The sequence below is a fragment of the Mytilus galloprovincialis genome, chromosome 13 (assembly GCF_965363235.1).
Source record: "Mytilus galloprovincialis chromosome 13, xbMytGall1.hap1.1, whole genome shotgun sequence".
NCBI lineage: Eukaryota > Metazoa > Mollusca > Bivalvia > Mytilida > Mytilidae > Mytilus > Mytilus galloprovincialis.
Window position 1 is genome coordinate 68,154,497 of NC_134850.1, and position 72,089 is coordinate 68,226,585.

The following is a 72,089-nucleotide window of genomic DNA, read 5'->3' on the forward strand; positions in this document are numbered from 1 at the left end:
AATATGTCATTTTATGCTTTTTTGTTACATACATTGTATATATTTGTTTTTATAGTGCAAATGAAACTCACAAAAATACTGAAATCCAAGGAAAATGCAAAATGGTAAGTCCCCAATCTAATGACAAAATCAAAAACTCAAACACATCAAACGAATGGATAGCAACTTTCATATTCCTGCCTCGGTTCATACATTTTCCTATGCAGAAAATGGTGGATTGAACTTCATTTTATAGGGCTAAATCTATTAATTAAACAAAAACTGGGTTGTATAATTATAAAATACATATATTTGTTTATCAAAGCCCTATCTTACAAAGTGATAATTATTTCTCAAGCTATTTGAAGTATTTTTAACTTCTGCACTAAAACAAGAAATGCAAATTTGTAAGACAATGACAGATTAATTTCTCTTGAACATCTGAAGGAAGTAAGATGTTAGAATACATGTTGATTTCAGATTTAAGTGACCACTAAATGACCTAATCATTTTTTTTGTAAATGATGAATGAGGATTTTGAGATATATTTATACATACAAGTCTTAATTTAAAACAACGTTTGAACCTATGATTGTATGGGATAAAAACTGCAATTTTCATACGTGTGCATGAAACAAATAAATATTGGTTGGGGGATCAAAAGACCAAATAAGTGAAAACATTTTTTTTTACAAAACACATTTTTTTACCAGTTCGAACAACAGAGGTTCTTAAATTATATATACCGTTGTGCAAATATTCAGACTTATAAATAAGAAATTGATATAACTATTAATTGTGATTCCAATTAAAGATTGCATTTGGTATCTAACAATATCTTTGCCCTAACATTTATTTTCAAAAGACAATTTTTATTTTAGCAGATGCTATGCATATTAAGTTACTTATGTATTTGTTACCAACACGTCTTGTTCGAACCGGTTCTTCCTAACATAAGCGTGATATAAGGCCCATCAAAACATGAAGACTCGTCGGAAGATCATATAATCTATTTAAGGAAAGACGATACCATCATGATTGTTATTCAGGGAATCTTAATGACATGTAACTTGTTTAGTAACGATGGCCAGAAAAAACTATTAAATTAAGAACACCTACAAGAATGGTAATTGAAATTAGTGGTTTTTTATGACATGTTTTTTTATAAGATTGGATCTGCATGCTCAAAACTACCAACGTTTTCATCTATAATTATATTATAACTGCACTGAATTCTTATATGTCTATATATTGTTAGTGCGAAAAAAAAAAACCAAGCCGTCAATACCAGAATGTACCAGAGTACCTCAAAATTACGATGTGGTGTCTAATTCGTTTATGCTACAAAATATCATACAGTTTTATTTTTTATAGTATACTAAATATTGTATGTGTGTGCGTGGTTTGTTTTTCTTCTATATTTGATTATAGGTTTGCTAAAAGTTACAAATGAGAGAATTGTTCTGTGCAAGTGAAATTTTGTACACAATATATGTATAAATATAAATTGAGGTTACGGGTTATCGAAAAACATATATGTTGACATAAACATTTACTACGACTTAGAATTATACTATTTTACATATACACCCATTGACGATTTCAACGTTTTTAATTTAGTTATATTGACGAAATGTGGTACTACAGAATAAAACATGTTTACCTGTATAAATGATCTCCTTTGACACACAAATAGTCCGTTTTCTTGTGTCTGGTTTTGTAGTAGTTGAATGTTTCTGTGGTTCCGTTGTTGTCTGATCATAATTGATGCGAATTACCTAGGTTTAGTGTTGTTACCGGTTTATGTTTGTTGTTTTTTTCAAAGTATGACTCGTGAACAGCGGTATACTACTGTTGCTGTTATTTTATTACAATTGGAAATATAATTAACAGGTAAGAAGGCCGACACATGAATAAATACGATTACAGAAAATGGTGAAAAATAACATGGAATTATAGCTAGTTAAATCTTGCACTGTAGCTGGTCATTCCAAAAGTTTCTTAAACTATAATCTTGGTAACTATGATGAGTTTATCAATCAGAACTTTAACAAAAAAGCCCATGAGGCAAAAAATTGATGAGAATGATAGTTTCTTGAAAATATCTTCCATTTGTTATCGACTTCAAATGCAAATCATGATCATTTCTTTGTCGATTCTGACTTTCTGCGTTGATGTTATTCATGTAATCATTTTAAGCATTCAAAGTTATGAATGACATCTACATTTTTGATAGAAATGTACATTTTTGGGCAACTCAAAAATAGGTCTCCAATCACTGACGAGCCTTTAAAAGTCAATAATTTAAGTCCAGCTTGATCTTACCTTATCTTCAGATAGATATCAAAGCTTTTAGTTGGTCCATATTCAAATCGACCAATCTGTTGATATACTACAATATTGAATACTACCTATAACTTAGATACCTAAGTAGACAGAAAATAAATGCTCGAAAGAATTGCATGAGCTTTTCATTACATGTGATATTGAAATATATTTATATAATAGCATCATCTCCAGTTTTAATTATGGTTTATAAGGACTTATATTGACTGCTGGTTTCAATAGATATAGGAAGATGTGGTGTGAGTGCCAATGAGACAACTCTCCATCCAAATAGCAATTTATAAAAGTTAACCATTATAGGTCAATGTACGCCTTCAACACGGAGCCTTGGCTCACACCGGTTCCGAACAACAAGCTACTAATCAAAAAATTACTAGTGTAAAACCATTTAAACGGGAAAACCAACAGTCTAATCTATATAAAAAGACGAGAAAGGAGAAACACGTATAAGTTACATAAACAAACGACAACTACTGTACACCAGATTCCTGACTTAGGATAGGTGCAAACATTTGGAGCCGGATTAAACGTTTTAATGGTACCTAACGTTCTCTCTTTTTATGAAACAATAGCATAACATCACAACATAGAAAAACAAACTATAAAATATCAATTGGCAAACTTAACTCAATCAGAAAACGTAAATTAACACACACACATACTATGAACGAATAAATTAGATCAGCGATATCTGAATGCAAATGCACAGTTAATAAAATATTAGGGACAAACATTCAAAGCCAAAATGCAAACAAACAAGTCCAAACAAAGCCACGACAAGACACCACTACCATTATTTTTAACCCTTTGAAAATAATCACTTTTGAAACAAACGGTTTTAATAATACAGGTTAATCTTGAAGTTTATACAAATGTAGTACGAAGAAGTGAAAAATGATGAGTTTATTTAGAAGATGTTCCAAATAATCAAAGCTGGTATATAGACAAGATCCATATTAAAATAAAACAACAAAAAAGCAATATAAACAGTATCAACAGGTCGAGTTAATACGAAAATACGATGTAAGAGTACTCGCAGTTACTGGCAGCTAGTTAAAAGCCAGAAACAATTAATGATAAAAAAATTATGCATTAGAAACTGAAATCAACTAAAACACATCCCTGGGATTTAGTATTTTAACGTCATGAACAGTCAGAGAATGTCTTCGTTTGATACTTATTTTTTCTTTTGCAATGTTTTTCTTCTTTAAAATAAGACATGTGAAATTACAGTATTAGTCACAAAATATAAAGGTTAAAGTTACACTTATTTAATCGGTCAAATCCTAATGATAAGATATCAGTATTACAGTTGAATCCAATATTTTTAATACTCCCTCCCACCATATTTTGTTGGCAATATGCTCTTACATCTACATTTGTATATAGTATGTAAATAACAACAAGATAGTGATGATGATAACCTACACGAAAGAACGTTATATATAATCTTCTTCTTTCACCTACATTTTTTTACGTTTTTTAGGTTTTGAAAATTTAGAAATATGTTTGCCTACGAATGAATTATTTACTTTTTTCATGAAGCTCAACGTAATTTTGTACTTTAAGAATAATGTGTTCCTTTGTTGGTTGAAGAAATAAATAACATTATCAAATGAATAGTTATTATAAATGATACAAATAATACCAAAAGAACGTGTTATAAACGTGAGTGGTATCTATACATTATATGTCATATAACCAATGATATATAATAAAGAAAGTGCATGTAGGTGTGAAGGTGTCAATTATTATTTTTTTTTTCGGAATGTCGTATACGACACTTATATTGAAACTGGCAACGCAAGTAAACACATAAGGGGTCGTATCAAAATATAGCAAAAGTCTCAATTAATATTGGAATAATCTTTATGACAACTTAAAAATCAAATTTTTTTATTGATTTAAGTTCAAATTTTCTATTGTGTGATAGAAAAAAAGATTTGAAATTGTAAAATGGTTGGTTCTGTAAATGCAATTATATCTTTTCATATAATTTTTACTTCTCGATTTTTTAAGTATCTCTATAATTCGGAATGTTATAACGAAGGCTTTCCAACGTTTAAACATATGGATATTCAACCGGGGATAACGGTAACAATATTTGATATTGTTGTGAAAACCAATAAAATGATTGCCTTCAACTGTAACAATCACCATTCTCATTAATTACAAAACACATGCGTAGTTTGTGCTATTTTACTTTACTATTTAAAGTTTTTTGGCTCTTTTAAAAATCAAACAAAAACTGATTAAAAGTTTTAAAATATTTTTAATCTTTTATGGAAGCCCTGAAGTGCTCTGTAAAAAATAAAATTACAACTTGTGCGCAAAAGTTACTAACTGGTGCACACAAGCAACACATCTTTACATTTTTATATCAGTTTTCAATTAATTCGTTAGTCAAATTAAAGTTATTTGATAAAACGTTTAGGAATGTTTGGTCCTCAATGATCTTCAACTACTTTATTTTGGCCTTTTAAACATTTTTTGATTCGACATGCTTTGAAAATGTATTAAAAAAGAATCAAATTTCTTGTAATTTAAATATATTCAGGTTAGCATGGTCATGCTAAAACGATTCTTACTAGATTACGATTAGGACTCAATGTCCTTTTTTGTCATTTGTAAAAATATAGCATAGCCTTTGATTGGGGCTTGATGCATTCCTACAAAAAAATGTTCTAGGTTATTTAAAGGTACTAACATACAGGGATCTTTGTTGAAACAGCTGTACCAGTCAAGAAATCTGTTTACAGCATCTGATATATTGTTGTTGAATAAAAAAAAGAAAAAAGGGTTATTAAAAGCCCTTAATAAAGGCAACAGTAGTATACCGCTGTTCAAAACTCACAAATCTATGGACAAAAAACAAAATCGTGGTAGCAAACTACAACTGAGGTAAACGCATTAAATATTAGAGGAGAACAACGACACAACATTAAAATGTTACACACACAGCAACGGACAAAGCATCAGACAAAATCCGATGTGAATAACCAATATAACATCAAAACCAAATACATGAATTTGGGATAGAAAAGTACCGTGACACGTCTTATAGTACTGTGAATTCACATTCAACTATAGGAAAAAACAAACGACACAACGGAAACACAACGTAAAAATGTTACACACACAGAAACGAACTATGATATAACAATGGCCATTTTCATGACTTGGTACAGGACATTTTTAAAGACAAAAATGGTGGGTTGAACCTGGTTTTGTGGCATGCCAAACCTAAGCATTATTGAATATTACATAACCATTTTACAGATTCATTCATTCCTGTCTCAAAATATCACCATTACAACAACTATGTTTATGAGCAACAGTTAATACATTGTAAAATATTTTGCTGAATATTCTGGTGATGCTTAATTTGATTTGTTTGACGGTTCTTGGATTATTTCCAAAAGATGTTATACAAGTGGACAATATCAACGAATTTACAAAATGTTATAACCGTACTTAACGCTGTGAAAAGAGTTGTGTATTTACAATAAATAGTTTTTATTGCCAATGAAGTCAGTCTTCTAAGCCAAAAATTTTAGAAAATGTGTGAGACGAACAAGAAATGATTTTTACCAGAAACATGTACATCACATATCACTTTTTTTTTCTTTTCATTTCTTGGATAGGTTTTTTTTTTCAATCATTTATAACAAAGAAGTTGAAATAATATCAATTTTGTTCTTCAAACAGAGAAAAATCATAACTTTAATTGGCACAACTTTTTGGAATTTTGGGTCCTCAATGCTCTTCAACTTTGTATTTGTTTGGCTTTTTAACTATTTCGATCTGAGCTTCACTGATGAGTCTTATGTAGACGAAACGCGCGTCTGGCGTATAAAATTATAACCCTGGTACTTTTGATAACTATTTAAAACTTTGACAGTATTCACTATTAAAGTCAAAAAGTCTGAAATGACCAGTTTTTGTTTACTTTATTAAACTTTCTTAATTTGTCTGAATAATTTTTAAAAATTATTGACATAGTATGAATTTGTCTACTAAGGTTCTTGATAAGTGTCTTGACAGTATAAACATTGTCTTAAAATTTCTTGACACTTCCTTTATCATATGATAAGAGTCTGGATTAGTCTCGACCAATTCCTGACTGTCTTAAATCTGCCTCGATCTGTCTTGACATATTCTTGACATTCTTGATAATGTCTGAACATGTCTTGACACTTTCTTGACATTCTAAATAATGTCTGAATGTGTCTCGGCTCATTTTTGACAGTCTTGAATATGTCTTGACATTATTTTATTTCTAACAGTATAAATTTCGCCGGAAATGTGTACAGACTTATTCTGCACTGTTTATGACATTCTATTGCTGTTATTATGGCTAAACTAAACTTTGCAGAATCAAGGATAAATTTGGTATAGTAATTTACCTTTTTGGTGCAGCTAAGTTGGAGTACTTTGAATAATCCCCAATGTATTTATTTTAATTTTGATTTATGTTTATTAAACGTTTAATTAATTGTTTTCATTTGGAATATAAGTTGAAGTCTCTGACAAACAGCATTTAGACTTTTGCAATTCGCAAAACTGTCAGTCAAATTTGCTTGACTAAAATATGTGTCTTGTAGGCAGTTTTAAAATGTGACCATGTGTCTCTTTTGGACCCCACAATTAATCCTGTGGGTTGTTTTGGCTAAAAAAACATCGGGGGGGGGGGGGTTCGTGTAGGTCAACAAATTCGTTCTCATCTTGATTTGAAAACCGTATTCATTGTAAAGAACAACCCAAAAACATTTATTATTCAAATTTGAGTGTTGAATTTTATAACAATCGGTTAAGATCTATATCATTCATGTCTGTTTGAGATCCATGTCATAAGACCAATGATTTCTATTCCTATAGAAGAGGGACGAAAGATACCAGAGGGACAGTAATACTCAATAATCGAAAATAAACTGACAAGACCATGGCTAAAAATGAAAAGGACAATGTTACGGCCAGAAATCGCCTTTAAATTGTAGCCAACAAAAGACACAAATCAATAGTAAAATTTAACAATATTTATTATACAAAAGTTTACAAAAGGTATTACACAAAATTTACTGTTAACTTAACTGTCAAAATATGAGTCCAATCTGTTATCTTTATCTGTATCCGGAAATCTTTCGGAATCCAATCTGAATATTATGTTCACTACTAAGGTCACAATCCAGTATGATGTTGTTTGTAGAATAAAAGTGTCAATCCAAATGCTGTGAATACTAATGTCTATCAATGTCTATGTCCAAGTTTAATTATGAGAGTTTAACTTTAGTGTCTGTATATATAGTGTTGTCATGGAAAATTCTAGAACACTCTATAATGGAACATTGTGGAAAATCCTGGAAAGTTACAACGGAAGTTTCTGGAATAACGTAGAAGTTTAAATTACGCATCTTTTATAATGATCATTCTAGAAAGTTTCAATCATTCTGTGATTGTTCCAGTGATTCCTAAACTGCACAGTTATAAGATTATTTGGTAAACAACTATCAGGCCATACAACACAAATTAGGCCAACATAAATAAACATAATAATTACAATATCATAACACCTCCCTCCTTAAAAGAAGTTTTAGTGTAACAAAAACTTATCATGAATAATAGGAACAAAAATACATAATATATACAAAGTGATTTAATAAGCTCTAGATAAAGCATCAGCTATTACATTATCTTTACCCTTAATATGTTTTACAATTACATCATATTCCTGTAACAATAAACTCCACCTAGTCAACCTCTGATTCTTGTTTCTCATTTTATGCATGAAGGTGAGAGGATTATGATCAGTATAAACAAGAATAGGATATACAGTGGGATTCAAATATACATCAAAATGTTGAAGTGCTGACAACATTGCAAAACACTCTTTTTCAATAGTTGAATAATTTTTCTGATGTTTATCCAATTTCTTAGAAAAATATGATATAGGTTTTTCAACATTATCATCTGTCTCTTGATATAAAACAGCTCCTATTCCTACATCGCTTGCATCAACGGCAAGTTTAAATTGTTTTTCAAAGTCTGGAGTAATCAGAACTGGACTATTAATTAAAAGTGATTTGCTATTTTCAAAAGCTTTTTGACAATTTCCGCTCCAGATAAATTTAGAATCTTTCCGTAAAAGATGAGTCAATGGTTGAACAACAGTAGCAAAATTTGAACAAAATTTTCTGTAAAATCCAATCATGCCTAAATATCTCATAAGTTGTTTTCTATTTGTAGGAGGTGGGAATTTGGAAATAGCTTCCACTTTAGCCATAATAGGTTTTACTTGACCTTGGCCAACTGTATGCCCTAAATAATCAACAGTGGCCTGACAAAATTCACTTTTACCAAGATTAACAGTCAAATTTGATTTTGACAATCTATCAAAAGTATCATATAAATGTGTTAAATGCTGTTCCCAGCTATCACTACATACAATAAGATCATCAATATAAGCATAACAACAGTCTAAATCTTTTATAACATTATTGATCATTCTTTGAAATGTAGCTGGAGCACTTTTCATGCCAAATGGCATTACAGTATATTGAAATAAGCCATCTGGTGTAACAAAAGCTGATATTTCACGAGCTCTCTGTGTCAATGGAACTTGCCAATAACCTTTCAATAAATCAAATTTGCTCACAAATTTTGCTTGACCAATATTGTCAATACAATCGTCTATCCTTGGAATCGGATAGGAATCAGATTTTGAGACTGAATTTACTTTTCTGAAATCAGTCACGAAACGAAAAGTTTTATCTGGTTTTGGCACAAGGAGACAAGGAGAGCTCCATTCACTGTTACTCGGCTCAATAATATCATTGTCAAGCATATATTTAATTTCTTTTCTCATAACTTCAAGTTTGAGTGGATTGAGCCTGTAAGGATGTTGCTTAATTGGAGAAGCATCTCCGACATCAACATCATGACAAACAGCAGTGGTTTTGTTTGGCACATCTGGAAAAAGATTTTTAAAAGAAAATACCAAAGTTTTTATTTCTTCTCTACGATCAAAAGACAGATGTGCAAGTTTTGAATCTAACTGTCTCTTCCATAGTTTTACAACTAAAAGTTGGTTCAATTACATCTGGTTTGTCATGATTGTTCTCAAAGTTAACCATGCCTAAAGTGGCAACTGGTTTACTATCACATAGTACATTAGTACGCTCAAAATATGGTTTTAACATATTAATATGACACACTCTATTTTGTTTGCGCCGACCTGGAGTTTTTACAATATAATTCAAATCATTAATTTTATTCTCTATTGTATAAGGACCACAATATTTAGCCTGTAAAGGATGTCCAGGGACAGGCAGAAATACAAGTACCTTATCACCAGGCTCAAAAACTCTATCCCTGGCATCTTTATCATACCATATTTTCATCTTGTTCTGTACATTTTTTAAGTTTTTCTGAGCAATTTGACAAGCAGTAAACAATTTTTCTTTAAATCTAGATACATAGTCTAAAAGATTCAAGTCAGTATGTTCAGTAAGCCACTTTTCCTTAATCAATTTTAACGGTCCCCTTACAGTATGACCAAATACCAACTCAAAGGGACTAAATCCAAGGCATTCTTGAACAGCCTCTCGAATCGCAAAAAGTAGAAAGTGAACTCCATCATCCCAGTCTCTGTCAAATTGAAGACAAAACGTTCTAATCATGTTCTTCAATGTTTGATGAAAACGTTCTAAGGCACCTTGAGATTCTGGATGATAAGCACTTGATCTGTACTGAGCAATCCCTAACTGGTATACGACTTGCTGAAATAAACCTGACATGAAATTTGATCCCTGGTCGGACTGTATAGACTTAGGAAGTCCTACTAATGTGAAAAATTTGATCAAAGCTTTGACGATAGTAGGTGTCTTGATATTTCTGAGCGGAATAGCTTCAGGAAAGCGTGTGGATGTACACATGATTGTCAATAAATACGCATTTCCAGTTTTGGTCTTTGGTAAAGGTCCAACGCAGTCAATTAGAACTCTGCTGAAAGGTTCGTCAAAGGCTGGAATAGGCAGAAGTGGTGCTGGTGGTATTTTCTGGTTAGGTTTACCAACAACCTGGCATATATGGCATGATTTGCAGTATTCTGTGACATCATTTCTAAGTCTGGGCCAGTAGAAATGTTGCAATATTTTTATGCAAGTCTTCCTTATACCTAAGTGCCCAGCCAAGGGGGTGTCATGGGCAAGACCAATAATTTCTTGCCTATAAACTTTAGGCACCACCACTTGGTATAGCACTCTCCATTCCTCCTCTGGGGTGGCATCAGGAGGCCTCCACTTCCTCATTAAAATGCCGTCCTGATGGTAATAGCATTCGGCCACTTTGTCTGCTTCCTCCTGTGGTTGAGCTCTCTGGCTGAGCTGAAGAACCTCAGGGTCTTTATGTTGTTCTTCAGATAAATTCTTTCGGTCTAATGAATGGCTGTTAACGTCTGGCCATGGCATAATAACATTCTTGTTAACACTAGGTGGTCTTGTAATGGCCTTTTCTGAGCTACCAGGACCTTCAATGTCAGCTATAAAAGTGTCAGAAAGGTCCATGTAATCAAACTTGTCTTCTTGCAAATTCTGATTTTGTTGTTTTCTAGCCATCGCCCTAGTAACAACACAAGCTGGATACAATTCAGCATCATCTTCAGGTGATTTAACATCCACCACCGGTTCACTGGTAACAATTGGTTCAGCAACCACTTTGTTCCTAGCTAGATCATTTCCTAGCAATAATGTAACACCCTCAACAGGGAGATTAGGACGAACACCTACAACAACTGGTCCAGTTATCAAATCTGACTTCAGATAAATACGATGGAGAGGAACATCTATACAACCTAACTCTACACCTTGTAACAAAACGGAGGCACCAACAGAAGTATTCTCGGACAAAGGCAACACACCTTCTAACAATAAAGTCTGAGAAGCTCCAGTGTCCCGTAAAATCTTAATAGGCTTAAGAGTGGTATCATCAACAATAGAAACAAACCCATCAGACATAAAGGGTTTGTATTCCTCCATGTAATCACAAAAACTGGACTTAAAAGCCTGACGCGCAGGGCATTCCAATGTACTGGTATTATAAGGTGTCGTACAAGCACTGGTCTTCGGCTTATTATCTCGTTCATTCTTCTTCTGGAGTCTAAAACAATCAGCCATCAGGTGACCAATCTTCTTACAATAAGCACAAGTCAGTGACTTCTTCTCAAAAGTATCAAATTTTGGACTAGACATATTATAACTGGACTGACTCTTATTCTGTGCAACAGACTTACTATCAGTACGCTCATTGCTTTGATTTTTGTAATTTCCACTGGAAGTATTGACATTTTGACCCTTGAAACTTCTTTTATGTGAAAGAGTATAATTATCTGAAATGACAGCTGCATCATGTATCGACTCAACAGTTTTGTCGTCTAAATGTGTTTTTAAGTCTAAATGAACACATAGTTTGAACTCTTCTAATAATATCAATTGTCTTAGGTTATCAAAATTGTTATCTGTTTTCTTTGACGTAAGCCATTTGTCAAATAGATCTTCTTTTTCCCGAGCAAATTCCACATATGTTTGTGAATCAAACTTTTTATAAGATCTAAATTTCTGTCTATATGCTTCTGGTACTATATATCTTTATTACCAAAGTCTATATAAACTATAGGTATACAATTATATCAACATCAATAAAACATATAATACATACATAAACACAGACTATGTGACAGCAGAAGGTGTTGTAATGATAAACAAACATTATTTTAACATTTCGGATCTAAGCTTAAAAGATCTAAAAATAAATTTACCTAAATTACACAATTCTTTTACATTATTAGTACTCATCAGTTAGATAAATTTGTACATCGACGGTTTTTTCCAATAAAATGGCTTAATATAAATTGTTCTAAAACCTTGAAAACGTGGACATTTGAGGATGAAATGAAACTCATCCTCTATATCATTTTTACAAAAAGTACATATTCCATTATTTCTTGTTATACCATAAAATCTTCCATTTTCTATAGCTAAGTTGTGGCTACTTAATCTTATTTTTGTTATACATTTTTTGTAAACATTTGGAATTGGTTTGCATAAATAAAATTGCAGACAAAAATTATCTAACATATATTTATAATTAGAACATTACTAGCTCATAAGCTTTCAAAACTTCCTGTTTTACCGTGTCATAATCAGAACTTTTTTCTGATGGAAGTGCGGAGTATATTTCAGCGGCCTTCCCCTCAAAAACACTTTGCAGCATCGTAGTCCAATACGGCATAGGCCATTTCAAATTGTTAGCAATTTTCTCAAACTGTGGAAAATATTTATCAACTGTTTTTTCACAAAATTTTGGAACCAAACGTATGTTTTTTGCTGCATCAAAATAATCTGATTTCGAGTGAACTTTAGTGTTGCTTTCTTCTTTGACCATTTCAATTTTCAGTTTCTCCATCTCTAGCCTTTCCCTCATTTCAAGTTCTTTTAATTTCTCCCTCTCCTTCATTTCCAGTTCTTTTAATTTAAATTCATCTTCTTTTTCTTTTTTCTCCATTTCTAACCTTTCCTTCATTTCCAGTTCTGCCTGTTTTAATTTAAATTCATCTTCTTTTCTTTTCTCCATCTCCTTCAATTCCAGTTCTTTTAATTTAAATTCATCTTCTTTTCTTATCTCCAGTTCTTTTAATTTGAGTTCATGTTCTAATTCAAGCTGTTTTAATTTAAAGGCGTCAATATTTTCGACCTTAAGTTCAAGAGCCTCTTCACCTAAAATTTCTGCGTCAACTAATTTGTCTATAACCAAATTTTTTATAATTTGTTTTCTCATAGATACTTTAAAATCTAATTTCAGATGTTTAGCAAGCAACACTAATTCCTCTTTCTTTAAATTATCAAACCCCTCCAGGTCTGGCGTTTTCAAAAATTTACCAGCATCAAATGCCATTTTGTAGAATTTTGTTGGCTAGTTATAATAAAAATATTAAACAAATTTTGAATAAAATATGTTCAGTATCCCGGACGAGCCCCCAATTTCTGTTACGGCCAGAAATCGCCTTTAAATTGTAGCCAACAAAAGACACAAATCAATAGTAAAATTTAACAATATTTATTATACAAAAGTTTACAAAAGGTATTACACAAAATTTACTGTTAACTTAACTGTCAAAATATGAGTCCAATCTGTTATCTTTATCTGTATCCGGAAATCTTTCGGAATCCAATCTGAATATTATGTTCACTACTAAGGTCACAATCCAGTATGATGTTGTTTGTAGAATAAAAGTGTCAATCCAAATGCTGTGAATACTAATGTCTATCAATGTCTATGTCCAAGTTTAATTATGAGAGTTTAACTTTAGTGTCTGTATATATAGTGTTGTCATGGAAAATTCTAGAACACTCTATAATGGAACATTGTGGAAAATCCTGGAAAGTTACAACGGAAGTTTCTGGAATAACGTAGAAGTTTAAATTACGCATCTTTTATAATGATCATTCTAGAAAGTTCCAATCATTCTGTGATTGTTCCAGTGATTCCTAAACTGCACAGTTATAAGATTATTTGGTAAACAACTATCAGGCCATACAACACAAATTAGGCCAACATAAATAAACATAATAATTACAATATCATAACAACAAACAGACAAACAATAGTACACATGACACAACATAGAAAACTAAAGAATAAACAACACGAATCCCATAAAAAACTAGCGATGATCTCTGGTGGCACCCGTCGTGTTGCTTATGAGATACAAAATCCATTAAATTGTCTTATTCGGTAGGTCACATTTATGAAAGGGAAGGGGATTAGTTACGACGTAAGAAACATATCCGATTTCATTTGTAAAACGTTAGATGTGTGGTGATTGATGTTTATCTCTTTGAAAACAAGTCTATGTATAAGTAGAAATTGGCCTTCAGCAAGCTCACCGTAACGTTCTTATATCGATGTTGTCAGTTTCTTGTTTTTTTGTAGTTGCTTTATTTGTTCATCGCGTGAAGGAAAAATATTTTTTGCATCTGATGTTACATTTAAACTAAATCCTCTGCAACATTAGTTCACCATTATATTAGAATTAAAACATATCAAGGTGACAACAAAACTTAACAATGTATAATTTTCTCTATTTTTATTCCTCTCAGAATTATCTCCGTCATTCTGTAAATAGATGATAGTTCGTTTGTTATTGTCAATCACACTAAATCTTATGTTCATATATGCTATACTAGTTGTTGAAAACAACGCCGTCAGAAATTCCTTTGAATAGACATTCTTTTTATACGAGAATTATTTTTTCTGAGATAATGATAATTATCAATAAAAACCAACGGTTAATATTATTCCCTACAAAATTACATTACATTTTTGTTATATTTGGTCAAAGAAATAGTTTACATATTCAAACGGACTGCAAATTAACTTGCAAAGAACTTGTAATCCCATTTACATCTGTAACAGTTAATTTGATCCGAAAAACTTTAACCAAAGACCGAACAATGAATATAAATCTCTATAAAAAAGTAGATGTGGCTTGATAGCCAATGAGACAAATGTTCACCGAATAGTCAGCTATAATAGCCCCCGAAATGACAATATAAAACAAACATTTAAAATTCAAACGAGAAAACTAACGGCTTTATTTATATAGAGAATGAACAAAAAATATGTAACATACATGTATAAACAAACGACAACCACTGAATTAATGGCTCCAGACTTGGGACAGGCACATACATACATAATAATAATACATACATACTTATGTTCGGTCTTTCAGTAGATTTTCAGAGTAACGCACTGCTGCAAATTCATAAATGTACATATAGTTTGCCATATAAATGATAGGTTTAGCTAGTTAATTGTTTAATCCATCATTTTATACATAAGAGAATGCCTGTTACCAATCACAAATATGACAGTTATTATTCATTCTTTAGATATGTTTGAACTTTTGATTTGTCTATTTGACTACAGACTTTACGTTTTTAACATTCCTCTGAGTTTATCCTTTTTAGCTATTTTACTTCTAATTGAAAAACCAACAATTTCAAGGGATGTCTTATGGGAATATATGTGCTTCGTTTAAGCCAACAATAACTATTGAAAGTAGAAAATTCATTCATAGAACTGAACATGACACCTTTACGTCTACTTTCTTTTTCACAAAAACCGTATGGTGATACTTTTTCCTTTTCTCGAATATGGTTGTTATATTTCATGATTATGGACTTTCCGAATTGATTTGCCTCTAAGTTCAGTATTTTTGTGATTTTACTTTTTACAAACAAAATGAGGCTGTTATGTAGTGGTTTTTGCTGCTTTGTGTCATATCTGTTTTTCGTTTTTATTTTCTACATCCATCAGGCCATTTTTAAATCAGGAAATTTTATGATTTTAAGGCCTTATATATAAATTATGTGGTATGGGTATTACTCATTCTTGGAGATTATATGGTGATCTATATTTGTCAAAGAAAAAGGAACAAAAGATACAAGAATGAGAGTTAAAGTCCACATGTGGCACCCGTCTTGTTGCTTATGTGATAACGAATCCAGTATATAGTCTTAATCGGTAGGTCACATTCATGAATGGGAATGGGATTGTAGTTACGACGTTCGGAACATATCCGATAATATCTGTGAAACGGTTATCGAAAATAAACTGATAACGCCATGGCTAAAAATAAAAAGACAAACATACAAATAATAGTACAGAAGACACAACATAGAAACTAAAACGTAAACAACACGAACCCAACCAAAAACTGGACTGATCTCAGGTGCTCCGGAAGGGTAAGCAGATCCTGCTGCACATGTGGCATCCGTCGTGTTGCTTAATGTTATTACAAATCCGGTAATCAGTCTAATTCAGTAGGTCATAGTCGTGAAAAGAGAAGGGTATTGTAGTTACGAGATAAGGAACATATCCCATATCATCTCATGCATGTCAATGTGCATGTCCGGTGTCTGTTGTGTAATGCTATCTTATCACTGGTTATTGCAAATCACACCATTATTTTTGTATCTTATTTTTTCATATCTGTAAATCATATTAGTTGATTTGCGTTCTTAAGGGGGCTCCTGGGTATAAATCAAATTTTTTTTCTAATATAGGATTTCGCTATATTTTTTTATAAATGAACTTTATCATATACTCAAAAGAAAAATGAAATAAAAAATGGGGTCACCGTTCATTTAAGCTCACAGTCTGACTCTGGAAGAAGCATACATTTTTGTAAATGTCCTTTTTTTCTGTTGAACTAATAGGAGGAATAGAGGTAATATCGAAATAAAACAATACAGAAATTGCTTAAATTTTACAATTATTTAGTTTATGTACAGCTTATATGAAAACAATAATAAAAAATATAGGTCACCGATGAGTTAAAAAAGATATTTCAAATTTAATGCCAAAAAATGGCATGTTTGCACCAAAGGGAGATAATTTGGAGCTTTTTCAATGATATCAACATTTTAAAAGTCATCTGGGGCCAAACCGAATCGATTTTTTGGGTTGATTTTTTTACCATAAAATAAAGTCAAAACAAATAAAATTTGTAATGAACAAATAAAGGTTCAAAGTTTTGCTGAAATTTTTGTACCCACGAGCCACCTTAATCATTGGTTATTATTGTCATGTGAGTTTTATTAGTTAAACTAGCCATACATGGACTCATCTTAATGGAATAATATTGTCGTCAGTGTTGTTTTATATTAAGAAATAATAATGATGTTCAGTTCATCATCAGAATAATATCTGGTTGTTGACTGAAACATGTTGCATTTGAACAGTTACATTAATATTATTTTCCTTAATATGCTGATTTTGATTATACTATTCAGACTGCATATCACATCACCTTTCAATGTTCTTTGATACATTGATTAATATTATTAGGGACATTGATTTTCAATTGGTCTTGAAATATACTTATAGCATATAGTGTTGCTTAGAAGAGGGACGAAAGATACCAAAGAGACAGTCAAACTCATACATCTTAACATTAGTGGCATTTCGTATGCTATTGGCTTATAAAAGGTATAAATTTAAACAAAAACGTATCCTATATGCTTTATCATTCCATTCGTCTAAATTATTTTATTTCCTGATTAATATACATTAAATTAGAACTTCCACTGTCTAGAGCGTATCATTAGATATCTAAACAGTAGCGCGAGGCATGCACAAATTACATCATATTCAGTTGTAATCACTTGTGTTACCTTGATGCATATTATAAAATAACCCAAACCTATTAAATAATTAGATAACAACTGTTTACTTTCGAAATGACACCTGGTATAAAACTTGGTAATACATTCATTTTACACTTCTCACTATGTAATAAAGATAAAATTGTCTGAAAAGATAAGTAAAAAAATACTTTCAGTGACACTAAAATATAATTTGTGCCATTATAATGGTAATACTGGCTATTCTGATGTTCACATGTAACTTCAAAATTAGTATATAAAAGGCAAATTCCGAACAATATTATAATTAGTTTTTATCAATGGATTGCTTTTTCACAGTGCAAGGTCATATCACTCTATTAGTTCTTATATTCCCAGTTTGATAACGGTACTCACAATGGTTAATAATCATCGTATTCTTAAAAACATTTATAGCTATTATAATACACACGTCAAATGTTTGAGCAACATAATTTGTTAACAACCGTTCATTGCTTTAAGACGACATGATACAAAAAAGTATTTGCTTGCCAAGCATAACAATATTCACTAGAAGCTGAAAAAAATAAAAGTCACCGTGCGGTCTCCAACGCGTCGATATATATAACTATAAAGCATTAAAGACTGTCACATAATTTTCCGCTCATATCCGATTATAAGAGTGAAGAGAGGTCAAAATTACGCTAAAATACTTATAAGGCGATTGTGTCAATATCTTGCATTATTTCAATTTTACTGGAAGTAAGGTGTCAGATGATATTATAAGTATTTCATGCCAACTAGCTAACACTTAGAATGTTTATTCGTTAAATACTTGGGGATGATTCAAATAATTTTGTGTTATTTTCTACCAATTTATACATTTGTTTCCTATGTGAAAATTATAGTATGGTTTGGTAATGTCTCGTGGCAGGTTTGTAAGGATCTAACCAATAATATACATTAGTTCTGCATATACATAACTATTTTCTCTTCTGCTTTCAATTGATATCATGTCAGGTAATTTTTTTTCGGTTTATTCAAATAGAAAGATTAAGCTAATTAATCTTATTTCAGCCACTACCTAAAATAAATAATTAACCTGAATGGTCGCTCAGAAAACCCAAATAAGTTATTTTATTAACATCTAGATCGGATATGGCTTCATTGAATACTTATTATCAGAACAATACTGATATAAAACTAACATAGATATTTTATTTAAGAAATAATTCATTGAAGCCATAGATTTGTTGGAAAGTTACACATGACCCGGGCCGTGATATTCGAATTTTATCCTGAGCGTTAGACATGTGTAAATTTACAACACATCTATTTGTTCCATGAATTATTTCGATTCTAATAGGACAGATACGATCATTGAAAAACTGAGGCGAGGATGGATATGCTGTGTGTGTGTGGCTGTTCTATTGTGCCGACTGTTCGATAAATGTAAAACAAATCTAATAAACCTGCAGCTGGCATGACTCATTTCGTAACTAACCACTAGAAAAAATTACTTCTTTTACTTCTTAAACCCAACATTTGCCATTTCCTATTTCCAGTTTTTATCGTAAGCTACCGTCTAATCCACTGTTGACATTTTTTAACCAAGGAGCCGCCATGGGGACTTGCTGAAATCAGTAAATGTGTAAACAATGCAATAGAACAAAAAATAAGCAACACCTACCAAAATACTTTATTCAAATGCAATTGTATCCGAGTTAAGAAGGTAAACGCGATGGAAAAACCTTCAGCTTTGACGTTTTCATTCGTATTACATCATGTTTTGATATGACGTTAATGCTCTGAAATCATTTAATGAATTGCGCGGAATTTTAATTTATTTTGGTTTTGTACATTTTTTTCTATTCTCTAATGTGTAAATTCATTTTGTTTTTCGTCAGAATAAGACTAAAAGTTCTTTAGGGTTTTATTTAATTGTAATTTTTAACACAGCGAAATCGACAAGCGTTTACACATAGGTTACGATACATGTGAATTTGCGTGGGAGGCATATTTAAACAGCCGTTTATGTACAACTTGGAGTCTGCGCTAAGTATAGATATATGGAGAATTTTATAGAGGTGTTGTTTACAAAGCGAAAGAAGTACGTCATATTAGAATCTTAGGTTTCGCTTACAGACAAATTGTAATTGGTTTAACTTTGAAATTCGTGGTTTGCCGACAACAGGTATGAAATCACAATATGTATGAAATGCATTTTAAAACAAAGCTAAACTTGCGTTTTCTGTTAAAAATGAGCGTCAAAAATAGTATGACCACTTCGTTATAGCTGATAATCATAATTCTGTTGGAAAATATATTCAACGAAACGATTTATCGTTTTTTGCCCCATCACTGAGCAAAATGAACCTAACCAACTATATAGGGAGATCTGCAGTTCTCAAGAGGAGAAGAATATTCTATCCACATGTGACACTTGTCATAATATTTATTCGAAAACAGAATGGACAGGTTTCACTACGAATGTAAATATGGAATTAACACAAAACAATGTGATTTCATCACGCATAACTAGCATTACTGTTATAATTAAGTTGTAAATTGGTTCTATTCAAATTTGATTTTGTGTAAAAGGATAAGAAACAAGGTATTAAATAAAACTGGAAATCAACATCAATTCTAGAAAACCTCCATTTCTTCTTACCTCTTAATTTCATGGTGTTAGTTCAATTATTTTTTAATTTGATGTAATTACCTTTTTTTTCGGTTTAGTTGGTTTTTTTCATATTCAACCTATTAATTATGTTTTACATACATATTGTGCATTATAACTTACCTTAGGAAATAAATTGCAAAACTTGATAGTATGGCTAAACCTTTTCATGATTTGTAAACATGAAAACTTAGAAACTAAGCTTACTCCATGCATGCATGGACGAAGGTAACTAACGTTAACTTAGTCCATGCTTGCATGGACTAACACAACAGACTTAGTCCATGCATGCATGCACTAAGGCAACTAACCCTAACTTAGTCCATGCTTGCATGGACTAACACAACAGACTTAGTCCATGCATGCATGGACGAAGGCAACCAAGGCTAACTTAGTCCATGCTTGCATGGACGAAGGCAACTAAAATTAACTTTTTTAAAGTTTAAAAAATTTATAAATGCAAAATATTTCAAAAAAATAAAATTTAAAAAAAAAAAAAAAAAAAAAATAAATATTTAAAAAAAAAATTCTTTTAAAATTTATTTCTTATAAAAATAAATGAAAAAAACATGAAAAATTTACAAAATTATTTTTTTCCAACATGCTGAAAAAAGTTTAAATTCCATTTTTTTTCTTTCAAAATTAAACAAAAAGAAGAAAAAAATGGTTAATTATCACCACCAGATATAGGTACCCTTGGATATAGGTATAAATGCCACATGGGAATATTCACGTCTGCCAAAAGATTGGAATGTGTTCACATTTCATTTCAATGGTAAAAACTCTTCACCGAACAGATCAGTTGGAGACGGTCAGTTGGAGGCGATTTGTTTAACATAACCTGGACAGTAGCTGCAATTAGTTCCTGAAAGTTCCTAATCATTTAGTAGTGGTAAGTGTTATTTTAGTTTGTTTTTATTATATCTGTAATAAACATGTTTTGTTGCACTATGATTTTTGCCTTTGTCTCAATAGCAGCTAACTTTTTGTATATATTGTACATGTACATGCATTTAGTCATCAAATCATCAACCCAAAAATGTAAGATCTGTAAATTTGCTTTCACAAATTTTTTGTTCTTCCCATGCCGGGATTCTAACCCATGCTACTGAGATATTGTGACACCAAATCTGTACAATTTTTAAACACCAGAGAAGAGCAGATGATTTAAACACTTTGTGTAATCCAGCATTATATAAGATGTTTTTGTGTCTAATGTTATTATTGCAGTTTGAGCACTCAAAAACATGTTCATTATGTCCACTGGTTGTGTTTGGTTGCTGTCTGCCATATTGAATGGATTTCCTTTTTTTGTTATTTGCTTAAGTTTGTCTATTAGCTTTCTCTTTTGAAATTAAATAAAAACAGTTCACAAATTAAGTGTGCTGGGCTTATTTTAATTAACCTTCATCAGAAACATACTAACAAAAATTTGAAAGCAAAGGATGTAGATACCATTATCTTGGGACTTAATAAGCCCATGTATAAGTTACTATCACGATCTTTAAATTCAGGCTTTTGCTCATTGTTGAAGACTTCAGGTGACCTGTACTTGTTTACATCAGTGCCCTACTATGCAGGGCTAGTAGTTGTCTCAATTGCAATCATTCAATGTATCCTTGCTTTTGTATCATTTAAAGACTTCAATTCTTTAATCATTTCAGTTAACACATTTTAATTTCAAAACATTCAACAGATATTTCCAAATAACAAATTTTGTAAACAACAGATATAATTGGTAACTGGTAATTATTTCACAGTCAATATGTTTTTATATTTATCAAGAGGCATCATAATCATGTTCATTAAATTCTTTCCTTGTCAGACTGTTACTGATTTCAAAACCAGTGAAAATTGCAAGTAGCTTTTAGTTTCTAGTAGTACTATTTTGATAAGATGTGTAAATTTTCGTCATTTCTTTTGATGTTCTGTCATATCCAGTCAGACTATTTCACATGTTGAACTTTACTCACAATTATATTTCATCTGTAAATGCTAAATTATGCAACTTCTAATGCAGGGAGACATGAGGGTTACTAATTTTTTTTAAATGTATAACTAGTTTTTATCTAATACAGTATATTTTTTAATATCAAAATAAAAATAACTAAAACTGAGTATTTAATAACAATATTTATTTGCAATTTGTTTCGTTTTCCATTATCTAACTTTATAGTTTGCCTCAACTAAATGTTATGAAACTTATAAATCTAGGAAATTTGTAGAACATATTGTTGTTAATTGACCATGTTGATTTGCCATAATTTATCACATTCACACATATTCATTGCAAAAACATCTTCTTTTTCATAAGTGTCTACAGGAGCTTGTGTTTCTGTATCTTTTCTTTAAAGAATCATCATGATAGCTTCTGTTCCCTTCACATTCGAGACATAAATGAGATCTTCAGGAAAATATCTACTCCTTATATCTTAATCTGAAAAAAACAAAACAAAAAATATGCTTTGACATAGTTTGACATATTTTTACAAGATTGTACATACTGCAATGTCTTGCCTGCTTTATGGTCATGATTGAACTTTCTGTTGCATGTTTCCATCTGAAGAATATACCACAATTAGTTCCTAAAACATATACACATGACTAAATTTTTCTTCCAACATGATTTTTATTTATTTACTAATCAAGGTGAGAGTAGACAATGAAAAGTAGATAAACATATATAGATTACCGTAGCTTCTCAACTTTAATTTGATATCAACAAAATGTATTGTGGCAATTTCTCAAATATCAGTTGTGGATCCAAGGGGAGGGTTCCGGTGGTTGGAACCCCCTTTTTTTGAGACGATCAATGCACTTGAATGGAGACATATAGTTTGACCCCCCCCCCCCCCTTTTAGAAATGTCTGGATTCACCCCTGAATATAATACAGGTTACCCAATCATCACAGTTGGTTGACCATTATGGATAAACCATTTCACAGATGATATCGGATGTTTCTTACTTTGTACCTACAATCCCCTTTCCTTTTCATGAATGTGACCTACCGAAATAGACTATATACCAAGTTTGTAATAACATGTGCAACACGAAGGGTGCCACATGTGGAGCAGGATCTGCTTACCCTTCTGGAGACCCTGAGATCACCCCCAGTTTTTGGTGGGGTTTGTGTGGCTCAGTTTTTAGTTTTTAATGTTGTTTCTAGTGATCTATTAATTGTCTGTTTGTCTTTTTTATTTTTAGCCATGGCGTTGTCAGTTTATTTTCGATTTATGAGTTTGAATGTTGCTATGGTATATTTCACCCTCTTTTTTTTAACAGGAGGTTAATAAGCTATAATTAGCAATGGATGTTAGTAGCCATTCAATTCTTTTAAATTAAAACTAGTCTGAAGTACTGAACCATGTATGATTGAAATATTTGTAGATGCTATAATGACCCACTTCTTCAAACATCAGTAACAGTTATAATCATACCTTTGCTGACTTCAGCATTTGGTTATGTCTTCAGTTTCTTTTCTCATCTGTCATAGTATCAATATTATATATGTAGCATACCACCATCTTGATGCATTCTGTATTACAAATAGTTACTCAACAGTTTTATCGTAGCAATCTTTTGGTGTTTTTTTTTTATCAGGAACTACATGTTCTATATTCTGGAAATCTTACAATGCATGGAAAAGCTGAAATTATAAATTAGGTAAATAAATTTTAATTAATATGAAACGACCACTCAGCTTTTTTAATGATAAATGTGTACTAAGTTTCAAATTGATTGGACTTTAACTTCATCAAAAACTACCTTGACTAAAAACTTTAACCTGAAACTGAGGGAACACTTTTAATTTCTATGTTCAGTGAACCATAAAAATGGGGTCAAAAGTCTTTAGTTTTGTTTTAAAATAAGAAAGATCATATCATAAGGAACATTTGTACTAAGTTTCAAGTTGATTGGACTTCAGCTTCATCAAAAACTATCTTGACCAAAAACATTAACCTGAAGTGAGAAGAATGGATGGACAGACAAACAAACAGACGAAAGGACGCACAGACTAGAAAACATAATGCTTCTCTACTCTTGTAGGTAGAGCATAAAAATTCATAAAAGAACTAGCAAAAAAAGGCACCAACAAAAAGAAACAAATCTAAAGTAATTGTCCATAAACCAGGAAACCCTTGTTTTTCCCCTTTTGTTGCTCCTAATTCATAAACAGATTGAGTCATATGATAACTCCAATATTCCAACCCTAACTATCCTTTGGAGTTTTGTGGTGTGGAAACTTCAGGCAATTCTATAAACTGTTCTACAAATTATTGTCTGGACAATAGAAAATTGATTATTTGGGCCCCTTTTGTACCCCTTTTTCCTACACCAAAGGGACCATAAATTAACCCCCAAATCAATCCAAACCTTCCTTTTTGTGGTTTCAAACTTCAAAGATTTATATTTACTTATGCTAAAACTATTGGCATTTTTTTTTAATTAAACTTAAGTTATTGGAAAATTTCCAATGGATTTTATTAATACTGAAGTTATATATGTTGGTAAATTTCAAAATCACATCTTTAAGGTGGTACCCAACACTTGAACTAAAATTAATTTGGCTCGTTTAATTTTCTTAAAATTTTGACAAAGTATTAACTTTGACCCTTTGACAAAAATACAATTTTTTTTTTGAACCAACCGTTTTATCAGAAAAATTACACTGGTTATATCGCAGTTTGACAAACACTCATTTTGATCATTGAAAAGCTTAATATCCCTTTAACAACACAACGTAATTAAAACATTTAGCTGACTTTACAGAGTTATCTCCCTGTAGTGTTAGGTACCACCTTACAAGTTGTGTGAAATAATTCAAATATAACTTTTGGATTACCTCCCTTACACAGCTTTCAAATTGTCTTGACTATCCTTTAACCAGAAAAATAATTGTTTTTCATCTTTTTTGCCCCTTATTCATAAATGGTTTTATCTATACCCTCAGCCAATCCTAACCATCCCATAGTAGTATAGAGCATTGGGGTATAATTTCAGAAAGATCATACACTTTTACACAAGTCATTAACTTAAAACTACAAAAATGCTTGTGTTTGGCCCATCATTCTTGACTGTTTGCCCCATAACCCTAAAAATAAATACCAACCTTCTTCTTATAATATTTAACATTGTGGTACAATTTCAGAGGAATTGAAATACTTATACACAACTTATTGTCCTGAAACTAGATAAATGCTTGTTTTGGTCCCCTTATCCTAAACCTTAGGGACCATAACCCCCAATATTAATCCCAAGCTTCCTTTTGTTGTTTTAAACATTGTGTTAAAATTCTATTCATTTCTATTAACATGATTAACTTATACTGAAGTTATTATCTGGAAACCATCCGTCTTCGAACGATGCTCAGCTGACCACAAAGACGATGTGATACCAATATAATTATATGATTGCAAAAATTTTATGGTTGTATAAAAGGGTATTCTAGACTTTAAACTAGAGGCTCTAAAGAACCTGTGTCGCTCACTTTGGTCTACATGTATGTGAATATTAAACAAAGGAAGCAGATGGATTCATGACAAAATTGTGTTTTGGTGATGGTGATGTGTTTGTACATCTTACTTTACTGAACATTCTTGCTGCTTAAAATTATCTCTATATATAATGAACTTGACCCAGTAGTTTTAGTGGAAAATGTTAGTAAAAATTTACAAATTTTATGAAAATTGTTAAAAATTGACTATAAAGGACAATAACTCCATAGGGGATTAATTGACCTTGTTGACCATTTCGGTCATGTTGACTTATTTGTAAATCTTTCTTTGCTGAACATTATTGCTGTTTACAGTGTATCTCTATCTATAATAATATTAAAGATAAAAAACAAAAACAGCAAAATTTCCTTAAAATTACTAATTCAGGGGCAGCAACCCAACAATGGGTTGTCTGATTCATCTGAAAATTTCAGGTCAGATAGATTTTCACCTGTTAAACAATTATACCAATTATACCCTTGTCAGATATATGCTCTAAATGCTTTGGTTTTTGAGTTATAAGCCAAAAACTGCATTTTACCCCTATGTTCTATTTTTAGCCATGACGGCCATCTTGGCTGGTTGGCCGGGTCATCTGACATATTTTTTAAACAAGATACCACAATGATGATTGTGGCCAAGTTTGGTTTAATTTGGCCCAGTAGTTTCAGAGTTCTAGAAGATTTTTGTAAAGGTAACAACGCCGGCTGCAAAGTGATGGGAAAAACTCACTAGGCCCTTTGTGCTAGGTGAGCTAAACATTACTTTTTTCTAGTTTATAACTGAGTGAAGGCAATATCATATATACCCAATAAATCATCAAATTCGAAACATATTTCTATGTTGATTAAAATGAAGCTTTTTATTATTTGATGCAAATTTTATGTTAGGTCACAGAGCATTCTACAGCTATTTTCCAGTATTCATTTAGGAATTACTTGATCATAAAAAAAGCGGTGTTTAAAATATAATACAGGGGACTCATATTCATTTTAACTTTATTTCGTGCTGCTACTTTTGATTTTACACAGTTAAGATGGCTCAGACTTATTCAAAGTCTCTATCAGAATGCCGTATTATTTTAATCTTTACAAAGAGTACCTCAAATTTGTCGAAAAAAAATAGGGGTTCCAGACCATTTAAGCTCAAAATTTTACTTTTAAATAGGTACATGCATGTTAAAGGGACCATTTTCAATGAAATGATAGGGAAAATAGAGGTGCTGACATATTTTTATGGGATATCAAATAAAAACTGTCTGTGACACCTCAGGTGTGACCTGGTCCAAATCTGTAATGTACAAAGCTGAAATATAGCTTCAAGTATTAAGCAAATACAAGGACTTATATATGTGTCCCTGGCAAATACAAGGGTCACCAATAAGGAAAAATAAAAATTTTGACTTAAAACCCAAATTTTGGCGGGAAAATGGTGAAATTGGGTGAAATGTCAATTTGAGCCTTTAGCAGACCTGTACAGAAATTGCTAACAAAACCACCTAGAAGCACATTTCAGAGATGCAAGTAAGAATTGTATGGCTTAAAATTTATAAAAAAAACATAAATATTTAAAAGTTTTTAGGAAAGTTAATTGTTCAATAACATGTAAATTATTCTCACTGATTTTTGTGATAATTGTCTTTTGATGGATCAATAATAAAAAAAAAAAACTTTTTGTTTTGATTTATAAGCTAGTAGTCAGCTTGGAAATAATAAAAACAATGATGTCATGGATGTATGAACTGTAAATCTCGAAAACAGGAATTTAATACAAGGATTTACAAGTTCGTTTAAAATTACATTTTGTATATATTCTGAGACTTGTATTAAAAAACAAATTATTTTGTTAAAAAATAGCAATGAAGATAAATCAATACCTTGTACTCCAGTGTTCTACTATCATGACAATGACAAAGCAAATAGGGGAAATAATAAATTGGTTGTGGCAATACAAAAATTCAGCAAATTTTTCAACAAACTTTAACATGTAATGTTCAAATAATTAACAAACTTATGCAACTGGAGTACAAAAAAAAAATCAGAGCAAATTGATCCAGGGCGAACAAGTACAAGTGTGAGTGATAAATTTGTCCTGGTAAAATATGTCAGGGCGGACAAATATTACTATATAGTATAAAAAGTCCATGGTTACAGAATTTACTAGTATAATAATAAAATTGAGAAAGGAAATGGTGAATATGTCAAAGCGACAACCACCCGACCATAGAGCAAACAACAGCCGAAGGCAACCAATGGGTCTTCAATGTAGCGAGAATTCCCGCACCCGTAGGTGTCCTTCAGCTGGCCCCTAAAATATGCATAATAGTACAGTGATAATGGACGTCATACTAAACTCCGAATTATACACAAGAAACTAAAAAATAAAATCATACAAGACTAACAAAGGCCAGAGGCTCCTGACTTGGGACAGGCGCAAAATTGCGGCGGGGTTAAACATGTTTATGAGATCTCAACCCTCCCCCTATACCTCTAGCCAATGTAGAAAAGTAAAAGAATAACAATACGCACATTAAAATTCAGTTCAAGAGAAGTCCGAGTCTGATGTCAAAAGATGTAACAAAAGAAAATAAATAAAATGACAATAATACATAAATAACAACAGACTACTAGCAGTTAACTGACATGCCAGCTCCAGACCTCAATTAAACTGATTGAAAGATTATGTCTTCATCATATGAATATCAGGTACAATCCCTCCCGTTAGGGGTTTAGTATCATACTATCATAAAATATATGAGAAGAACATAACCCGTGTCATGCCAACAACTGTATTTTTTTAGAAATAAATGTGTTTAGTTCCGATGCAAAGACCCTATCAGTGAATCAATGTTAAAGCCAAAATATGCAATCTTTAATGACCTGACAACAGTATCGTAACTATATCCCCTTTTAATAAGTCTATTTAAAGGTTTTGTTAGTTTCTGAGGAGAATACTGACATTTTTGTGCTTTATAAAGAATATTTCCATAAAATTTTGGATGTGAAATACCTGAACGTATAAGATGTCTGCATGTTGAGTTATATTTACGAATTATTATTTAGTCCGATATTACACATGTAGTTATATATGTCCCCAGACAAATTTTCCTAGGTAATCATGTCCTATAAAATCCTATAAAAGAATCAATTACTTGCATTTGTAAATTTAAATCTTATGTTTTAGTAATGTTTAAGAGTCACATAGTTAAATTTTTGATAAAATTTATGTCCCCAGACTATTAATTTTCCCACAAAGTCATGTCCATGTCATTAGAAGTCCTAGGTTTAAATGTCTATGCCTTTAATTTTTAAAAGTGAATATGAATGTAATATGTTTTAACATTGTTATAGACAAAACGAAAGAGTTGTGTATCAATCTGTTACAGCTAATTTCCTAAAGCATGTAGAGCAAGACTTAGGTTAGCTTGCTTGCTTTGTATTTAAATTGTACACTCATTAGGATAATATCCAATTAAATTCAAATATTAAATATACAGGTTAAACTATGCCTATATATATATTATATAAAGATGACCATCATGTCAATCTTATTAACAAAGCTTGTATAAACAATTATACAAACAAAGAAGGCAAGCCAACCAAAGTTTTGCATTACATGCATTAGGAAATTAGCTGTAAATAAAATTTGTCTCCAGACTAATTTTCCTAGGAAATCATGTCCATGTCATATTTTCCTAGAAAATCACGTCCATGTCATTAGTATTGAATTCCTAGGTTAAAATGTCCAAGTCCAAATAATTATGACAGCTTGAAAGGCTATTATACTTTTTTTCTTTGAAGCCTTACTTCGACGAACTAAGTTAGGCGTCAAAGAAAAAAAAATATAAAAGCCATTCAACTTACAAGACGTCATACATTTAATTTGACGAAGTAAGGCGTCAAAGAAAAAAAATATAATAGCCTATCAAGACATCATAATTATTTGGACTAAAAATGTCCATGTCTTTTATTATAAAAAATGTTATAAGCAAAGGAAACTGAATATTTATGTTTTTAATAATTAGGTTATTAAGGAAATATTATTTCTTCATTTTTATTGGAAAAAAATTTCTTCTATTTTCCAATCTTATCTATAAAATAAAAAATCTTCTATTTTAAATATATTTTATGATACAAAAAAACTATTAGAATAACAAGTCTTGTGACATATTTTCCTAGGAAAACAAGTTACAAACATAAATTACTAGATATATGGACTGATTTTCCTAGAAACATTTGTCCTGGGACTTTAATTCCTAGTAAAATCATGGACATAGACTTAATTAAATAGGAAAAAAAGTCTGGAGAACAAATTTTACAACCGGACCAAATTTACTGTTACACTATTCCAACTAATTATGACGTCTGGCAAGGCTATTTTTATTTTTTTTCTGGGGCGTCCCAGAAAAAAAATAAAAATAGCCTTGCCAGACGTCATAATTATTTGGACTACTGTTACACTAGGACCACAGGCACTAGACGTACCCCTTTTTATTAATTTCTTGATTAGCTACTGTCACGGTGTATTTGTATATATACAGAAGAATTCTAGAGTTTTGTATCACTTTGACAGTCAAATCCTGACAAAGCAGCCCAACTGAGACCAGATACCATTTTTATTCATGAGTAATGATCAGTATCAGATATAAATGAGGGGGAGGACAGGGAGAAAGGGGTGGGAGAAAGGGGGTAGGAGAAAGGAGAGGAAGGTTGGGAAAAAGGAAAAGTTGGAGAAAAAAATAAAATATGAAAAAATAAAATATCTCTCTTTTTTCCTGTAAATTAAAAAAAATAAAATAAGGAGAAGAGGGGTAGGAGAAAGGAGAAGAGGGGTAGGAGAAAGGAGAAAAGGGGTGGAGAAGGAAAAAGAGTGCCCCCCTGTCCCCCCCTCATCAGCCGGACAGCAAATCCCTGATTTGTCCGTTAAAAACCCGGATTTATTATTCGAGAATCAAGTGGAGATAATTTAAGAGAACGTCGTCAACAGATGTCGCTGCGTAGAAAAATAATTCCCCGCGGAAGACGACCCGACAGGAAATCGTGAATTTGTTAAATTATAAGAAACTAAACGTATCACGAGCGGTATGCATGATATGATAATTTAAACAAGTATTTAAAAGATATGAGAAGTCAAATAATTTCATCGTTGAATCAGAAATTCAAGTCATTTATTTTCAGCCTTCGGAACCGCCATTTTTCAACATCGACTGTCATTGACAAATATTCAACTCTGGACGAATTGACACAAACCCGTTTTACTTAGGAAAAATAAATATGATAAGTTTATATTGATAAACTGGAGCATGGAGAACAGAACTGGGGTAGTCACATGACGTTACCCTTCCTTGTTTACACACGAGCACAATTCCAGTACACATCACAAATTGGTAAGGCCCTGCGGGGACTCCCTTCTCTTTTTGATGAAACAGCTCTGCTCTTGACTAAAACAGCTCCGAAATATGGCAGACTTGCCACTAATGAAAAGACAGTCAACATGTCATTTGAAATGAAGAAAATCTGTTTTTTTTTGTGTAATTTATTTCCCTTTTTCATGCCCCAGTACACAAAAATACTAAAAATGAACAATTTTTTTTTTACTTTCATATAAATCACACAAATGTTATGAATTCAGCGCATTAAACATGTAATACAATGTACACAAACCTCCCAATATCATCCTTTTAGCAGTGCATTATTTTTTGGGAAGTCCAGGTGTAAATTATTGTGACACTTGTCAGGTTTTGTCCTGAATCAGTGAAAGAATGACATGTCAATTGTAAACATTCTGAGATCAGATATATCATAGATAAATAACAGAGGAAAACAGTTTGAAGAGAGTCAGATCCTTATTTTGTAGCTTTCAGATGTAATTTCAAATGAATGAAGATGATATCACTTCATAATATAATATTGCTTGTGCTTGTACCCTATTCATCTTCCAAGTTCTAGCAGTCATTCAATATATAATTGTTCCATAGATGATTGTTCAATCTGCATCCAGTTTACCTATTAGTAAATTAATCTCTATTAATGAATACTTAGTCTATTTCATTCTTTTTTTACAATTATTAAACTGCATGCACCTGCATTTGATGATTGAGGATTTATATATCAGGTCAACATGGTATTTTTTTTTAATTCTTCATTATTACACATATTTCAGTCTATATATATATGTTACCAGAAATGGTTATATATCATGTCTCATATGTTATATATTATTTTCCACACTCCATGGCTCAAGCTGTTGAATGTTGTGATTGGTTTTTTTTTCAATTTGAGTACATGCATTACTATCCCACTGAATTACATATAATTAGAGAGAAAGCTATTTTCAGTTTTACTTTATTCTAGAAAAATATAAAATTTACTTTATCTTAAATGTTAAACAGACATGACTCAAGAGGACTGTATGGGTATCCATATTCTATGCTTAGATTTATATAATATCTCCTAAGCCAAATGATTTAAAGAAAACAGAAAGTTTAAACTACTACATTTCAGAATTTATATTTTACAATATAACCCCTTTTCTAAAATGAGACAGCACACAACAAAACACATGACAGTGTCACTATCAGGCCAAATCTAAATATATAGTTAGAATGAAAAACCACTGCAGAGAACAAAGTTCAATATAAAATGCAATATTTTTATGACATCTATTTTTTCAGGAATAGATTTTACTTTTTTAATCAGTCTCTCAATACAAAATGAAATAAAGCCCTGATTTTGTTTTTATTATTTATTATTTTTTCTAAATTTTTATTACTTTGTAATATTGTTACTTACAAACACATAGAAATTACATTTTTGGTAAAGCCTTCTTCTAGAGTACTTTGATTAATTCAATTTTTAATCAAAATTGTCAAGGGTATGTATGATATCCTATCGCCAGTGACTAGAAGTTGTTACATTTCAGTGTTCATCATTAATAGGCCTCACATATTAAAATAATTACTTGCATAGATAAACATATTTAAAATGGAAATAAACATTTAATAAGTTCACAGATATAACTGACATTGGGTCTTTAACTTAACAGAAATTCTCTAAAAACATTATTCTAGAATAGAATATATAACCAGTATGTAACAGCAAAATTGTACATTTTATACCCATAATCTTTATAAAATATATTTTTATGAAGATCTACTAAGAAACAATATGTTTCTGCATCACTGAATGCTGAATCAAAATGAAGAATTTATGTGTATTCAAGAATAATAATTTATGATTCTTCTAAAAAGTATGCCATGAAATAATTATTTCCATCAAAGTATATATAAATGACAAAATAGAGGTATACACATGCAATCAGGGAATATTCTGCAACATTCCCCCCTTTAATGATGGAATTTTAACACCAAAGCTTTGGGCAAGTATTTTTTTTTTAACAATTTACTGGTCCAAAACCCCTCACTTAATTTATGTAAAAAAATAACCATATAGAAAACTTTTTTTATATTTCTTCTGAAGCTGTAGTAATATATTTTTTAAACTGAATATGTAATAATATTTGCAATTTCCCCGATTTCTAGATGATTATCAGATATTTTTATGCAATATGTAATTAAATAGTGATTTACCAAAGCAGACATACATTCTATTATACTTTCTCTCACTGTTTGGGTCTTGATACCTGACAGGTGCCCTCATTCCAATGATTAATTGTAATATCCAAGGTATTTTTCATATTTACACGTTTTCCTTCGCACACTGATAAATTATTGGATATTTTATCCCAGAATTAACTCTATCACTTACTAAAATTGAGCGAAATGGTTATTTTCTCTCGTTTCTGATCAGCCGTCCCTTCAACGACTTTTCATTCGAGTTATCTCCCTTTGGCCGGTCGCTAGTTTTGGGCCTGTTGAATTGACACAATGCCGTTTTACCTGGCGAGTTTTTGTATCAATAGGCATTTCATGTTCATAATATTAGGAGGTATCATCCCTATAAAGGAAAATACGTTACCATTCCGTGTGTCATTTCAATTTACATTTATTTACCGAGAAGTGTCACGGCCGCGGCACGTTTTTTCATCTTTCCCAATCAAATAATCAAGGAAATTCTATTTTTTCATTCTTAAATGAATAACGTAGTTAAAGTTTGAAACCTGCCGTATTTAATGATGTATTTGGTTAAGCATGCTAAATACACAAAATAGCTTTACGCCGTCGATTTCGTGGCGTCATTGCCGTTGCTAAAAAATGCCATTTTTTGAACTGAAAATCACGTGACCAGAATAATAAAATCGACGCCATTATGAGATTTGCTGTCCGGCTGTCATATAAATGCATTTTCAGATCCTTTTTTCGCTTGTTCTATTAAAAGGTTTGGCATGCCACAAAACCAGGTTCAACCCACCATTTTTTCCTTTAAAAATGCCCTGTACCAAGTCAGGAATATGGTCATTGTTATATTATAGTTCGTTTCTGTGTGTATTACATTATAACGTTGTGTCGTTTGTTTTCTCTTATTTTTGAGTGTAAATTCACATTGCGATAAGACGTGTCACGGTACTTGTCTATCCCAAATTCATGTATTTGGTTTTGATGTTATATATATATGTTATATTTGTTATTCTCGTGGGATTTTGTCTATATGTGTTACATTTTGGTGTTGTGTCGTTGTTCTCCTCTTATATTTAATGCGTTTCCCTCGGTTTTAGTTTGTTATCCCGATTTTGTTTTTTGTCCATGGATTTATGAGTTTTGAACAGCGGTATACTACTGTTGCCTTTATTTACCACGTAAATTCCTTAACTCTCTTTTTTATTTAATTGAATGTTGATTTTGTTTGCCTCAAAACAAACTGTTTTTCCTGTGAATAATTTTCAATCTCCTTGCTTCTAGTATGAAAAATTTGCAAATCATCTTTGACAGACGACGCGAGCACGAATCGCAATCTGTCAACAAAGTTCTAAATACACAAAAAAATAGTCCGCTGTCGAGTTTTAATTTGATTTAGAATGACAAGACATTTCATCGTTCTTTGTAGAACAATCCACGATAACAATACACGTTTGTATTTTATTGATCTTTCTAGGGATGTTGCGACTTTAATAATAAATATTCGTGTAGTAATATGCCCTAACTTTTCTGTACGAAAGGAGACCGTAAAGACAGAGCACACTAAAGAGCACACGAAACTTGAGGATGAAGACGAAGATGTGTTGATAAGATCTGATACGTAAAATGCATAAAACTTAAATTTTCTCGGTAAAAAGTCACTTACTATTATTTCTCTTTCAAAACTGCTGTTAAGGAAACACGCATTAAAAATACCCGTTTGGAAAAAGGGGGGGGGAGGGTCTCAACGGAAGATTCCGGGAACGTTCGGCCTGACATATATATTTTATTATTTAGCCGACTTGTTAAGAATGTAAATTATTTGAATTAATATGGGGAGGTTTGGTGAAATGTTCGCCGATTATGGCTAGATAATTGTTTTCCATTGATTTGTGACTTGCAAAAAAAAATAAGACAATTTTGGTAAAAAAAGTCAGGATAAACTAAAAAAAAAAAGGCAGGACCAGAGATATACATGATATATAATACAATTAGTCCAAATAATTATGACGTCTGGGACGGCTATTTAAATTTTTTTCTGGGACGCCTTGTAGGAAGGCGTCCAAAAAAAAATTAAAATAGCCTTACCAGACGTCATAATTATTTGGACTAATAATACAATGTATTATATGTCTCTGGCAGGACCGAACACAGTGAAAAATAAAAAGGCAGGACAGAGATTACAGCTAAAAAAAAGGCAGGACAAAATTTATATCCTAGCCCCCCCCCCCCCCCCATAAAAGTCAAATGGTAGCTAAATGGAGCTACCATTTGATTTTTATGGGGGGGGGGGCTAGGATGAAAAATTTTGTCCTGCCTTTTGTTTTTTAGTTGTAATCTCTGTCCTGTCTTTTTATTTTTCAGTCTATTTGGTCCTGCCTTTTTTATTTCTAAGCTTATCCTGACTTTTTAGCTCACCTGTCCCAAAGGGACAAGTGAGCTTATGCCATCACTTGGCGTCCGTCGTCGTCCGTCGTCCGTCGTCCGTTGTCTGTCGTCGTAAACTATTTCAAGAATCTTCTCCTCTGAAACTACTGGGCCAAATACTTTCAATCTTTAACTGAATGTTCCTTAGGGTATCTAATTTATAAATTGTATCCGAAGTTTTGATCTATCAACAAACATGGTCGCCATTGCTAAAAATAGAACATAGGGGTCAAATGCAGTTTTTGGCTTATAACTCAAAAACCAAAGCATTTAGAGCAAATCTGACATGGGGTAATATTGTTTATCAGGTCAAGATCTATCCGCCCTGAAAATTTCAGATGAATCAGACAACCCGTTGTTGGGTTGCTGCCCCTGAATTGGTAATTTTAAGGAAATTTTGCTGTTTTTGGTTATTATCTTGAATATTATTATAGATAGAGATAAACTGTAAACAGGAATAATGTTCAGCAAAGTAAGATTTACAAATCAGTCAACATGACGGAAATGGTCAGTTGACCCCTTTAGGAGTTATTGCCCTTTATAGTCAATTTTTAACTATTTTTCGTAAATCTTAGTAATCTTTTACAAAAATCTTCTCCTCTGAAACTACTGGGCAAAATACTTTCAATCTTTAACTGAATGTTCCTTAGGGTATCTAGTTTGTAAATTGTATCCGAAGTTATGATCTATCAACAAACATGGTCGCCATTGCTAAAAATAGAACATAGGGGTCAAATGCAGTTTTTGGCTTATAACTCAAAAACCAAAGCATTTAGAGCAAATCTGACCTGGGCCTATATTGTTTATCAGGTCGAGATCTATCTGCTCTGAAATTTTCAGATTAATCAGACAACCTGTTGTTGGGTTGCTGCCCCTGAATTGATAATTTTAAGGAAATTTTGCTGTTTTTGGTTATCTTGAATATTATTATAGATAGAGATAAACTGTAAACAGCAATAATGTTCAGCAAAGTAAGATTTACAAATAAGTCAAATGACAGAAATGGTCAGTTGACCCCTTTAGGAGTTATTGCCCTTTATAGTCAATTTTTAACCATTTTTCGTAAATCTTTAAAATCTTTTACAAAATTCTTCTCCTCTGAAACTACTGGGCCAAATACTTTCAATCTTTAACTGAATGTTTCTTAGGGTATCTAATTTATAAATTGTATCCGAAGTTTTGATCTATCAACAAACATGGTCGCCATTGCTAAAAATAGAACATAGGGGTCAAATGCAGTTTTTGGCTTATAACTCAAAAACCAAAGCATTTAGAGCAAATCTGACATGGGGTAATATTGTTTATCAGGTCAAGATCTATCCGCCCTGAAAATTTCAGATGAATCAGACAACCCGTTGTTGGGTTGCTGCCCCTGAATTGGTAATTTTAAGGAAATTTTGCTGTTTTTGGTTATTATCTTGAATATTATTATAGATAGAGATAAACTGTTAACAGCAATAATGTTCAGCAAAGTAAGATTTACAAATAAGTCAAATGACAGAAATGGTCAGTTGACCCCTTTAGGAGTTATTGCCCTTTATAGTCAATTTTTAACCATTTTTCGTAAATCTTAAAAATCTTTTACAAAATTCTTCTCCTCTGAAACTACTAGGCCAAATACTTCCAAACTTTAACTGAATGTTCCTTAGGGTATCTAGTTTGTAAATTGTATCCGAAGTTATGATCTATCAACAAACATGGTCGCCATTGCTAAAAATAGAACATAGGGGTCAAATGCAGTTTTTGGCTTATAACTCAAAAACCAAAGCATTTAGAGCAAATCTGACCTGGGGTTATATTGTTTATCAGGTCAAGATCTACAATGTATCTGCCCTGAAATTTTCAGATGAATCAGACAACCTGTTGTTGGGTTGCTGCCCCTGAATTGATAATTTTAAGGAAATTTTGCTGTTTTTGTTTATTATCTTGAATATAATTATAGATAGAAATAAACTGTAAACAGCAATGATGTTCAGCAAAGTAAGATCTTCAATTAAGTCAATTTGACCAAAATTGTCAATTGACCCCTTAAGGAGTTATTGCCCTTTAAGGACTTTTTTTTGCAATTTGTTCATCATGTTGACTTACTTTAAAAAATCTTCTCCTTTGAAACTGCTGTATCAATTTCAGCTAAACTTAGGCTAAATGAGTTTCAGAGTATTTAGTATAAATTTTATATTTTATTTCCTTGTATGTCAAGAAACATAGCTACTATGGCTAAAATAGAACATAGGAGAAAATGATTATTTTTTTTGGCTTTTGAAGAAAATAGGACGATCCAAAAAACATTTAAATAAATTGAAAAGCCAAAATAATCATTGATGAGAGATTTAACCAAAAGAATTAAGGTGAGCGATTCAGGCTCTTGAGAGCCTCTTGTTTACAATAATTGTCATCCTGCCATTTTGTTTTGCCAAGTTACTCATCCTGCCTTTTTAGCTCACCTGGCCCGAAGGGCCAAGTGAGCTTTTCTCATCACTTGGCGTCCGTCGTCCGTCGTCCGTCGTCCGTCGTTAACTTTTACAAAAATCTTCTCCTCTGAAACTACTGGACCAAATTAAACCAAACTTGGCCACAATCATCATTGGGGTATCTAGTTTAAAAATTGTGTCCGGTGACCCGCCCAACCAACCAAGATGGCCGCCATGGCTAAAAATAGAACATAGGGGTAAAATGCAGTTTTTGGCTTATAACTCAAAAACCAAAGCATTTAGAGCAAATCTGACAGGGGTAAAATTGTTTATCAGGTCAAGATCTATCTGCCCTGAAATTTTCAGATGAATCGGACAACCCGTTGATAGGTTGCTGCCCCTGAATTGGTAATTTTGAGAAAATTTTGCTGTTTTTGGTTATTATCTTGAATATTATTATAGATAGAGATAAACTGTGAACAACAAAAATGTTCAACAAAGTAAGATCTACAAATAAGTCAACATGACCAAAATGGTCTGTTGACCCCTTTAGAAGTTATTGCCCTTTATAGTCAATTTTTAACCATTTTTCGTAAATCTTAATTATCTTTTACAAAAATCTTCTCCTCTGAAACTACTGGACCAAATTAAACCAAACTTGGCCACAATCATCATTGGGGTATCTAGTTTAAAAATTGTGTCCGGTGATCCGGCCAACCAACCAAGATGGCCGCCATGGCTAAAAATAGAACATATGGGTAAAATGCAGTTTTTGGCTTATCACTCAAAAACCGAAGCATTTAGAGCAAATCTGACATGTAGTAAAATTGTTTATCAGGTCAAGATCTATCTGCCCTGAAATTTTGAGATGAATCGGACAAATCGTTGATAGGTTGCTGCCCCTGAATTGGTAATTTTAAGGAAATTTTGCTGTTTTTGATTATTATCTTGAATATTATTATAGATAGAGATAAACTGTAAACAGCAAAAATGTTCAGCTAAGTAAGATCTACAAATAAGTCAACATGACCAAAATGGTCTGTTGACCCCTTTAGGAGTTATTGCCCTTTATAGTCAATTTTTAACCATTTTTCGTAAATCTTAGTTATCTTTTACAAAAATCTTCTCCTCTGAAACTACTGGACCAAATTAAACCAAACTTGGCCACAATCATCATTGGGGTATCTAGTTTAAAAATTGTGTCCGGTGACCCGGCCAACCAATCAAGATGGCCGCCATGGCTAAAAATAGAACATAGGGGTAAAATGCAGTTTTTGGCTTATCACTCAAAAACCAAAGCATTTAGAGCAAATCTGACATGTGGTAGAATTGCTTATCAGGTCAAGATCTATCTGCAACAACAAAAGAAAGAGAGTTTTTAACGACCTCAGCTGGCTATACAACCCTTGCACAATCAACTGAATTTTGCAGAAATCATTAATAGGATAGATTGCCCTTATATGATAATTTTTTATTACCTTTTTGGTTTTTTTGGCAAAGTGGGGGGGGGGGGGGGGGGTTGCGCAACAACAAAACTACTTCACAACTTTCTCATTACTTTGCATTTCTTGTTAGATAAATTTTACAAAAATTCTCCCCTGAAACAACTGTTGAATTTAAACAAACTTGGTTTAAATCACCACTAGGATATCCAGGGACCACTGTGTATGATGACCCTGCCTGCCCACATGGCTGAAATTAAACATAGGTTTCAAATGCACTTTTTAGTATTATATCTCTGAAACTAAACGACAGTACAACAGTTGCATTTATCATGCAACAATTGTAAATAAAAATATCAGGTGAGCGACACAGGGTCCTTGGACCCTCTAGTTTTGTTACTCAAAATCCTGTCCTGCCTTTTTTTTCAAATTTCATCCTAGCCCCCCCCCCCCCCCCCCCCCCCCCCCCCCCCCATAAAAATCAAATGGTAGCTCCCTAAAGCAATTTTTAAAAAATCCATATTGCAAAGACACACAAAAAAAAGAAAAACCTAAAAAAAAGTATGGATGTCAAATGATTGCTTACTCCTTAGAAAAGAAGTGCGTTCCCTTGGAAATAAGTTACATGTAGGTAAAGCCCCTAATTATGATTGACTTATTGCAACTGTAAAAGAGAGTACAATAAATTGAAAAAGGATTTTTTTCATTCCTTAATAAAACAAATGAATGAGATAAACCCAAAGAACACCAAAAAATTTTGGGGAAGCATTAATAATTACAACAAAAAGAATAATAATTGTGAGCCTGCTATTTCTGCCAAAGAATGGGAGATTCACTATAGAAATTTGCTTGCTTCAAGTAATAATGATACATTTACTGATACAAATCAAAATATAGAGAACAAAAATCACAACTTTTCTAATACATCCCTTAATGTCCCTATTACACGTAAAGAAATCAAAGACTGTATTAAGAAGTTAAAAAAGGGAAATCTAGAGGTCCTGATTTGATAATTAATGAATTTCTAAAGGTGTGGTCAAACACTCTAGTTTTACTTTTGACAAAACTTTTTAATAAGATACTTAACTCAGAAAAAATTCCCCAAAATTTGGAACATTTCTCTATTGACATCAATTTATAAATCTGGTGACCCATCTGATTGTGGGAACTATAGGTATAAGCATAACAAGCTGTCTTGGTAAAGTCTTTACATCCATTTTACAAAAACGACTTAGTGATTTTCTTGAAACACATAATTTATTATTTTCAAATCAAGGTGGTTTTAGAAAAAAATTACAGAACTGTAGATCATGTCTTTATTTTAAAAACAATAATAAACAAATATTTGTTTAAATGTAAAAAGAAACTATATGTGTGTTTTGTAGATTTTAAAAAGGCTTTTGACAGTGTCTGGAGATCAGCTCTGTTCTTAAAATTACAAAATAAAGAAATACAAGGCAAATTTTATATATACTGCATGACATGTACTCTAATACCTTATATTCATGTAAATATCAAAATATGTTTACCAAGCCTTTTCTTGATAATCAGGGTGTCAAACAAGGTGACAGTTTAAGTCCAACTTTATTTACTGTAAATTCAGAAATTATTGTGAGGTTTTGATTATTGCGAAAAATGCGACAGACTTGTAAACGCAATAATTTTAACTCGCATTTTGAAATCATTGATATGAATTAAACAGGATTTTTCTCAAAATCATTATAATTAAAATCGCATTTAAGTCTAAAATGACAAAATTGCAATAATAAATGCACGCAATAATTTCTGAATTTACAGTAATATATTTGTTGATGACATAGAAAATACTTAGATACAAACTTAACTAGTGCAGTAAACTTAAATGGTCAAAAAGTGAACCATTTATTGTATGCTGATGATTTATTATTGACAATGATTGATATCGGAATATGCAGATGGTCTCCAGAACTCTCTTGATTCTTTACAAAAACATAGTACTGAATGGAAACTGGACTTGAACCTTAAGAAAACAAAAATAATAATTTTCTCTAAAACTAAAAGTAAATTAAAAAAACGTTTACTTTTATTACAGTTCTAATGCAATTGAAATTGTTGATTGTTATAAATACATGTACTTAGGAGTTGATTTTCATAGCTCTGGAAAATTTATACAAGCAGTGTCAAGCCTCTCAGATAAAGCTAAAACAGCATATTTTGCATTGAAGTCCAAACTACCATATAGTGAAAATTTGTCTGTTAAGACTTGGCTCCAGCTTTTTATTTCAATGATAACTCCTATTTTAACTTGTGGATCAGAAGTATGGCAGAGCTCCAGATAAGAATTCACAAATTGGGGTTTTTACCCACCATTTTCTTATATAATTGGGTGATAAAGTTTTTTAATTGCATTATCAATTCCAATTCACCCCTCAAGTTAATACCAAATTGGGTTTTTCACCACCAAGCTCCTTAATGTATTGGGTTTTTTCATCAACACAATATTGAATATTTAGGCAATATCGACCCCAGATTTTTTTCCATCTTAAATATGTCATGTTGTATGTTTCTTTCTTTGTTTAGCTGTTTTATTTGGTTTAGGGTTAGGGTTATGGTTATTTGCTAGCTGTTTTATTTGGTTTATTCACTGAGGAGCAATTATAGTTTTAATTTGTGTCCCGTTTCAAACCTTCAGCCAGTTTTGTATTTTCTCACAAAAACGGATATATGTGTATTCACAGGCACTCGTCTTATACCTTTATATAATAAATTCTGAGACCAGTGCCTGTGTGTGTATTCATTAATTAACCGTAAAATGAAAAAAAAAATAGAATATAAACTCTAATTATACTTGAATGTTTTTGTTTTATTCAATTTACATAAATCTGGGTTTAGTTGTCTTTTTTTAGAACTTTTGGTTTCTGATGTTTTATCATGTCATAATTGATTTGGCCATTTCATTTTTTCCAACTGATTTCGTTTTTGGCGAAACCCCGTGTTTATTAGCAATGTTCTCGTTAAGGTACGCACACACGCCTGTGCGTTCGATGGACGCTTCCTAGTCTTGTTATCATCATAACTTTCCCTCAGCTTTTCAAAAGAAGCAGAAAACATGCTTCTATTCAATATTTTTACCGGACATTCACTTTCGTTTTAATTCACTGTATGTTATGATAAATCCCGAGCAATGCGAAAAAATATGACTACATGACACACGCTACTTGGATAAACGCCGAGAAGATCGAAATGTTTTCAAAAACACTTGTACCTATTGAGCAAGCGAAAACTTCAACAGAACCCATCAGGGGTTAAAAAATGTTGTTACAGCTAACTAGCCCAGGACTTTTTGGCAGCAGGATTTTACTAGCCCTGTTCGAAGAACTGCTAGCCCATAAAAACTGACCTGCTAGCCCATCTATGCCTTACAAATCAGAGTTTGCTGCATAATACAGGGTGGGTGTCATGTTTTGAAGGGGACATTATACACTGTATTAAACTAGTTCATTTTTATCCGTTATAGTACTATGGGTCATCAGGCAGAGAAAACATGTTCATTGGTTTTTTTCGTGTGAAACAAGTGGTTTAATTATTATATTTGTTGTCCACACATACAAGGGAGACCTTTTATTGGCGTACTCCAGAAAACACTGGCAATATTCGCAGAACATGGTCTCGGATTTTTCATCCTGGCGCCACAGCCAACCATGCCCAGAGGAATCTTTCTGTCCATGTCACTAGATATGTTCTTTTCCGCTCTTTCCGATCGTATTTTACATTTTTTTTCTGGATGAATTTTCAGCCTCATTAGTATCGATTTTTGCTTTGAAACTAACGAAGTTCATGGGATGCCCGTTCTCAAATATTTTGAAATATTTTGTTGTATTGTTTCGTGTTTAACAGTTGTCCGACAAGACCAATACATAATGACTGGTACCGTTAATTGAAAATCTCGACAGAAGCAATGTACAATACCCCCTGTTCTGAGAAATCGATATTGAAAGTGTAAAATATTGCGATCAATAGATGATACCTGGCCACACTGAGTTATTTGTTCTATTTTTAAAACATGTAACTGTAGAACAGGGTTGTGTTCAATATCGTAGAGGCTACGTAGTAATACATAGATTTTTGTCTACTGAACGAGTAGCTAGCCTAACTGCTATCAATATCTATGTAGCAGCTAGGCTAGCTACACGTTCAATAGTCATAAATCTGCGTAGCCCTAAGTAGCGGCTACGATATTGAACGCAACCCTAAACCTGTACAAACCAGTTCAAATGCTTTGAATCCCGGATGACGTAATTGAATCTGATTGGCTAAGATAGAATAGGGATGAAGGGGTTTTCTACTATCTATTTTGGAAACGCCAAGAATTTTTTGTCACTAGCTATATAGTCCGTCGGGCATATTGGGTTAAAAGTTTTGATTGCCCGAGGCGTAAATGCTCTAGTCCCGGGCGTCGGGCTAGTGGATTTTTTAACCCCTGCCCATTTTAGCGGCTTGATGCAGGGATCTATTTTTAGAACGAAAGGAAATTTCCAATTATAAATATGATAAAAATAGATTTACGCGACGACTGTAAACAGATAAGGGTAAATAACGCAAACGGTAACCAATAAAAGGGTTGAGAACTCATGGTTTTGGCATATAATTGGGTTTTCCTTTGAATTAATTGGGTTATTGAACCCTGCAATGGGTAATTGCATTGGGTTTTTTATTATTTCTATTGCGTGATCACGCAAATACGCAGCTTATCTGGAGCTCTGAGTATGGTTATCAGAATTCAAACCAAAGGAGTAAGTTCGGTAAGGGCCATATATGGCCCCAATTATAAAGTTCATAGTTACAAGGTAATACATGTTTAAAGTTGCCCTAAAAAAATGTTAGAAAGTTAAACAGAACTGTTTTTGTCAAAGTTTAATTCTAACACGTTGATTTTTACATCCAAAAAAGGTCAAGATAAGGGATTTTGGTGAAATGTGACAAAATCAGCTAGATTTCAACCAAATAAAGGACCAGGAAACATAGAGCGCAGGCGTCGACAAGCCTAAGATTCAAATAAGACATGTGAAATGTCTTCACAAACATTATTTTAAAAGATCTTTGTTGTCGCCGTATGCGCTCTATGTTTCCTGTCCAATAATCGATGGAAATTCTACCATTTTCGTTGATTTTTTCGTGAAAAATCAATATGAGTACAACTTGTGACGTCATAATGAAACGCAGAAACATAAAATTTTCAACAAAATGGGTTATATCCTAGCTTGTCAATGTATTAGCTATAATTTATCGTGATATTGGTCGATAAATACGAATTTTAAATTTACGCTAAAAAAGGGGGCCATTTTGGGACTTTATCGAACATACTCCTTTTGAAGCATTTAATAGACAAAAGTAAAGGAGTAGGTCCGGTAAGGACCGATTTTGGCCTCAAATTTCAGGTTCATCTGACGAAAGATTTTGACCACTTTTTAAACACTTAAGTGTCTATTTTATTTGAATTAATTAGTTTATGTGAAAGATTTTAACAGATTAAGTCAAGCTCAAATATGAAAAATCTACCTAATATGCCGAAAAATGTCACTTTTCAGATGGTTTTTGGTAAAAATGAAAAAGGCCGCATCCGTGTTCATCCTCAACCTTTATATATGTTATGTATTATCATAAAATACAACTTACATTTCAATATTAAGGATGAACACGAATGCGGCCACTTTCGTTTTACCATGTTTACACGAAAACCGTCTAAAATTTAACTAAAATGCTAGAATTATGAGGATTTCAGTAATTTAGCATGACTTAATGGTGCTAGTACCGGATATATGTGCATTGTATTGTAAAAAACAGCCCATATTTATGTAGCAGAAGCAATCTACTGTCCAATAAATAACTAAAGGTTTACATTTTAACAATTTTGTAAAACTGCTTTTTGGGGCCAAAAAGGGGTCTTACTGAACCTTCTCCTTAGACAAAACACAAAACTCCATATTTAAAAACATACTTGTGGTTCATGGAAAGTCTTCCAATCTAGCAGTGCGGTGTGAATTGGGCACTTTACCCATTAGCATAAAATGTTATCAACTTATGTATAAATATTATGAGCGTCTCAGTAATATTGGTGAACAATCTGGTAGTCTGCATGAAATTTTCAAGGCTGCTTTTGAAGTGGACAAAACTCTCACAAATAGAGAAAATTCATGGTCTTATAAACTATCTGAATTAATGAAATATATTGCAATACCCTTTAACAAGCATTGTAATACATGTAGTTATTTCAAACAGAAACTAGAAGATTTCTACAAAAATAAAATTATATTTGAACTTTCTAAAATAAAAGATGGACACTGTGGTAAACTTTTATTTTTTAGTAAAATTTAAACAACAAGAATATTTAAATTTTAATATTTCTAAATACCTTTAACCCTTTCCTCCATAATAACGCCTTTTGACGCCACCCCCCCCTTACTCAATAATGACGCCTTTTGACGCCTTTGTAGTACCTCAGTTGAAACACTTTGACTACAAAGTGTCTGCAGTTGACTTAATAAAATTGGTATCCATTATGAAAAGGAATATCATAGGAATATATATATATCCGACTCAAATTTATTTGATGAAATAGTTGTTTTTCGCAATGCCTTAATACTTTAAAGCATATATGTTCAGCATTTTATCAAAAAAATCCTATGCGAATCAAGTATGCAAAAAAAAAAAAAATTCAATGGAGGAAAGGGTTAATTGAAAAAAACTCACTAAATTAAGAATAATGCACACTCATTAGCAATAGAAACTGGGAGGTATGCAAGACCAAAAATACCATCTATTGAGAGATTTTGTAAATTTTGCACAGGAAAAATTGAAAAGGAGATTCATTTCTTGATTGAATGTCTGCAATATAACAAAATTAGATCTAAATATAAAATTAATGATATAAATTTAAATAATTTGGATGAAAATTTTACCAAAATGTTAAATCCTATGTCTGAAAAGGAATTAAAATCTATTTGTATGTATATTGAAGAAGCTCTTGATTTGAGAGACCACCATACCATTTCATCAGATAATAATCCTTGACAGTAGTTTGTCCATATACATATATATATATATAAATATCTTATATATTGTGTGTTTTAAGTAAATATATGAAAATCTAGAATAATACTGAAATATAAGTCTATGGTATCAATATAAGTTTATAATTTATTTGTATACATAGAATTACCTTGACTTGTTCCATGAATCTTTATTTCATTTGTGCGTTGTTTTAATATTATTAATTATCTGTATTTGGATCACGCCTCTATTGAACTCTTTCCAATAAAATATTGAATTGAATTGAATAAACAGGAATCTCAGGAGGGGGCACTTCCTATACATACATGTATAAGGTGTCAGCTGGGAACAGTATATTTAATACATGTACACATGTTCCCAATGCATAGTCGGATCCTTGAGTTGATTGTATAGGGAATGACTCGAGTAGGGACCCCCTCTTAGGCAGTAAAAGGGCCTCCTCTTATGAAAATTTCTAGATCCACCATTGATTTCTAGCTTAAAAATATGTGAATAGGTGTTGAAATATTCAGAATATTAAATCAACAAATTAAAAGGTAAATATGGTATACTGTATGATTGCCAATGAGACAAATCTTGTCTCTAGACAATAGACACAATTACATTAGAAATTAACAACTTTAGGTCACTGTATGGCCTTCAACAATGATAAAACCAGAAACTACTATAAGTTACAATAAGGAGGCTCGAGGGTACATGTATAAAAATTTAAGAGAAAAATAAACATTTATTTTTTCTTTACAAAGGAGTAGATTCAGTAAGACCCCTTTTTGGCCCCAAAATATAGCAGTTTTACAAAATTGTGAAAATGTAATCCTTAAGCTATTTATTGGAAAGTAGCATGCTTCTGCTAAATAAATATAGGATGTTTTTGACAATACAATGCATATATCAGGTACTAGCATCATTAAGTTATGCTAAATTACTGAAATCTTCAAAATTTTAGAGTTTTTGGTAAATTTTAGACGGTTTCTGTCTTAAATGAAAGTGTAAATTTTCCCCTTACATTATGATATTGTAATTATTCGTGTTCATTTATAATATTGAAATGTTAATTATACCCCATGCAACGAGTTGCGGAGGGTATAATGTTTTTGACCCGTTCGTCCGTCCGTCAGTCCTGTTTATTGTCATCACAAACCATGCATCAGAATTTCATGAAACCTTTTCAGATAATAAGGACATACTATGTTGTTGTGCATATTGACGGGAAATTGCGATTCAATTTTTTTTCTTGGAGTTACGCCCCTTTGAACATATTTACTTTAATGTACTACTGCAATAGTTTGTCATCGCAACTCCTCTCAAACCACACAACAGAATTTCAAGAAACCTTTTCAGATAATAAGGACATACTATGTAGTTGTGCATATCGAGGGAAATTGCGATTCAATTTATTTTCTAGGAGTTACGCCCCTTTGAACTTATTTACTTTAATGTACTACTGCAACAGTTTGTCATCTCATCTACTCACAAACCACACAACAAAATTTCATGAAACCTTTTCAGAAAATAAGGACATACTATGTAGTTGTGCATATCAACGGGAAATTGCGATTCAATTTTTTTCCTAGGAGTTACGCCCCGTTGAACTTATTTACTTCAATGTTCTACTGCAACAGTTTGTTATGGCAACTCCTCTCACAAACCACACAACAGAATTTCACGAAACCTTTTCAGATAATAAGGACATACTATGTAGTTCTGCATATTGACGGGAAATTGTGATTCAATTTTTTTTCTAGGAGTTACGCCCCTTTGAACTTGTTTGCTTCAATGTACTTCTGCAACAGTTTGTCATCTCAACTCCTCTGAAACCACACAACAGAATTTCATGAAATTTTGTAGATAATAAGGACATACTATTTAGATGTGCATATTGGCAGGAAATTATTTTTTCTTACATTGTATACAATTTTTTTTTCTTACACTAATTTAATTTCTCCAATGACAATGTGGGGACGTGGGGTATGTGAGTGTGCTCACTAAGGTTCTTTAATTGTATTTAATGATAATACATAATACCCCAGTCCCACTAGGCCACGATCGCACTACGATCTGTGAAAAAAATGCAAATTTTGATGATCGTGGTACGATCGTGTAGGTCGCAGTAAGGTCGTACCACGGTCGTGGTGAGGTCTTCAAGATCGTGAAGAGCGTGGACAACTTTGAACATGTTCAAAACAATCGTGGTGCGGTCGTGGCGAAATTAGGTCGTAGTAGAAGCGTAGTGAGAGCGCACTAAGATCGCAAAGGTCGCTGTACAATCGTAGCGAGAGCGTAGCGAGAGCGTAGCGAAAGCGTGATTCTATTCGGTGAGATTGCGCTACGATCTCACAGCGACGTTATCACGACCTTACTACGACCATCACGTTCTCCTCGCGACCCAACTACGCTTCCACTACGACTTTACCACGCTGTTCACGACCATAGTACGATTCTAGGACGTCCTTGCCGTCCTCATCACGCTCTTCTCACGACCTTACTACGTTCACACTACGACCATCATTTTTATTGTCATTTTCACAAAAAATATATAAAAAAAAAACTCTCCAGATTTTGTTTGTCTGAATGTATTTATCCATTTGCTCTAACGGCTCAGCCATGCTTCTCGTTTTTATATAGATTATACCGTTGGTTTTTCCCGTTTAAATGGTTTAACATTAGTATTTTTTTTATTTTTTTTGGGCCCTTTATAGCGTGCTGTTCGGTGTGAGCCAAGGCTCCGTATTGAAGGCCGTACCTTGGCCTATAATGGTTTACTTTTATAGATTTTTACGTTGATGGAGAGTTATCTCATTGGCACCCATACCACATCTTCCTATATCATATTGACACATCTGTGTCATCTCTGCTATCGTTCACTAAAATATCGTCATTTGAGCTTTATGGACCAGCAATAGGTTATAATTTAGGTTTGATTGGTCGTTCCGACATCTCTTAATGACAAGTATTATACTACTTATGTGTATAGTATCAGTTTAATTGAAGTCTGGAGCTGGCATGTCAGTTAACTGCTGTAGTCTGTTGTTATTTATGTATTATTGTCATTTTGTTTATTTTCTTTAGTCACATCTTCTGACATCAGACTCGGACTTCTCTTGAATTGAATTTTAATGTGCGTATTGTTATGCGTTTAATTTTCTTCATTTGCTAGAGGTAAAGGGGGAGGGTTGAGATCTCACAAACATGTTTAACCCCATTATTTGTGCACCTGTCCCAAGTCAGGAGCCTCTGGCCTTTGTTAGTCTTGTACTTTTTTTAATTTTAGTTTCTTGTGTACTATTTGGAGTTTAGTATGGCGTTCATACTTTGCTCCCTCTGCCTATACATCAACCCTACTACCACCACGCCCACTCGTTCTAGTAGATTTTGGTGGCATGACTGTATTGTTTCCGAGAAATCTCCGTTTTAATCAGAAATAGAAGGAATGGAACTATATTGATATGAAACACGATATTGACGGTATTGCTGAGAACGTAGTAAGATCGCGGTATGAACGTAGTATAATCGTGGTAGGAACGTGCTATAATCGCAGTAAGATCGTGTTGCAATCGGATAACTCGTGGTATGGTCGTAGTGAAAACGTGAAGGGCGTAGAAAGATCTTTATAAGCGTAGTGAGGTCGCAGAATAAGCGCGGTGAGAACGTAGTTTGATCGTAGCGGGATCGTTGTAGAAGCGTAATTAGGACGTAGTAGCATCGTGAAAGCAACGAAAATTAACATGTTCATGCCGCTCATACCGCGACCTCACCACGATCTAAATTTATTGTAGATCGCGGTGAGCGTGGTGCGATCGTGGTCTAGTGGGACTGGGGCTTAATATATATATACATGTAAAGGTTGAGGATGAACACAGATGCGACCACTTTCATTTTTTGACAAAAACCATCAGAAAAGTGACATTTTTTGGCAAATTCAATAGATTTTTCATACGAAAGCTTGAATCTGAGCGTTTTTAATGACTAAGTCAGTCAAAATCTTTCACATTAACTAATTGAATCAATTGAAATAGACAGTTAAGAGTTTAAAAAGTGTCCAAAATCTTTCGTTTATAGATGAATTTGAAATTTGAGGCCAAAATCGGAACCTTACCTACTCCTTTTATTTGTTACCTTAAGTACTAGTAGTTGTTACTTTATCATATGGTACAAAAATAATTTAAAAAAATCAATTTTTGATGGCCACTAATGAATTGTAAAATGTAGATATCATTAAAATTGCTCAAAATTATCTCCCTTTGGTATAAAAATGCCATTTTTGGAACTCATCGGTGACCTTTATTTTTTATTATTATTTTCAATTAAGCTGTTCTTAAACTAAACTATTGTAAAATTTGAGCGATTTCTGTAATTAAGTTCTCTTATTTCGGTATAACCTCTATTTCTGCTATTAGTTCAACAGAAAAAAGGTACCTTTACAAAAATGTTTGCTTCTTTCGAAGGCAGGTTGTGAACGGTGACCCCATTTTTTTTTTATTAAGTATAAGATTTAAGTACGTTTATCATTTTTACAGAAACAATTTTTCCTTGTAGATGTTGCAGATACATTCATACAAATGATGTTGAAGAAACAAAGAGAAAAGGAACTTGGACTGTACCATTCTGTTTGCAGCTTCTAAGGTGACGTATACTTATTTAAATGTTTTGTAAAAATAAGAAGATGTGGTATGATTGTAAAGGAAACAACTCTCCATGAGAGACCAGTGAGACAAAAATTAACAACCATAGGTAACTGTACATCCTTCAACAATGAGCTATACAACGTCAAGGACTTGAAATTACCAATGAACAACTTAGGGCCTGATTTATTAACAAAACATTGAACGATAAACTGTTATGATATACAGCAACAAACTACTGAATTATAAGCTCCTGAATTGAGACAGACACATGAAGTTTGTAAAACATTAAAAATGGTTGCTGGCACGAAACCCTCCTTCTAACCTATGACAGTGGTGCAACATTTCAACTAGCAAACTATAAAAATCATTTGAAAAGGGCTTAATTCTAAGATCAATACAAAGTCAAAGCACAATAAAAAATCCTAAAACAAAAACACATGAAATACACATCTGAGATTTAAAGCAGTTACTGAAAGCATGTTCTAATAATCAATATTTTATCCTTGTCCTCACACAATGGGCTGAATTTCTCTTAAGGGCATACCGTACAGTTTTGATCCTGTATTTACAAGTTCGTGAAAATTTGCATATAGGCTATTTTTTACCTGATTAAATCAAATATGTAATAAAAAATATACCTTCATGTGCTACTTTTTGAGAAAAATGAGGTCGAAATTTTGTATATTTGTTCAAAATTCAGATATGTGGCCGTATTTTCTTTTTTCGAAAAAAAAGACTTAATTTTTTTGTTATAAAAGATAAACACAAATTGTTTTTTGTTAAAGTCATATGAAACTAGTGAGTGGTGAAAAATAATGTTTGTCCAATTCTTGAACCAATGGATGTATACATTCATAAACTTTGTCCTATGTGCACGATTTTATCATTATTTTCGCAAATATATCATATAATCGCAAATTTTTTTCTCTCTCTGTTTGTTATGATTGAACAAATATGGCTGCTCATTAAATGCCGTGATTTGAAGCCGAGTTTAACCCATTGTCACCTTATAGTAAACAAATCACAAGAAGCATGGGTATTGAGCATGTGTTTAACATGTATAATCAGACATTTGTTTATTTCAATGACAGATCCATGCGTATTGTGGTCACCGGATTTTTACGAGGAGGGTTACGCTCGGGTCACTATGCATACGGAAAATATGTCGGCAAATTGCTTGCTGGCAGCAAGCAATTAAAAATAAGTACTCTTCTTCTAAATGTGGACAAATTAAAGAATTTTCCTCAGAAAAAAGTATATGTACATAAGTTGTTTAATGAAAACTAACCATTTAGTTATAAAAAACATATGCATATTTTTTTTTTAATTTGAGGTTTCTTATGACTTTAAATAATCAGTAATTTCTGTATTTTATAAGTATCCTAAAAAATTATGCATTTTTTATTCCGAAATAACTTGTATTTATCAAATGTTCATGAATTGAGGAAAAATATGTCATTTTTGGCTTTATGTTTATCAAAATTAAAAAAATCCTTATTTACAGTTTTATAAAATTTGGGTCACATAATCTCCCTGCAAATTGAAAGTCAAACAAATTGCTGTTTTGAAAAATGGGGTTCCATGAACTCGTTTTCAAATAAATTCAGTTTGAATGATAAAAATCAGTCGAAAAATGCATTTTTCCCTGGTATGTTAAAGTTTGATGTCGCGAAAATAACATTTTGCATTAGCAACGTCATTACCTTAATTTTACAATTAAATATAAAAAACATGATACTTTTTTACCAATTATGTTGATAAAAAGGGACTTCCCTCCAAGTCTATTTTTAGTCGGGGCGAATTACCCCTAGTTTTTTATACGAAACTGTTTATAGCACCCTTAGATTTTTAATTTTTGGTCCTGTTTTCAAATTGGTCTACATTAAGGTACAAAGGGTCCAAAATTAAACTTTGTTGGAAACCAAGTTGAATTCTTGGACTTCTTTGATGCTGAATCTAAACATGTACTTAGATTTTTGATTATGGACTGTTGGTCCAAATCGGGGTTAAAATTAAACTTTGTTTGATTTCAACAAAAATGGGGTTCTTTAATATGCTGAATCTAACTGTGTATTTAGATTTTTAATATTTGGGCCCGGTTATCAAATTGATCCACATTGACATGCTTGAGGTCGAAAGGGTCTAAAATTGCACATTATTTGATTTCATCAAAAATTTAAATTTTGGGGTTCTATGATCATGATGATATGCTGAATCTAACCATGTATTTATATTTTGGATATTTGACCATAATAGGTAAATGTCCAATTTAAAATTTATAAGTTTTTTTCTCGCCTTGACGGAGTAAAAAAATGAGACATAGGTATGGTGTTCCCCGCTGCGGCAGCATCAACAATGTATTAGTTTGTGATTAGGTCAATTTATGGTGAACCACTAGTGGTAGGTCAATGATGTTTGGTATGCAGTTGTATAAGCATTTGCATATCTCATTTTCATGGAGATTTTTTTACTCCGCCTCCTTAGTCATGGTCTATAGACTTTAATAATTTTGCTAAGTTAATATGTATTAGTTTGTGATAAGGTCAGTTCAAGGGGAACTATTAGTGGTAGGCCAATGTTAATTGGTGTTCAGTTTTATAAACATTAGCACATCTCATTTCCATGGAGAATATTTGGCCCTGCCCCCTCAGTCATGGTCTATTGACTTTGAAACTTTTGCTTAGTTTACATGTATTAGTTTGTGATAATATCAGTTTAATAAGATGAACTGCTAATGTTAAGTCAATGATATTTGGTATGCAAATTTATTGTCATTTGAAAGTGTTGTTTTCATGGAGATTATATAGCCCCACCCCTGATCATGGTTCATTGACTTTGAAACTTTTACATAGTTTAAAAGTTAATGTTTGTGTTTAGGTTCGTTTAAAGGGAACTACTTATTATGAGTCAATGGTAATTGGTATGCAGTTGTATTATATTTATCATTGGCACATCTCATTCCATGGAGATTGTTTAGCCATGTACCTTCAGTCATTGTTCATAGACTTTGAATATTTGCATAACTTACATGTTAAATTATTGCTATTTAATTTCAACATTGCATTATCAAAATTACATGAATATTTGCATAACTTGCATGTTAAAATATTGCTATTTAATCTCAACATTGCATAATCAAAATTACCTGAATATTTGCATAACTTACATGTTAAAATATTGCTATTTAATTTCAACATTGCATTATCAAAATTACAAAAAGGCGATACATATCTCTGTGATAACAGTTTATTAAGTGTAAGTTCTTAGACCACATACATTCTGTGTCAGAAACCTATCTTGTGTCAACTATATAATCACAATCCAAATTCAGAGCTGTATCAAGCTTAAATGTTGTGTCCATACTTGCCCCAACTGTTCAGGGTTCGACCTCTGTGGTCCTATAAAGCTGTGCCCTGCGGAGCATCTGGTTTGCAAAGTGAAATTCTCTCTTATTATAAGTAATAGGATAACTATATTTGGTATGTGAGTACCTTGCAAGGTCCTCATGGCTGTCCTACAGTTTTCACTTGACCTCGACCTCCTTTCATGGATCAGTGAACAAGGTTAAGTTTTGGTGGTCAAGTCCATATCTCAGATACTAAAAGCAATATGTCTAGTATATTTGGTGTATGGAGGACTGTAAGGTGTACATGTCCAACTGGCAGGTGTCATCTGACCTTGACCTCATTTCCATGGTTCAGTGATTATAGTTGAGTTTTTGTGGGGTTTTTTCTGTTTTTCATATACTATTTGCAATAGGTCTAATATATTTGGTGTATGGAAATAATAACAGAATGATTGTTAGGTGTACATTTCTAGCTGGTATGTGTCATCTGCCCTTGACCTCATTTTCATGGTCAGTGGTCAAAGTTAAGTTTTTGAGTTTTTGTCTTTTTATCTAATACTATATGCAATGTCTACTGCTATAATAACTATATTAGGTGTATGGAAATATATTAGTTGTATGGAAGAATTATTAGCTGTATAGATGTGTGCCTTGTATGGTTCATCTCACCTTGCCTGTCCTTGGCCTCATTTTCATGGTTTAGTGGTCAATTTTTAGTTTTTTTGGTTAATGTTAAGGTTATGTTTCAATTGTATTGTAATAAAGCTTTATTTTAAGGACTACAAAAGAAGGCCAGACATTTCAGCGTGTGCACTCTTGGTTTTATATTAAACCCTAGAAAGAAGCTACAGATTAATGTTAACTGCAAAAATACTAAAATCCTTTATTAATTAGATCATGTAGATACAGGAAATGAAAATATTTTGAATTTTTTTATCATAAAAATGGTTATGCTTATATATTCAAGTTTCACTAAATTCTAAGAAGGGTTTCCACAAATAACAATGACTGATTTTCAAAATGATCATCATGTAAAAATGAAGAGATGTGCTAAGATTGCCCATGAAAACTATCTTTATGAACAATGACAGTTCAGTGGTTTGCTTTCAGCCTTTAGCAAAAATAATCACCATATATATTGTAATAAGCTATTAATAAAAGCCCCCCATTGTAAAATGTTAAACAATTAAAAAGTAAAAAACAGCGTCCTGATTTTTATAAGTTCGAAGAATAAAATTGAGTCATATTATGGTATGATGTTGTTGTTAGCAATGTATGTCGACACATATGGTTTCCGGATAATTATATAGTTTAAGTGAATGGATATCCATGAAATTTTACACAAGGTTTAATACCAAAAAGGAAGGTTGGGTTGATTTTTGGGGTGATGGTACCAACAGTTTAGAAATAAGGGGCAAAAAAGAAGCATTTTTGTAGTTTCCAGACATTAACTTGTGTGCCAGTGTACTAATCTCTCTGAAATTGTTCTTCAAGGCTCCATATCACAAAGGGTAGACTGGAATTGTTTGAAGGGGTAATTGCCTCAAACGTTCAGGAAATAGGGGGTCAAAACAAGCATTTTTCTAATTTCCAGACAATATTTTGTGTTTAAGTGTATGGATTTCTTTAAAATTGTACTGCAAAGTACCATACCACAAAGGAAAAGGCTGGGATTAAGTTTTGGGGTAATTACTGAAAGGGGGTTGAAAAAAATTGGGGGAGGGGGATTTTTTTTCCTCATAATTTTGATCAAAATCCAAATACAGACAGTCTATCAAGCTTGAATATTGTGTCCAAACATGCACCAACTGGTCAGTCAAATAACAAGGCTGCGCTGCACATCATTTTCTAAATCATATTAATCTGACATGTTAAAGTTTGTACATTATGAAGTTACTAACCTGTTGATTTTGTGTATTTCAGATTATTATTGAAAAAAGAGCACTTTGAAGTACTAGGAGAATTTGAAAACATCTTGGTGAAATGGTCTGACTGATTATGACAGAACAGCAAAAGAAATGACGAAAAATTACACATCTTATCAAAATAGTACTACATGTACTAGAAACTAAAAGCTACTTGCAATTTTTACTGGTTTTGAGATCAGTAACAGTCTGACAAGGAAAGAATTTAATGAACATGATTATGATGCCTCTTGATAAATATAAAAACATATTGACTGTAAAATAATTACCAGTTACCAATTATATCTGTTGTTTACAAAATTTGTTATTTGGAAATATCTGTTGAATGTTTTGAAATTAAAATGTGTTAACTTAAATGATTTAAGAATTGAAGTCTTTAAATGATACAAAAGCAAGGATACATGGAATGATTGCAATTGAGACAACTACTAGCCCTGCATAATAGGTCACTGATGTAAACAAGTACAGGTCACCTGAAGTCTTCAACAATAAGCAAAAGCCTTAATTTAAAGATCGTTACACATGGGCTTATTAAGTCCCAAGATAATGGTATCTACATCATTTGCTGTCAAATTTTTGTTTGTATGTTTCTGATGAAGGTTAATTAAAATAAGCCCAGCACACCTAATTTGTGAACTGTTTTCTTTTAATTTTCAAAAAAGAAAGCTAATAGACAAATTTAAGCAAAAAAACAAAAAAAAGGAAATCCATTTAATATGGCAGACAGCAACCAAACACAACCAGTGGACATAATGAACATGTTTTTAAGTGCTCAAACTGCACTATAACATTAGACACAAAAACATCTTATATAATGCTGGATTACACAAAAGTGTTTAAATCATCTGCTCTTCTCTGGTGTTTAAAAATTGTACAGATTTGGTGTCACAATATCTCAGTAACATGGGTTAGAATTTCGGCATGGGAAGAACAAAAAAATTGTGAAAGCAAATTTACAGATCTTACATTTTTGGGTTGATGTCTTGACGACTTGCATGTACATGTACAATATATACAAAAAGTTAGCTGCTTTTGAGACAACGGCAAAAATCATAGTGCAACAAATAAAATTGAGAAAGGAAATGGTGAATATGTCAAAGCAACAACCACCCGACCATAGAGCAAACAACAGCCGAAGTCAACCAATGGGTCTTCAATGTAGCGAAAATTCCTGCACCCGTAGGTGTCCTTCAGCTGGCCCCTAAAATATGCATAATAGTACAGTGATAATGGATGTCATACTAAACTCCGAATTATACACAAAAAACTAAAATTTAAAATCATACAAGACTAACAAAGGCCAGAGGCTCCTGACTTGGGACAGGCGCAAAATTGTGGCGGAGTTAAACATGTTTATGAGATCTCAACCCTCCCCTATACCTCTAGTCAATGTAGAAAAGTAAAAGAATAACAATACGCACATTAAAATTTAGTTCAAGAGAAGTCCGAGTCCGATGTCAAAAGATGTAACAAAAGAAAATAAATAAAATGACAATAATACATAAATAACAACAGACTACTAGCAGTTAACTGACATGCCAGCTCCAGACCTCAATTAAACTGATTAAACATGTTTATTACAGATATAATAACAATAAACTAAAATAACACTTACCACTACTAAATGATTAGGAACTTTCAGGAACTAATTGCAGCTACTGTCCAGGTAATGTTAAACAAATTTTCAGCTCCAACTGATCTGTTCAGTGAAGAGTTTTTATCATTTAAATAAAATGTGAACACATTCTAATCTTTTGGCAGACGTGAATATTCTCATGTGGCATTTATACCTATATGCAAGGGTACCTATATCTGGTTGTGATGATACACAGTGATAATTAACCATTTTTTTCTTCTTTTTGTTTAATTTTGAAAAAAAAATGAAATTTTAACTTTTTTCAGCATTTTGGAAAAAAATAATTTTGTAAATTTTTCATGTTTTTTTCATTTATTTTCATAAGAATTAAATTTTAAAAGAATTTTTTTTTTAAATATTTATTTTTTTTTTTAATTTTTGAAAAATTTGATTTTTTGGAATTATTTTGCATTTATAAATTTTTTAAACTTTAAAAAAGTTAATTTTAGTTGCCTTCGTTCATGCAAGCATGGACTAAGTTAGCCTTGGTTGCCTTCGTCCATGCATGCATGGACTAAGTCTGTTGTGTTAGTCCATGCAAGCATGGACTAAGTTAGGGTTAGTTGCCTTAGTGCATGCATGCATGGACTAAGTCTGTTGTGTTAGGCCATGCATGCATGGACTAAGTTAACGTTAGTTACCTTCGTCCATGCATGCATGGAGTAAGCTTAGTTTCTAAGTTTCATGAAAAGGTTTAGCCATACTATCATGTTTTGCAATTTATTTCCTAAGGTAAGTTATAATGCACAATATGTATGTAAAACATAATTAATAAGTTGAATATGAAAAAAAACAACTAAACCGAAAAAAAAGGTAATTACATCAAATTAAAAAATAATTGAACTAACACCATGAAATTAAGAGGTAAGAAGAAATGGAGGTTTTCTAGAATTGATGTTGATTTCCAGTTTTATTTAATACCTTGTTAAGAATAAAACCAAATAACCCAAGGAATTAAAAAACTGTCAATCGAGTTAATCTTCAGATGGTGACATAAAATTTAGATACCTCTAGGGAACAAACTACTTTGAATTAATAGACAACCAAATACCATAATATACAAAACATTACGATAAAAAACTGAAGGCAAATAACATCCAAAGGTATTAATTAGAACATCTGCAAATTTTGAAAAATGAATTATTATGGATGAATGATTCTCATATTTTGTTTAATATTTTGAAAAAAGAACATACTGAGAAGACATACCGAAAACAGCTAGATGTGTCCCCAACACTAACTACAGAAAATTTATAAAAGATAAGGATTAAATGGCAATACGTTACAATCAGCAGAAATATGTGTTAACAATATCAACAGTTTTGACAGTAATAACTTACTGAAACAGACATGTAGCTACAGCGAATGTGTATATCTTCGGTTAAACCATATTGATCCAAGAAAATTCTTCCTTTCACATGATATTGTTACTCTTTGAGTTTGAAGTCAAATGTAGGCAATCATAATAAGGTTAACATTTAAATACCAAGTATAAGCTGGTAGCGCATTCTTTAAGGATAAAAATAAGCAAAACATATTGATAGGTTATGGACCTCCTTTTCAGGATATTTGAGATTTAAAATATGGCGGGAAAAGGCTGAATCGGACTTTTACCTTATGTTTGCATTGGTATTATTTGGGTTCCATTACAAAAGAAAGAAAATTAAGATAGAATTGAAAATGGAAATGGGGAATGTTTCAAAGAGACAACAACCCGACCATAGAACATACAACAGCAGAAGGTCACCAACAGGTCTTCAATGCAACGAGAAATTTTCGCACCCGGAGGCGTCCTTCAGCTGGCCCCTAAACAAATATATACTAGTTCAGTGATAATGAACACCATACTAAACTCCAAATATTATACAAGAAACTAAAAATTAAAATAATACAAGACTAACAAAGGCCGGAGGCTCCTGACTTGGGACAGGCGCAAAAATGCGGCGGGGTTAAACATGTTTGTGAGATCTCAACCCTCTCCTATACCTCTAGCCAATGCAGAAAAGTAAACGCATAACAATACGCACATTAAAATTCAGTTCAAGAGAAGTCCAAGTCTGATGTCAGAAGATGTAACCAAAGAAAATAAACAAAATGACAATAAGACATAAATAACATCAGACTACTAGCAGATAACTGACATGCCAGCTCCAGACTTCATTTAAACTGATTGAAAAATTATGTCTTCATCATATGAATATCAGGCACAATCCTCCCCGTGGGGGCACTATCATACCATCATAACATATATGAGAACATAACCCGTGTCATGCCAACAACTGGTTTATTAATAATAAGTGTGTTTAGTTCCGATGTAAAGACCCTATAAGTGAATCAATATTAACGCCAAAATATGCAATGTTTAATGACTTGACAACAGTATCGTAACTATATTCCTTCTTAATAAGTCTATTTAAAGGTTTTGTTAGTTTCTGAGGTGAACACTGACATTTTTGTGCTTTATAAAGAATATTTCCATAAAATATTGGATGTGAAATACCTGAACGTATAAGAAGTCTGTGTGTTGAGCTATATTTACAAATGATTTCATTATACCGATGATAAAATTTAGTAAATGTTTTAATCTTCTAAAATTTTGGTAAATGACCTTTCATCAGCTATTTAGTCTTATATGAAGAAACAAATGGGGGATCTCGGGCAAAATATTTGACCTTATTTTGTATGGAAAAACACCAAGGAGTCCGAAAATTTGACACGAATTCCAAAACCTCACCTAAGTACATCCTTATGGGTAACAATGTGACGAACAATACGTTTCTATCATAAAGTTATGATATAATTGCCCATTACATGAAACAACTGTACACCCAAAGACGGCATTGACATAACTTAACAGTTAATTAAACGAAAATACAAATATCATAATGTCCATGTCCCTCCGGTAAACATACATTGTAATTATGAAGAAAAAAACCTTTTAGTTTCTTAAACCAAATAATAAAATTGAGAATGGAAATGGGGAATGTGCAAAAGAGACAACAACCCGACCATAGAAAAAACAACAGCAGAAGGTCACCAACAGGTCTTCCATGTAGCGAGAAATTCCCGCAACCGGAGGCGTCCTTCAGCTGGCCCCTTAACAAATATATACTAGTTCAGTGATAATGAACGCCATATTAAACTCTAAATTGTACACACGAAACTAAAATTAAAATAATACAAGACTGACAAAGGCCAGAGGCTCCTGACCTGGGACAAGCGCAAAAATGCGGTGGGGTTAAACATGTTTATGAGATTTCAACCCTCCCCCTATACAGCCAATCTGTTTTATACACTTCCATAAACCTTCAGCAGAATCATAAATAGTGAGATGATAGTTTTGTCCGGAAATTTAGAAACGATCCATGTAAACTTGTCACTCCTTTAAATAAACTTACTCTCAAGGGTTACCTATTCAACACTGAAATAAGATCATTGAATATTGTTTTTATTGGTATAAATATTGATTTTGTTATCAGTAAATTAAAAGCTAACTAAATATTACCAGTATCTTATATGCATATACATATTCATGGATCTACAATCTGTCGATACCTGTTACTTGGCATTGCACAAGGTCACGTTTTTCTCTGGCTGTTTATGACGTATTTACACTAAATCCATTGGATGTTGGATGTGTACGGATTGATAGTTTAGTCTTAGTTGCATGATTTTTTTATTAGTTGTTAGTGGCTTTGAACTAGCTGTCAGATAACTGTGAGTACTCTCAGATCTGTTCATTGTGTTTTTTTTGTGTCGGGATGTATAAGTATCGAGCCACGTCCACCTGTTTTTTTGTCCATCTGATGAGCCTTTTTCAACCGATTTGTATAGTTCGTTCTTATGTTGTACTGTTACACCACTGTCCCAGGTTAGGGGGAGGGGTTGGGATCATGTTTAACCCCGCCACATTATTTATGTATGTGCCTGTCCCAAGTCAGGAGAATGTAATTCAGTGGTTGTTGTTTGCTTATGTGTTACATATTTGTTTTTCGTTCATTTTTTTTTTACATAAATAAGGCCGTTAGTTTTCTCGTTTGAATTGTTTTACATTGTCTGTGTCATTTTGCTCTTTTGTGGATAGTTGTCTCATTGGCAATCATACCACATCTTCGGTTTTATATTTCTCTATAAAAATCACTGCAGTTATTATTTAGAATAGGATTTCATCAAATTTATCTTAAAACATGGTCGCTTTAACATTTTTTAAGCCTTTATCGGATGAATACAATATGTATTCACAATTTTCGTCCCTTTGATCAAAAACTGTAAAATGAACGTAGATAAAAAAAAAAAACATGATTAACAATAGATTGTATAGTAAGTTCAATGTTAACAATAGAAACCTCCTTAAGTATTAATCAAATAATGTGTAATGTTATACTTGTTTGGCCATTAGAAATTAAAACCAGTCATTGAATTTCCTCTGTTATTTAAAAAAGAACTACAGATAAGATAGAAAGATATGCAACGAAATCAAAGTTAAAAGGTGTGCGGATAATCGGTCAAAGGTTTTTTTTCTGTTAATTTTTATTATTAGTTTGGCATGTTGGATTTTTTTATATCTAGTATTAAAGAAAAAGACATACATCGATAAGGCCATAATTATTAAATATTTGACATGCAAAGAAATAGAAATTGATTTAGTTCCTCTGGTTTTTTCCTCAGAATAAAACAAACGTTATTTAGAGCTGATCTGGATAATGGATCATGGTTTGTCTTCTTGTAATAGTTTTAATACTCTTGTTTATGTATCAATTGTTAGATTCTAACGCATGTAAGTTGTTTATATATGACTGTTTTATTGCCTCACGAATATATTACAATGCTTATAAATGCTATGCTAAGACACAATTGTAAGTCTGACAGCACGAGGTCGTCCATATAAGTATTTTGTGTAAAGCTATTTCTGTACATGTAGGGCTGTTGTACTAATTTTCTTTATCTTTATATTTCAGTTACTTTATCTTTATTGAAAACTCATAATTTTGTAAGATTGAAACTACAATGTTTTGTATGAGCACAAGTATTTACAATATTGACATTTGAAAGGTCTCAATTATGTCATTTTTTGTCATGCATGTCATAATAATTTATTTATGGAATTGTCTAATTGAATGTGATATCATAGGAACCGACACGTCTAAACGTACAAGAAAAGGAGTGCTTCGATATGTTACCATCATCCTGATATGCAATTACTTGTCGATTTACGATTCACAAAATATATACAGAATCATGGCTGACATGCGACATTGTTATATAGTCGATACCTGTCTAATAAGGTTATAAATAACCACCTGACCCTCCTTCACACTGATGAATCACCAGTCCTGCTATCGTGAATGCAATCAACGTGTAAATTGGCAGTTGTTATCCTCATTGTGTTTAATCAGAGAGGAGTAAAACCAAATAACTAAATATATGTAATAGACCGTCAATCGAGTTAATCGTTAGAAAGTGAAATCAAATTATACAGTCTCGAGGGAAACACAATACGTCGAATTAATAGAAAAGAAATTACAAGGATGGACGAGACTTAGACAGACAATGTTTATACGACATGTGTTTGATAAGAAAAGATAAACGAATGAGAAACAACAAAAATCCAACTTATATATTGTCGAGCACATTATGCGTATTTATCTTTTCTTAATTATAGAGAATACATGCTTCTTTTAAATGTTTATATTTTGAACGTCTGAATAAAAAAAAATATCATTACAAATGAGACAACTCTCCACAAGACAATTTACTTAGTGGACATCAATGCACTAAGTATTCCTGATATATTAGTTATTAGATATCCAGGGAGAATCTCTAATAAAAGTAAATAGATGTTTAATTACAATATTACAATATTTTAAATGATTTCATATTTATTTTGGCCAATAGTGGTTTTTAATACTAGATAAATGTGTTTGACATTGTGTGATTTGGGCAAATTTAATTCATAATACTTTGACAGTTTGTCTAATTTAAAAGGCAAGTTGACCATAATTTTCGTGATGTTTTGAATCATAATCGAAGTTTTAACTTATTTGAAAACTGTGGTATTTTAGACTAAGATCATTAATAATCACATCTAAACCACTCAGGTAAACATGATTATACACACAACATCAGAGTGTACAACACAAAGTTGTCAAAAATAAAATAAAATAAAAAGTAAAAGAAGAAGACAAAGAAGTGTGTGTTATACAATATTGAATAATATATTATTATTTTTAAACATGTGTTAGATGTTAAAGTACATTATTGTCACCTGACATGCTCAAGTCATGTGACTTAATACTTGAGTCATGTGACCTCAGGGATATTTATTATTATTTATGATCAAAATATGTGGTTTAGGGTTTTTATGATCAATTTACTGCTTTTTCTTTTAATTAAATTATTGACTTCAACTATATATTTTATTTCTGCCTTGAATATTTTAAAGATATCTATTTTTGTTCTCTTTGAGTCAGAGATGTAAATAGATTTGTAAATAGAAAAAAAATTTTACAGTCAAAAGGAAATTAATTACATAGTAAGCTTCATCATTTATTTTATATCCTACTATAAGATTTGCCATATTAAAAATGCTTTCATTGAAACCTGTTAAATTTAAGAAAGTTTAATATTTTTGATACAAAATCACTGTTGTTGTTGCAAGAAAAATAAAAATGTTAATAATCTTCTTTTATACTGCAATGATTACATTTATTATCTGTGAGTATTTTCCATTTTACTAATAAATCATTGCATGGAAGTATATAGTGAATTAATTTCCATCTAAACATTTTCAGTTTATTGTCAGGTAAGTAGTTAAAAATGAAGTTGAAACAATTTTCTAGTTTGAAGTGAAGGTTTATGCCCACATTATAACTCCTATAGGTTTGTCTGGTTTGTTTTCATTTATAATAATGTTATAAATGTGTTTTTTACTCGTTTTAGAATTGATTTCTTTTTTAAGCATGATTGTTAGACTATTTATAGTTATGAATATTAACTTCAGTTTCAATTGAATTATCTTGATTTATTATGGTAAGCCATTGATTTGGTATTGAATTTTTGAATGCAAGATGTCTGCCTGACCTAATCTTGTTTATTTTTATGTTAAGAAAGTATGCATGTTTCTGAAATTTGAGCTCTATCATCTATGACATCATTTATGAAAAACAAATGGCATTTTACCCACTCCTCAAAAAATAAACATTTTCCATTTTGTATGATAAAATTATTTCCCCGTATAAGTTGTTTTCTTAATTGTAGAAAGTCATGTGGGTATGATGACCAACCTCCTTTAACACTTCCAAGTTTTACTTAATTCTTGGTAAAATTCTGGAACACTTTTGAAAATTGTTTTATCTAGATCACTTATATTATTTCGATTCATTAGAAATATGATCAAGTTATTACCAAATTTATTTAAATAAAATCTTGTTATACCTGTCCAATTGTCCGTTTCGGTATTAAATAATTTTGCTATCCAGCCTATGTGTATGGATTTTATAAAAATATCAATGTCTATCATTTTAAGTCCCCTTTTTTTGTACTCTGTTGGAAGAGTTGATCTTTTAATTTTATCTCTTTTACCATTCCATACAAAATTGTATATGAGGGTTTAAAATTTTTGTAGCGAATCTTTTGGTATTACAGTATTTGATGCTATATATGTTAAGTTTGGTAGAATAACAGATTTAGTTACTACTATTCTCCCTAATACACTTTGCTTCTTTTTTCCAGTTTGCCATTATTGTTTTCACATTTCAATATTTGTTTTTCAATATTAAGATTGTGACATTCTGATTTATAGTGTCTAAAATAAATTCCCAAACTTTTGATAGGTTTATGACTCCAATTATTATTTTCATATTTTTCTTTGCAGTGCTTTAATTTGTCAAGCCATATTCCTTCAGTTTTAGTTCTATTAAGTTTAAGGCCAGAAACGTTACCAAATGTTTCAGTTAAATTTAATGCAACTGTAATGTCCTGTTTAGAATGTAGGAACAGAGTAGTATCGTCTTCTAGTTGACATATATTTAGGGTATTAGTGCTGCTTTCTAGCTTAATTTCTAATCCTTTAATATTTCTATTTTCTATATGTTTAATATCACGGAATGCTTTTAAACGACTTGAAACCCAGCCATTATTAGGTATACATCCCTTAATATCTGAGTACATTAGTTGAAACAATTTTGAAAAACTTTCTTTAAAACAGATTTTTTTTTAGTGTTTCAAACATGAAGATCCACTCTGGAGAGTCAAAAGCTTTGCTAAAATCTAAAAATAAGACAGCGCCATCTATTTTGAGATTTTCTGAATAGTCAATAGCATCTTGTATCTTTCTAATGTTGAATCCAATTTACCTTTTTTATGTATCCTTTTTGATCTGAATGTACCAGTTTATGAAGTAGTGGTTTAATTCTTTGCGCTAAGGCATATGCCAGAAGTTTAACATCATAATTCAAAAGTGTTACAGGTCGATAATTATCAAGCGACAATGGGTCTTTTTGTTTTAAACGAGTGATATAACGCCAATTTTTTTGTGTGTTGGACAATTGTCCTTTAGTATAGCAATAGTTAAATGTTGATACAATTAAAGTTTTTAATTCTACCCAAAACTTTCTATAAAATTCAACATTTAGTCCATTTAATCCTGGGGTACAGTTTCATTTCATTTTGAATATAGCTTCTGTGCATTTTTCTTCAATTGTTTCTCCTTCGCAAGCATCACTTTCACTTTCACTTAATTTTTTTATGTATTTTAATATCATTTAAATAATTTTGTGTGTCTTGTAAGTTTGGATTTGTTGACGTGTATAAATCTTTAAAATATTTTACTTCAAGGTTTAATATTTTTTCATGATCCCTAGTTATCTCCCCTTTTCCATCATATAGTTGTGTTATTGTTTTTTGCTCTGCCTAGATTCTTTCACCCTCTTCCACCCATTTTGCTCTAGCTCTAATTTGGTTACCCTTTATTTTTTCAAAGTAAAGCTTTCCTATTTTTTCTTCTGTATATTCTATTGTTTGCAAATAGCTTGTTTTAGTTGTATAATTGTTTTCAGTATCAGCTAGGATATTAAGTCTTTGTAAGTCTTTTTCTAAAATGTTTATTATATCTCTTTTTTCCTTAGCTTTAGATTTGCAATAACTAATTGAAATATTTCTTACCTCAGTTTTAAAGTTATTCCATAGTTATCGAGATCGGGATTATTTATACTTTTTTTTTATAATTGGTTATCAATTTTCACATAGTCCTCATTAACTTATATACTGCTATACAATTTCAAGTATCCCCTGCCTTAAGGACCTCTATTTATATCTATTTTAATGAAACACAATTATGATTAGTATTTTGCAGAACTATAGGTCTTATATCGCATGAAGTGGAGTTTTTGTAAACTTCAGGTCCTATTAAAAATTAGTCCATTCTTAATACTTTAGATCTATCTTTTCTATACCAAGTGAACTGCGTTTCTTGTTTGTGTTTCTCTCTCCAAACATCTATAACTTTTTAATGATTTGATTAATTTGTTGAGATTACAGACTTTTTTTATTTTTTGTTTGTTTAGATCTATTTTTTTGAATCTATTTGAGCTACCTCCCATGATTATTTGTCCTATGCTATGTTTATCCACTAATAATTTAATGTTTTTAAAAAAGTTATTTCTAGTGTGTGGGTTATTAGGTGCATATAAGTTAACTATAGATAATATGTTGTCATTTACTTCCATATTTACAAGCAGCAATCTACCTTCTTCATCTTCAAAACTATCAATTAATTTCAAATTTAGTGTTTTCTTTTTATCAAAATTGCAACACCTAGTGAATTGCTTGTTCCATTACTTAATATAATTTGTCCCTCAAATTCATTTTTCAATTGGGTTGACATATTATATACAAAGTGAGTTTTTTGCATTAATATGATATCACATTTGTGTTGTTTTGACCATTCTATTAATTTGTTTCTTTTTTCAGCTTTTTGTAGTCCTTTGTAGTTAAAATAACAAATGTGAAGATTATTCAAAATTTTCATACGATAAGTTATTTATATATTTAAGGTATTTATATTATTTTCGGAAAGTTGGGTAGTTTCCAATCTATTTCTATAGACAGGTATTATGACCTGTTTACATATGTTTTTTGTTTTTGTATTTCGTTCATTTTGTTTTATATAAATAAGGCCGTTAGTTTTCTCGTTTGAATTGTTTTACATTGTCATATCGGAGCCTTTTATAGCTGACTACGCGGTATTGGTTTTGCTAATTGTTGAAGGCCGTATGAGGACATTTAATTGTTAATGTCTGTGTCATGCTGGCAATCATACTGAATCTTCTTTTTTATATTATGTCAATTTGTCTTCGAGTTTAAAATGTCCCCTGAGTATTATGGCTATTTTTTGGCAGAACATGTTTTACGATTATGACCTACCGAATAAGACTATTTACCGACTTTTTAATAACATTAGGAACTCGTCTGCTGGTTGTCGTAGAAGAGAAAGGTACTGCCGAAGAGGATGTCATTGATTACATTTTAATTAATTTGATGTTTTGTACAAAAACACATAAAAATCAGTAAAGTTTGATTTAAAATAAGTGTATGGATACTGTATATTAAAGGGGTCTTTAATTTTGCTTGTTTTAGTACTTGTACTAGATATGGATTATAACGATGTTTACTTTCTTTTATCCCGTTCTTGTAAAGACCAAACGCACATATGAAAAGACTATATCTTCTTACTTGTATCTGAACTGTTCTGTCTTTTGCACCAGCTGAGTTCATGATGATTAAATATATCATTTAACGCCTTTGGCACTACAGCAATGACCAAAAATCAATATCATGTAATATGAACGTAATATACAGATATTGTCACACGTTTTACATTCCAAATCATTCTACGTCATGTTTATTTCAGAAGAAGGTGTCTAGCTGAAATAACGAGGAAATGATCTCTGTAATAATATTGCGGATACCAATTTTTCCTGTTTCAACAATAAACACGCTGCGTTGCACCTCGCGTTATCATTTTAACCACTCTTATCTGCTCATGTTTTGTTTTTTATTTGAAATACAGACATTCCATCTGATACCAGATGCCAGCCAGAGGGATTGTGATTGATTTTTATGAAGGTACAATCTTATGATCAGTTTCATTGAAGAAGTCTGGAACTGGCAATTCAGTAGGTTCTAGTCTTTCTTTATTCATACTTACAATTTTCGGATATTAGGTATTTTATTTATTATTTCCTTATTTTTGCACAAAGCACGCCTTCGGCATTGCTGTTTTTAGATTACCAGAGTATTTCTTCTTAAACATCTCATTGATTCTACATGACATCCAGAAAAACGCTTCGGTTGCTTAAAGTTTGTCTATTATAAGTAAAACCATCATTTCTAACCATGATAATATGACAGAGCTATAATTATAACCTCAAAGTAATGAAACCAATCGCGAATTACAAAGACAACAGTGGTGTAATGTCTTTAGAATAAACATCACTAATTGAAATCAAATTGTCCAGTTTAATAGGAAAATAGAATCAAATTTATGTTGAGATATTATTAAAAAGGGTATAGGGAAATCTAAGATTGGCCTCTTTAATTTAAAAATATAAGTTTTTATTCAGAGGGTACAACATCTTAAGTTCTTTGTAGAGTGCAAGTATTTTTAACAGTTACTTTGGGATGTACCAATCATATATATGTCCATCAACATTGCTATTGTGGATATATTATAAACCTTTTCCATTTGTCCATTTGACAGAAGGAGAACGTGTAATGACTTTGTAAAGAATCAGCCATGATAAAATTCGACAAAAATTATAAATTTCGCCAACGAATCCGTTTAGACATGTCATAACATGCATAGCTATGACAATGTTATTATGAAATTGAAAACAACAAACACTCTTAAAACGTTTTGATTGAACGTAATATACACTGCTTGATAACAAAGATTAAAAAAAAAATCATTTAATCGTTAGACATCACGTGTGTTAGACATACTATGTACAACAGTTTAAAGTCCAATGAAAATGTGAAAGTAGGATTGTTACTATTTCAAATGTTAAAGACAGTTCTACGACAAGTTAAAAAAAAGACTTTTGATTACAAGAAAGTACCGTAACCGGACAGTTATTTGAGTTAATTATTAATTAAATGTTGTTTTAAAGCCCGATTTTGCACTATTGACTATTTCATGGTGAGGCTAGTTTTTAATTTAGCATTCTTAAATATTTCATTGTTCGGCTAGTTTCTAGTGGTAGAGAAGGTTGATGAGAATAATGTAGTTTCAACAGGGTGCTGGTTATCATCGATAATTACTAGCGGCTATCAGCTATCACTAGAGCGTTAGTTATCACCGACAATTACGACCGGAGTAGAACGCACTCTTCCAATAGCTTGAATGAGTTTTTTGTAAACAAAACACACGTCTATCGCAAACAAATAATTATAATCCTGGTATCTATGATGAATTTGTTTCGAACTCATTATGAACAGATTATGAATGAGTATTGAGATTATCTAACCACTGATGTCTGAGGTTGTAATGATAGTGACCCGTACAAATCACAGTCCATAATTTATCGAACCTCAGCTATAGCTATCTGTTAAACAAATCGTTTTTTGTTGACTTTATCCATTCGTATTGATAAGGACAAAATTGAAAATATGTCATAAAAGAGGGACGAAAGATACCAGAGGGACATTCAAACTCATAAATCGAAGATAAACTGACAACGCCATGGCTAAAAAACTAAAGAATAAGCAACACGAACCCCACCGTAAACTATGGAATCAGTGTGACTAGAGAAACTTTTATGCCTGTTATAGGAACTACTTATATACGCCAGTAACTGCACTTTATGGTTTTGTTTCTTGCCTCCATTTATGTTTTTGTCTTTCAAAATTATAAGTTTTGTGGTACTGGCTGAATTAATTTTAATGTTGTGTCGTTGTTCTCCTCTAATTTTTAATGCGTTACCATCAGTTTTAGTTTGTTACCCCGATTTTGTTTTTTGTCCATAGATTTATGAGTTTTGAACAGCGGTATACTACTGTTGCCTTTATTTAAACTTTAAGGTTCGGAGTGTACATTCTATCACGTTAAAACCAGTCGTCTGGGCTACATCATTAGGTTACAATCAAACAGTCTTCACGTCATTGTAAAATTCAAAAAGGAAAGTCCATAGTCAAATGACAAAATCAAACTGTCAAACACATCCTGTGTGTGTTGCCTCCATTTATGTTTTTGTCTTTCAAAATTATTAGTTATCTGGTATTAAACTTAAGGTTCAGAGAGTAAATTCTATCACGTTAAAACAGTCATCTTGGATACAGCCTTAGTTTTCAATCAAACAGTCGTCTGGGATACAGCCTTTGGTTTCATTCAAACTGTTCTTCACATCATTGGAAACAAAAATAATTGTGTTTACATTGCATTCGCTTATTGTATTATTATAGAATTAATCTATGAATCAATTTTACTCTTTTAATATGTATTTGAAGTAGTCTATGTGACGCAGCTTCGTTCTTATTAGAAATATAAGAATAAAATAGATACAAAATAATCTTGATTTGTCCGTTCTCTTGCATACTAATGTCTCCCTTAGACGATCATACATGTAATAAAATGAAAACTTGATCCAGTATTGTCATTCATAATATATAACTGCTTTCAATAGTCAATTAAAATATAATTTCCATACTTCAATTGGACATTTTTAATACAAAAAAATGAACACGTTGACATAAACATGCAAACTATTGGGATAACTTAATTTTTTGATTTGTCAATAATCATTCTGTTCGGGAATTTATCTCATTTTGATTACAAATAGTGATATCTTAAACGAAGAAGATCTCATATATTCCCTTACTGTCCTTACCAATTTATACTTTTAGTACAACATAATTGTCGGATTTACATAACAAAAATAAGGTGCGTTGTGTACGCAATGAATATCTACACAAATC

At 31.9% G+C, this 72,089-nt stretch overlaps 3 long non-coding RNA genes across 4 annotated transcripts; 2 read left to right on the forward strand and 1 right to left on the reverse strand.

Annotated features, from left to right (window-relative positions):
- Positions 1-22,368: 22,368 nt before the first annotated feature.
- On the reverse strand, positions 22,369-58,132 carry LOC143056917 (uncharacterized). Of its 2 annotated transcripts, none has more exons than XR_012972563.1 (3): positions 58,098-58,132; positions 23,626-23,834; positions 22,369-22,624 (listed from the first exon to the last, which is right to left on the reverse strand). It is a non-coding gene; the product is annotated as an uncharacterized LOC143056917 (long non-coding RNA). The 2 variants fall into 2 exon arrangements; XR_012972562.1 differs by lacking the exon at positions 58,098-58,132 and adding an exon at positions 34,435-34,587.
- Positions 30,582-31,069, forward strand: LOC143057204 (uncharacterized). Its single transcript, XR_012972666.1, has 2 exons — positions 30,582-30,764; positions 30,861-31,069. It is a non-coding gene; the product is annotated as an uncharacterized LOC143057204 (long non-coding RNA).
- On the forward strand, positions 34,773-56,838 carry LOC143056918 (uncharacterized). The gene is made up of 3 exons (XR_012972564.1): positions 34,773-34,906; positions 51,123-51,209; positions 56,481-56,838. It is a non-coding gene; the product is annotated as an uncharacterized LOC143056918 (long non-coding RNA).
- Positions 58,133-72,089: the final 13,957 nt, after the last annotated feature.